Genomic DNA, 72,089 nt, shown 5'->3' on the forward strand with positions numbered 1-72,089 from the left:
CTTGCCACAGGGAGCCTGTCTGAAATCCATAAACACAAATATAAACTGTGCAATATAGCTTAAGAAGACAACTCTCTTATTTCTATTAATAGGCTGAATCATTCATAACGGATCTGTCTATGTTAGACATACTCAAGCATGATAGCAAATCTATAGAACAAAACAGCTGGTGCGGATGTCTACATTTGGGGAAGGGGAGATATATCATATTAATTCTTGGCAGTTCCAGTGAACTGTATGCCCATTAGCAGACAGAGTGCATTGGATTTGCTCCTGGAGCTTTGCTTCTGGTTTATCTTTCATTTGAAAGGAATCCAGTTTATAAGCTCCAAGACCACTCAGTGATATGACTCAAATCTCAGCAAATGGGAACAAAGGAAGTATTTCCTAGAAAAATTGCACTTCTGATCTAAATCAAAACATTAATGCAGATTCACCCGTTTACCACATTTTAGAGACTGTGAAGATAGACCTTTTTCATTGAGGAATAAAACAAAAACTGGTAGAATAATAGTAAACCAGCATGCCATGCTCAGCACATGTTAATATTTCTGGACTGTTACTTGTTTCCTTCCTAAAAAGTTTTAAAAAACAAGGAGCTTACAGATGATATCCAGTGCTTGTCTTTAGCTTTATTGTGTTCTTGGGAGGGTGAAAGCCCTTCACTGCAGGTACGTGCAAAGAATGCAAGAGTAGATAACTAATTTATCAAGGAATTTATTGAGGTACCTCAGTTTCATATGCTTGAGCTGTGTAAAAAATTCCTAAGGACATACAGTGCAGTACATGTGCAGCAGTGCTGCAGGAAAGGGAGTGAAGCCATCTCCATCATTATTGACTACGAATCACATTATCTCCCATGCAAGCTTGCCATCTGGGACTTATCGGTCCCTCTTCCCCTGTAGCAGTTGTGTGCGCGAAACATTTTATGACAGAGTAGTGAGAACCACATTTGCTGTAGCCTGCAGAAATTTCGGCACAGAGAAATGCAAGTGTGAGGCTGAAGTGAGTGCATGGCTCTCACTCCCAGATAACTTGTGTCTGCCAAGGAGCAGCAAGAGCGAAGTGCTCTGCAAGGGGGGGTGAGGGTAACCACAACGCTGCCAGGGAGAGTGTCCACACCAACAGGGACACAGGATGGCAGGACCCTGATGTTTGGCAATTACAGATGGTACAGCAGGAGTGGATGGTGGATGTGAGACCCAGCCTGCATGAAGGTATCCCAGCCACCAGCTGATACAATTGTGGAAAAGCTCTGGCTTAGCAAACTAACAGCATGATTGGAAATGTGGCACCCTCGCTCAAGACAGGCAACAGCTGAAACAGGTGACCGAAAACGAGCATTGATGATGTGCTGCACTCTGACCCCAGGGGTTGTACAGCCAACATAAGCCAATCTGGAGATGCTTCAGTTCAGAATCTGAGAAAGAATAGGCAGGACAAAAATAATGTGGAAATGCAGATACTCTGGTGTCACAGACGGTTATTTGGAAGAAGTAAGGAAAGCTAATAGCCGTTTCCTAGTTCAGCAATTCTGAACCATGCTGCAGCTCTGTGATCTCTAATACTCACCCCAGCCACCCAGAAAAAAGCAGAGAAGATATTGCAAAAGCTTACTAAAATACGGAGTCTTTTTCTGCAAGAAGGGGCTATGTAATTCTGCAGGAATGTTATTTCAATCACATGACTGTCAATTTCTAAGGGTTATTCAGTCTTTATTAAACAGTAGAGTAAATATTTATTGAAAGCTTGGAGTAATTCTTCAGTACACAGTGCTAGTCCTATCTAATGTACTGTAACATATATAGAGCTCCTTTGCTTCAGAAACTATATGCTCTTCATTTGCCTGGAATTCTGTGTGCAGATTTGCTTTTTGCGGCAGTTGCACCTCCTCCTCCTCCCCATGTCGAGTTCCAGAGCTTTCAATAGGGCAGTTAATGGCTCTTTAGCAGCTCTTGCGCCCCTTTGTGCCTATGGGTGGTCGGTGACAACAGTCACGTCCCGCCCTGCCCCTCACGAGCACTTCCTGGGAGGGACGGGACCCTCGCTCCATAGACAGGGTCCTCAGCCAACCAGGTGCCCATGCCCGGAGATGCTTCTGGGCCGTGCTGGTGATGAGCGCAGCCAGGTGCGACCGGGCTGTAAAGCGGGGCAGCTGCCCAACATGCCTTTGGAGTGGTTTGCTCGTAGCAATACACCTGTGAGCAGAGCCCTGTCCTTAGAGTGGGACGGCATCTAAGGAGGCTTCCCGGGACTGAGAGCCTTCACTTTCTCCTTGGTGAGTGATAATTTTCTTCTGGATATATCCTTGAGCGAGCCCTTGGCCTCCAGCAGGCGGTTATTTCACCCGTGAGTGGAAGAGGCCTCGTGTTCCTGTGGGTGAGGGCGTGCAGGCTGTGGAGCCTTGTTCTTGTGTGGTTGTACAGTGATAATATCGCCTGCTGGTACCTCGAACCTGCGGTTTATTAAATGTTGCTAAAGTGCTCAATAATTTTGGGTTACCTCCATGCTCGCGTTGGTCTCTGTCACTTGGTTTTGGTCTGTTGTTTGGTTTTTGGTTCTGAATTAAGGTTGGTTTAAGCATATTACTTGCTTGCAGTCATTCCGGGGTGCCTCGGTGACGCTTTTACAAGTAAGAACTCCATTTATTTTCTGGATGTCGAATTCCTTCTTACCTGAGTGAACTTTTAGTTAACCCTGAAGGAGAAAGTCTCAAACAGTGTAAATTTCTGTAGTTCAGCATGTGACCTGCCCTGTTGTTTCTTCATTCTTCTTGTAACAGCTGTGACTCTGGTAACAATGATGAAAGAATCCATTACTTCTCCATGCTGGGACTTCCTTCAGGTTTGATAGATTACAATGAATTAATCATACAGGATTTTGATAACACTTTATTATGTTGATTGAAGGGATTCACTTGAGATGACAGCTAACGTGGCTCAATAGCCAAAAGCTTTTTAGCACAACTATGTGTTCCCTGCAGCTGCCATTCTTGAATGAACCAAAGGAAGGGGCTAGAAGGAACCATGTATTACTGGTGATGTGTTTCACTCTACAACAATGTGCTATTCCAGTAATCGCAATTAAGCAAGCATAGTTTCAGAAGTAAAACATTTTATTTAATTTTAAGCTTTTGGGACTTACCACCCTCCCCAACCCCCGCCCCAACCCTAGCCTGTCTACCAGATTAAAAATTAGTATATGGTAGCTAACTTCTTTCAGACATACTTTATTTAATTACTTAATGTGAAGTAACCCTTTGTTCTTGCTGGCTAGAGCACTACTCTTCAGCTTGTGGTCTGTTGTTAGAATATTAGATCCAGCTTTATGTACTATACTTCATAAAAATGTGGACCAACCAGAGCTAGCCAGAGGATTGTAAAAAGAAGTCTCAGATGTTTATAAAACATGACCTTAGAGAACACAGTGAATGAACTGGATTGCTTAACCTAAGGAGGAGAAGACTGTGTGACAAGATAACAGTCTCCAGATACACTGAGAGCTGCTGCGAAGAGACAGGGAACAAGCTGTTGTCCATGTTTGTGACAGATTGAAAAAGAAATAAGGAATCCAAATTGTATTAAAGATGATTCAAGTTATATATTAGGAAGAATTTTTGAACAGTGAGGGAAATGTTAAGATAGATTGGCTGGGGAGGAATGTCCATCATTGAAAGCATTCAAGAAACAGACAAATACTTGTCAGGAGTGACATAGATAGAATCGATCCTGCTTTGACACAGAAAGAGATCTATGTTATGCTTTAAAAATTTCATATGTTATTAGTCATTACAGTTGTATATAGTCTGTAATGTGTTTGTATCACTCTTGTATATACATTTCAACATGTTAAAAGCATGTTGAGTTCAAAATCTCATCCTTAAGTGATTATGCAGCGGAATTAAGACCAGCTGTTTAACTCTTATTTATTTTCCCAGTATGTTTGTATTATGATACAATCTTTAATTACGCAGTCACACATTGGTTTATTTCTACAGCCCTCTCTTTCATTAGTCTGTTGGATAAACTCTACTCAGGGAAAAAAACATTATTTTACATATTGTTTAATGTTCAGTGAGTATTTTCATATTTTATTACTTCACACTGTCCAGACTTGCTCTGAAGACAAAATTGCTGCATTTTTAGGAAGATTTATATGGCTGTCTTCAGTGCAGTGTTTGAGCGATACTTTAACATTAACTTACCCTCCCAGCGTTGCTCTGACATCTGTACAGTCAGTTGGGAGCTCAGTCTGACACTGTTTTTTCAGTATAATCACTATTATATAGCACCACAGATGTTCAGAATAGAATTATAATACAAATTGTTTAAGATTTAGCAACTTTGACAGACTAGTTTCTAACTTCTCAATGGTAATAACACAGTCTTACTGTTCTTTATAACAACTTGTGTATATGTACTCTTCCTCATGGTGAGCTACTGAATTTAGATTTTTTTAATAGCGAACAAACTCCATTATACCATTTTGGTAAGCAGAATTCCTCAGCAAAACAAAAACTTTTGGATTCACAACATTTGCAGAAAATGCTTTATTTCTAGCAATACAAGATTGTCATTCTGTATGTGTATCATCATTAGTGTGGAATGAGATACATGCTTGGTTATTTAGGTTTCACCTACACTTATTACAGCAGACTACAGCAATCCTAGACTACCATTGTGACTTGGCAAGAAAGCATATTCTAATAGGTATAGGTAAGAGAGCCTTTACCAACCCTGTTCAGACTTAAATCTCTTTAATTTTTATGCATTTTGTAGCTCTGTTCTGCCTACTGATGGCATCAACTCTTATCTTTGATTTTTCCAGTTTCCCTGATACATAATCCCACATTTTCAACCGAGCCACAGTCTCTTTTTCTAGACCGTTCTACACTTTGGACTCCTCATGTATTTTCTGCCTCCTTAAATCTACAATCTCCTTGCCTGACCATGCTCCCTGTCCTCCTTCATCAGCCACTGATCTCTCACCTATCTGGCCTCCTGGTCATCTGCTGTATTTTCCTGATAAAGCTACCTAATATAAAACATTTAAACATATTTATTTGAGGTTCAGTTGTTTTAAGAAATAAAAACATGAACACTTTGTGTGCAGGCAGCACTGTAAGGCTCACTTGTGCCGTACACTGCTTACAAAGTTCAGTATATACATCATTTTTACATGAGTGAACTGCTATTGACTTCAAGTGATCATTCATTTAACCTTAAATACACACCATATTGCTTCTGTATAGGTAGGTAGAAGAAAGGAATTTCAATTAGCTTCAATGGGTCCAGCTCTTGTGTATCTGAGGTCATGATCCTGAAAAATGTTACCTGTGTAGTCTACATGTTAAAAATTCAGTTGAGTTGTTCAGAGTAGTTGCCTGACTGCTCATTGCTTCTCAGAGCACATCCTTGGAATAATCAGTTGTGTTGTATGATTTTTTTTCTTGCCTAGAATCAAAATGTTTTATTTATATAAGGTATTCTGTGTATTTCCATCACTCATTTCTTTAATATATCATACTTAATATATCCCAGACCTGCATATGCAAACCTGATTTGTATATTTAATGGTCCTTCATGAAACAAGCATTTAAACCCTTAGCCTAATAGATACATTTGATTTATTAAACAATGTATGTGCTGACTGTAATATGAAAAAAATATATGTAGTCAAACACTGGTTTTTCAATAGCAGAATTGCAACCAATTTCCTTGTATGTAGTTTAAAGAAAATGTAGCAAATAAAAATGAATAATAGGCCAATTTCAGGGTGTTTTATAGTTGTAAACATATGATGTACAGGTAAATCTGAGGTGCCATTAGTTCAGTATTTATGATTGTGAAAGTCATACTCTTGACTTTATGTATATATAAAGGATATATTTGTTTCTCTGAGTCATAATTCTTGTACCTTTTCATGTCCAAACAGAAGAAGGTGGTCTACACTTTTTTGACCTAGGAAAATGAATTAGTTTGAAAATATGTTTCTCAAAAAGACTTTTGATTTAGGACTAAATGTGAATACTTGATGCAATCTTTTCTTGTTTGGAGTTTGGATCTCTTGTCAGCCTGTGGAGGGAATATTAATACAGGAGCTAGAGCAACTTTCCAGTATTCCCAATAGATAACCGTCACCTACCACTAGTTATGAAATGTTCAAGAGGTCAAGGATTCTGTACCTTGAGACATAGATGGATGGCTTTCTTTGCTTCTGTTCTACCTCTTGATATGTTATATATTTCTTTCTTTTTAGGTCATATATTGTAGACATTTCAAAGTAGTATGGTACAGATTAGCTACATTATGATGAAATACAGAGAACAACATTCATAAGTATTAGCAGAGTCATAAGCTGACTTTTCTGCTGTTTATTTGCTATCTCATTTTATAGGTTTGTTTTGTTTTCTGTTTGAGCAGCTGTGAAGAGGAGAATTTTTCTGATAGAAATATTTTTCAGTACTCAGATGGTAGTAGGTAGCTAATAATTTGTCATATCAAGTGGATGGGATCTGTAACCTGTTAGTTACCCCCAGAAATTTAGTGGTACCATTTGTGGTTAAAATGATTTCTTTAGTTGACAAAAGAGATCACAAAAGGAAATTCTTAGCAAGAAAACCATAAAAGCATTACCTTGAAAGTGACTTCTTTTATGCTGTAGAACCCCTCATCATTCAAGTGTATATTTATTAGAAATGCCATAGGTTAGAAAAAGAATAGAAGAAAATAAAAAAGAAAATTACCCATACCAGGATTTGGATATTAAACCTTGAAGTGGAAAGTGAAATGAAGGTACCAAGCTAGAAGCTCCTAAGGGGAGGATGTAAGCAATTAGGAACTGGTGAATAATACAGCACAAATGTAAGACAGAAAATGTGGGTCATGGGAATTATTAGGAAAAAAAAAATCCCCAAAGGAAAAAAAAGTTCTGTTGATTTATTGTAGTTACTATTCTGTTCATGTTTTGTTATCTCATAAAGAGGTTTAAGAACTCTTCTGTTTTTAGAACACAAGTGAATTGTGATGGAGATAAAAACTAAAAACACATGATATGCATTAGTCATCATAAAACAAGCAGACTTATTTTCATCAAAAAGTAACAAATCATAACTCCCAAATCACATCATCTGTACATCTTCCTTCCATTATTTTCCTAGTCAATGATAAAAACATGTCCAGTTGTAATGATAACCTTCATAAACAAATCTTAAGCATTTGATTTGGAGTGTTCTTTAGTTTCAAGAACTGGAATTCAAATAAAACCCTCAAAAATGTTTTACATAGTCTTCTGCACTGTCCTAAATCTGCTCCCACTGAAATAAATAACAAAACTTCACAGCTTCTCTGAAAACTTAGTTAACCTGTCATGAGGGCTGTCAAAAATCCTACTTCTTATTAACGAGAAAAATAGAATATATGCTCTGGAAATTGTGCAGGTTTATATGTATTATTAATGACTAATGAGTAGTGGTTTCACATTTTGTACAAAGATCTGTGAATAATCTGGTGCCATAATTAAAAATGGGTGTAGCTATGTCAACACTTAAGAAATATCGTCTTTGGTGTCACAGCAATAGAGATGACTTGTAATATTACCAGTCCTTCCCATCTCCAATTTTGTTCAAGGCCATGTGCCTTCAGAAACTCTTAAGGCAAGGTGGGTATGTAGTTGCCATGTTGCAGATTCCAGGGTTGCAACTTTCTATCTTGCCTTTTACTTTAGAGGGGTGCAGGTTCTGGTTTTGGTAGGGTTTTTTATAGTGATTCCCTTATACTTAATACTTGTTCCTTTCTGTAGTTTAATATCAGGTTATTGTACAGTCCCTCCCACAAGGATCTGACTGTAATTGTGTTTTGGGCACTATTATTTAGTGGCTCAGTTATAGTTCTTGAAATAACTCTCTGTGTGTTACTTAGGGCCATAACCTCTCCCCTTGTGTGCTCTAGAACGAGCTGTTCCAAGAAACAATTGCTTAAAATGTCAAGAAATTGCTTCCTAAACCTCATCCCAATATGACATATGACCAGTTTATATGCTGACAGTTGAAGTCCCCCATTACTACTGTTTTATTAGATTTAGTTGCCTCTATGGTCTTAGCATTGCACAGAGTATTGTTTTCCTGATCTGGAAGTGACTAGTTACAAGTATGTGTGTTCTCTCTGCACAGAGAGCAGGACAAAAATATTCGTCATTTAATTCTATACATGTCTTTTTTTTTAAGGATGAAGTGGAATGTGAGCCGTGTCTAGCTTTTTTTACAGACATTCTGAACAAATGTGTACTTTAATTTATATGGATATACAAATCAAATCATAAAACTTACTTGCATGTCAATGACTAATTTTGGGTGATTTTAATGCATTAATTGTACTTTAAGCCTTTCATTTGCCTGGATCTAATCTACTCCGTTTAGCTTTGCTAAACTAAGGACAGAGACTGAATCTGATATTACAGACTTAAAAATGCCCATATGAGACCTTTCCAAAGCAAACATGCTTCTGTTCATTCAATTTTCTGCTTCTGCAGCTTGGATAAAGAAGGATAGAGATATTACATCCCTATTAGAATTATTAATATTGAAGTTTCAGAGTCATAGGATTATAGTTCCCCATTCGCCACATAAGAAATAATAGTTTAGGTCACAACTTAATTATCGTTCAGCTCACTGAAATGTCTTACTGGGTTATCTAATCATATTACAAGCCAACAGCAAATTTGGGAAGACTACCAAGTTGTTAAATTGCCTCATTGCAAAACTCTTGTTGGCTCCATAGGAGGCAGATTTCCTGATATTCTGAGGGTTAGAGTTGTTTTGTGTCCTTGGAGTATCTCAACTGGAGGTTTGGGACGAGAGTTGCTCCTCAGACTAGTTTTCAGTCATCGCCTCAGCTATTTACACAACTGAACTCCTTACATTACTTCTATCTTTGTATCTTAAAGGCACCTCCTCATCCAGTGCAGCTGCCTTTGCATTCTCGATCAGCACATCTGTTTTGGCACTCCCTTCTCAGTAGTTGAATACCCGAGGCCAATTTTGTAGTTCTATCCTGTACTTAAACCAGCTGCTTAGCAATAACAGTGATTTCTCTGAACAAATAGTAAGGCTGTTACTTTTACATTATGAAAACATTTGTTAAACAAGAGTCCTAAAGGATCTGTGAAAATGTAACATAGGTACTTTCAAAACAAAAATTTAAAACTTTTTTTGTGTGAAAGTTATGCCAAGAATAAGGACATAAGTTCTCCTAGGAAATATTCCCGGTTTCTATTAATACTAACTAGTTGATTTAGAGTAGTTAAATCTCAGTAAATAGTGGAACATGTTTTTGAAAACAAGGGGAAAAAAGGATGAATGAAATCAGTTTTCTTCTGTTTGAAGTAAAAGATGTATTCTCTAATAATGAAAGAATAGTAGCTATTAGTTTTTAGGAATAACAAAAAACTAATAGTTTCCCTTAGTCTTATGAAACAGTTTTAAAAGTTGGTTTTCCTTTTTTATAACTAGAACTCAGGAAATCCATATTTTTTGAGATATAAGCAATGTGTTACATTAATAAGCACAGAAATTATCCAAGGAATCTAACTTCAATCTTTTCAGTACCTTATAATTCACTAAAAGGAAGTACCTGGCTTTGTGAAATATGAAAAATTACTTGTGGTTTTCTCGTTCACTCATTTTCCATATTCTGAGATTGTATACTTCACTTCTTATATATTTATGATATCCTATGTGTAGAAGACCATGTTTTCTCTGGCTAGCTCTTGTGATAAACGATTATTTAGTTTGTATTTTGCTCAGTGGCCATGCATCCTAATTGTCACATGCCATGCATTTGAGTTTCTATTCATAAAACAAGGTGTTTTCAGTATATACCAATAATTAATCTACATAATGTGATTTAAGAATGGCATTTTAAAGTGCTTTGCTTTGAGTTGAAAAAAGTCATTAATTTTTTAAATTCATGACTGAATTGAGGAACTGTGTATCTCTGAGCCTATACAGCACATTTCAAGTTTCATGAAGCATTCCTTTAAGAACAAAATTAAAAGATTTTAAATGATTATGAAATTGTAAACAAAAGCATGGACTGCAACTAGTCTTGGTAAAGAGCAGTAACAGGTTTGAGAACAAGACAAATTAGCAAGCTTTTGGCAAACACTTACTTGTATCTTGATTTCATGAAAATAAAACCCTGCCAAAGTGTGCCCTGCTCTGTGCTGGGGCAATCACATTGACAGGAGCAAGCAATATTCTTGCTCTGTCATGGGAATAAGAGGTAAGAACCAGTTTTGCCTATGCCTGAGGCTACTAAAATGTAGAGGTTTTTTGAGGCAAGAGAGTGAAACTGCAGTCTGAGGTGTGGTGCTCTTCATAGGTGATGATCCAAAAAAAAATGAGTGCCATGTGTTTGACTTATGGTTGATTAAATTTAAACACTGGACTATTCTTTATTAGCGCTCAAACTAATGAGTCCCAGTAGCCCAGTGTTGTTCAGCCTCAGACTAAAGGAAATCAGGAGCTCTCAAGGGTAGTGGACTAGGGGAAAATCCAGGTTTACAAGCCAGTTTTCTGAAGACCTGTACTATATGTGCCATGGAAAGAATGGTCATCCAGAATTATTAAGGAATCTCCTAAGGATATGAAAAGAACATATTTAATGTAATCTGGCCATCTTAAGTCCATTGAGGCTGGCTACTACTTTGGAGGATTGCTTTTGTTCCAGACAGCTTTTGTCTTAGCTTCAGTAAACTGTAAATGCTGTACGATTTCTCTTGTTCTTTTTGGTAGGTTTAGTACTACTGAATAATCTCCTGGGGTTTAGAACAAACTTCTCTTTAATACTTGTACTTGAAAATGAAGACTCTTGAGTCTTGTTGACCTACAAGGAACAGCAATCACCAGTCTCTGAAAGTTTTCTTGGAGGTTCAGGACTATAAGCAAAGCAAACTGTAAGGGCCAGAGATACAATTGCTTCACTGAGTTTAAAATTAGAATTATCTAAAATAGCCTGGCGGGGGGACTAACTTCATATGATTTAGATGCAAGGGCCAGCTATGTAGAGGAATGCTCTGATCTGCTTGGTGGTGCTGATGTCTGTGGACACTTTGGGTTCAAGCTGCTGTGTCCTAAGCACAAATCCCAGCCTCTCACACAATTGACTCACGTACCTACTGTTTTCATACCACTACCATGGCATTGTAATGATGTTTCAGGAGGCAGATTTTGAAAGGGCTTTAAGAATATGAGAATTCAAGCTGCAAATGAAAATAATACTTCGATTTGCGGAAACATTTTATATCACAAATGAGTGCTACTGCTACAATGCTAGGAGATGGAAGAATGTGGAGGGCAAAGTCCAAGTACGTCACCTTCTTAGTACTCTCAGTAAATCTGCCACTACAGTAAGTCGAATTTTTCTGTTGTATTCCCATGAACATACAACACTTCATCCTGGTTGAATATCTGACTTTAGATTAGAGTATGTTATCAAAATCACTTTGTCAATATACCTCTCATGCATACCACACTAAATGTCTTCTTCAGGAAAAGGGACTTCTCCCTTCAGGAAAAGGGACTTCTCCAGTGCAAACTCATCATTATTGCCAAGCATAAAACATGTGGAGCACTCATAACTGATAACCACTCTATCTTCTAGATTATTTCTATTGAAATACAGCAGAAAATAAATAAAATTGAATGTGTCTACATGTAGGTTGCATAATGTAGGTTGATTTATGCCTGCTTGATCTATCACAGAATGTTAGGGATTGGAAGGGACCTCAAAAGATCATCTAGTCCAATCCTCCTGCCGGGGCAGGAACACCTAGGTGAGGTTACACAGGAAGGCGTCCAGTCGGGTTTTGAATGTCTCCAGAGAAGGAGACTCCACAACCTCCCTGGGCAGCCTGTTCCAGTGTTCTGTCACCCTGACTGAGAAGTTTCTTCTCAAGTTTGAGTGGAACCTCCTGTGTTCCAGTTTGAGCCCATTACCCCTTGTCCTGTCATTGGTTGTCACTGGGAAGAGCCTGGCTCCATCCTCGTGACACTCACCCTTTATATATTTATAAACATTAGTGAGGTCTCGTCTCAGTCTCCTCTTCTCCAAACTAAAGAGACCCATCTCCCTCAGCCTTTCCTCATAAGGGAGATGCTCCACTCCCTTAATCACCTTCGTTGCCCTGTGCTGGACTCTCTCCAGCAGTTCCCTGTCCTTCTGGAACTGAGGGGCCCAGAACTGGACACAATATTCCAGATGAGGTCTCACCAGGGCAGAGTAGAGGGGAAGGAGAACCTCTCTCGACCTACTAACCACCCCCCTTCTAATACACCCCAGGATGCCATTGGCCTTCCTGGCCACAAGGGCACAGTGCTGGCTCATGGTCATCCTGCTGTCCACCAGGACCCCCAGGTCCCTTTCCCCTACACTGCTCTCTAATAGGTCATTCCCCAACTTATACTGGAACCTGGGGTTGTTCCTGCCCAGATGTAAGACTCTACACTTTCTCTTGTTATATTTCATTAAATTTTTCCCTGCCCAACTCTCCAGACTGTCCAGGTCTCGCTGGATGGCGGCACAGCCTTCTGGCATGTCAGCCACTCCTCCCAGCTTGGTGTCATCAGCAAACTTGCTGATAGTACACTCAATTCCCTCATCCAAGTCGTCGATGAATATATTGAATAATACTGGTCCCAGAACTGACCCTTGAGGCACTCCACTAGATACAGGCCTCCAACCAGACTCTGCCCCATTGATCACAACTCACTGGCTTCTTTCTTTCAGCCAGTTCACAGTCCACCTCACTACTCAATCGTCTAGACCACACTTCCTCAGTTTAGCTGTGAGGATGCTAGTGTAAGAAGGTTTTGTGTGAAATAGGAATTGGGACGTAAAAGGAAGGAGGTTCCAGTGCATGTGATTCCAGCGCATCAGGTGTATTAGATAAATCAAGATTTTAAGTCCGGAGAAAGGAATGCATTGCAGAAAATATATCCATGGTCATTCTCCACTAAAACAAGTGAAACAAGTTTTCAAATATGATGTAGATTGCAGAATGGCGCATCTAGAAGTTCAGAGTCAAAGTTAAAGCTTTCCCTTAGAATTACAGGATCATTTTGGTTGGACAAGACCCTTAGGTCGTGGAGTCCAACAGTTCACAGAATCATAGAATGTCCTGAGTTGGGACCCACAAGGATCATCAAGTCCAACTCCTGTCCCTGCATATGACAACTCCACAGTTCACACCATGTGTCTGAGGACATTGTCCAGTCTTTTCTTGAACACTGTCAGGTGTGGGGCTGTGACAACTCCCTGGGAAGCCTGTTTCAGTGCTCCACCACCCTCTGGGTGAAGAACCTTTTCCTAATGTCCAGCCTAAACCTCCCCTGGCACACCTTTCTGACATTCTCTTGGGTTCTATTGTTGGTCATCAGAGAGAATACATCAGTGCCTGCCCCTCCTCCTCACTTCCCTGGTCCTGCTGGCCACACTATTCCTGATCCAAGCCAGGATGCTGTTGGCCTTCTTGGCTACACTGCTGACTCATATTCAGCAACCTCAGGTCCTTTTCTGCTGGGCAGCTTTCCAGTAGCTTTCTTAGCTACTGCCTATTTTTGCATGTGCTTTACAATACAACCCTTAATCCTGGTGAGCGTGGGTTTAGGCATTCAGATTTGGTTACTGTTTTGGATACTACCAGTGTTTCTCTGAAAAGTCTGGGTGACAAGACAAATGCCAGCTTTCAGATACTGATCTTTGAATGGAACATTACAGAAGAAATAAAACTATATTTTCAAGGCACTTCTCCATGCTGAAGTTCAAAGTGGGAATGTGAAATCCTCTCAAAAGAGTTTTAAAAGAAAAAGTCTTCTAAAAATTGAAATGTTTTACATTTTTTGCAGAATTTGGTTCCAAAGCAAAAGAAACATAAGTTCCTGGTGTGTGGTGTGTTTTTGTTTTGTGTGGGTTTTTTTTCTTTTTTCCTCTTTCCAGGAGTTTCCCATATTTAGGCAGGATAAATTGCAGAAACTGGCCTGGAAGAATACCTCAGAAAACTTACATAAATGTTTGTTATCATAATAATAATGTCAATGATAATAAGTAAGTTTATTTGATAAGTACTGACAGTATGCTCACAGAGAACTGGGCTGTGTTTACTCATTTTGTGTTTACTTTTTGCAAATGTTCTTTTGATTTATTGTTCTCACAGGAATGTTTGCTGAAATGTTTGTTTTAAAGAGGATATTAGAGGACATTCTCAAATTCTAAATTTTGAACTCATAAATATTAGAGCCATTCCAGAAGATAGATTTTAACCTATGAATTATGTTTATCTTCTTAAGAAACAAAAGTAATGTTTTACCCCATCATAATTAACTAAGAAAAAATACCAGATTTTGTTAGCAATGAGCTGCTTGAATATAACTGATCAAGCAAAGTGTTTTCTTAATACTCACGTAGTGATTCCTGTCAACTAATGGATGTATGTGATAGATATTGTAAGTATTTCACTACATGCGTGCTACAGTTCCTCATGGCCTCCCTCTGCAGGGTATATGTTTCTGTTGCCATCTTAACTAGAGAGAAGTTAATTTAATGATTCAGTCTCTTTTTCTTTTGTGCTTATGTTGCTCATAAAAAGAAATCCTTAATATGTAGGATCAGTAGCCATAATACTTTATTCTTAGTCTCCTTGTGCAAAATATGGTTTATTCATGTAGCAAACAGCAGTAACTTGCAGCTTTTTTCAACTGGAGCCCTTGTGTTCTGATGGTAAAAGATTTCAAGACTCCTCTGTCTTTTATCCCATCAGGAGAAGCTGGGCGATCTTCTCTCCTCTGTGTTTATTTCCATGCCATCCCTGCACTGTGACTGTCCCATGCTCATCAGCAACCTGCGCCTCGTGTCTAGTTCTAACAGACTTTGGTGAGCAAGAACTTCATGGGAGTTTCAAAGTTACAGCCCTTGAAAGGGAGACATAACCAGATGGAGTGAGCTCAAGGACTGCTTTCAGGAAGACATAGAATACTGCCTTTTTCACCCAAAAATGTGGGAGGTAAAAGAAAAAAAAGCTGCAGAACTAAGCAGCTGAAAATTTTCAAATATAAAAGAAGCTACCTAAGTAGTTTTCCATTTCTATGATGTTTATTTAAATGCATTTAGAAAAAACAAAATGAAGCAAGCTTAAAAGCATAAATAAAATAACATGCCCACAAATGAGTGAACGTTTATCAGAAAACAGATGGTGTCTTGTTCACAGAACTAAACACCTCTAGAAACATAACGATCCATTTATCTTGATGAATTCATCCTCCAGCAGATATCTCAAGTAGCAGCAGCAACAGTTTACCTGTGGGTCTTGAAAACACATTTCCATGAAGATACATGATGCAGGAATAAGGTCTGGATTTCAACTTTTTAAAATGTAGAACAGGAATACTATGGTTAGTCTTCCTATCTGATCTTCAGGGAGAAAAATGTCTAGTCCTGAGGCTTAATGGCACCGAATTTAACTCCAGAGCACAATTTAAGCAACTGCATAACTCTTCAGTAATTTCTATTTGCATAAGCTCCCACTGAGTCATCTGGAAATCAGAGCTGGGTCCTGCAGATGCCTTCTGTAATAAGGAATCTCTAAGAAATTGAATTACCAGGCTTTCCACCTCCCTTTGTATCACTGAAGAAGTTTAATAGCAAGGTTTTAGTAATGGTCAATAGCGAACAGTTTAAAAATATTTTGAACACACTGAAAAATAATTGTTTGCAGTATTCATATACAAAAAAAATCCTGTGCTAGCTCCACTGAGAAATTATGAGCCAGGGCAAAGTCTTTTAAAAAAGATTTCTCAAAGACATAGACAGTTCCTCTTGACCAGAAATTTCTGAAAAATAAGAGAACAAAATATAAACTGACAATTTTAACATAATTGTCCCAGGAATTCACTGCAGCACTATGAGCTATAAACATTAGTGCCATAAATTGTCTCTGGCCTGACTTGTGTGGTATTTACAACTGCTTTTAAGTTAGAATACGTCTAATGACCTTCTGTAGTAACTTGTATAACATTACCACTGAGCATACCTAAGCGATTAACAATGCTCTTGAAGCATTGAAAGGGTCATATAAATAGATACAAATCAATCTACGTATTTATAATTAGTCCTCTGAACTTAGAAGGAAATGATCATGGAAATATGACAAGAAAGCTTTTGTACAGTAAGGAAAAATATTTCCAGATATGTCAACAAATCAGTACTTAATTTATAGCATACTGGATCCAGAGTTAATTTCTCAGGATCTCCTTGTCGATGCATACAGTGCTTTCCAGAGGAGGAGCTTACACTGTGATGTAAACAACACATAGGAAAGGTCCAATCAAGTTACCTTCCTAAGCATTTACGCCAGCTAATGAATTAGGTTGGTGAAAAATTGCTCTGGCATTTAAAAAATATGATAATTCAGGTTTGTCACAGGATAATCTGCTTCTGTTGTCAGAAACAGTGATGTGCCTCTTCTGTCCTCAGATTACTGATATGACAAGACTCGCTTTTCCCCAGGCAGTTAGAAAATGAGAAGAACTGTAAGAGCTGGAATGTAGGTGGGAACTCTGGGGATTTGTAATGCATTATTATAAATTGCTTTGCTATTTATGTAGATTTAAATAATAAAATATATCCATAAGCCTTCTTATCAGCTGCATTAAATATGTTTTCAAAGAAAGAACTAAGCCAACCTGCACTTAAAAATCCTCTCTCTACGTTTACATCCTACCATCACTCTGGGATTTGCATTTCTCCATACACTGTCCATAAGCTCTGCCTAACAGTGTGTGCTCAGGGACCCAAAGGAGTTATTTTCAATTGAGGAAGGGTGTCTGTTGTAGGAGCTTGATACCTTACCCTGCACAGGGCAAGACTTGCCAGATGTCTGTTTTATTATGAGCAATTCATCTTGAGTGACTTTTCTGACTATCACTGAGGCAGAGCAGGGCAGGTAAGAGGCAATACACCAGGTGCAGGGTCCCAGGATACTGGTGAACTTTCAGGATGCTAACACCTTAAATTCTAGCCTAAGACCAGTGAACAACAAATCCTGTAGATCCATTTAAGATAATATATTTGATATATGAAAGGAACATGCAGAAAAATGAGAAATGCTTTTAGTACATTCTGAACAATTAATTGACTCTCCTTCATAATATATTGTCTTTAACCAAGTGACCTAATCAAGTGTGACAGCAAAACAAAGTGTTTTCTCAGTAAGCCTATATGTACATGCATCTCCCATGTGTGAGACACTGTTTAGAGGGCGGCTCTTCATTGCTAGCTCATGCCTAGGTAGAAGTGTTTAAAAGAAAAAAACGTTTCTGATACACTACACAACGTCTCTGTGAATAAATTCCATAAGATTTCTACCATCTTTTGCAGGTAAGTTGAAACATCATGTAAGAAAGGAGAAAAAGAACAAAAGAAGGGACCTTAGGGACAATTAAATGTCTGGGGACCCGATTTTAATCAGCTCTGTCAAAAATGTCTTTTTTAAAGTAGCTGGTATAACAAATACTGAATAACTGTCTATTTTCTTGCAAAACCAAGTTATTTTCTACAAAATTCTGATTTATGCTCTCATTAGCCATTCTTTCCTTTCTGAGCTGTTACTTACAGTTAACTGTTCCATTTACCCCAAAGTGTAGCCTGACAGTTTATTTCACAACAATCTCTCTTAAGCAGGCAAGACATAAGAAAGAAACCTCTCTGTCCCTCATGTGCAAAATTTTGTTTTGGAAAGAAGCTTTAAGAAGTTTTTAAAAGGTCAATTAATCAATCAGGGAAAAGTAAAAATGTTATTTGACTCAGAAGCCTTGCCACACCACGCAAATAACAAACAATGAATACCAAGCCTTTGAGTGAATTCTTGCAATCAACGGTCCATGACTAATCGATAGGCTGACATTTTCACACAGTTGGAGAAAGTGATCAAATTTCATACATATCACGGATTTTTTTTTGGAAAAAAAAATCACGCATGGAAGAAACAAACCAACCAACCCCACAACAACTCAAAGGGTATGAGAATGTGCCAGTGAAGTGTTCCTGGCCAGCTGTGTGCCCAGATGTGAGTGCAGCTGTACACAGGGAGAAGGCGCCACCTATGGAGCTGCCAGCTCTGCTCCCGCCCTGGGATGCTGAGTTACTGTAGTGGTAAAAGGTGGCTGGGACTTTGAAGGGATTGCGCTCACAACCGTGTCACACTGTTGCTCAAATATTAGCTGTATGTGATATCAACAGTCTACACATTACATGAATTGAGACCAGGTTGGTGTCTCAGGAAGCAGGTTATTCGTGCTTATTCGTCTGGTCATAGAGGTCATTTCTGAATCACCACTGAGCAAACGTACAAAGGACAGCCTGCTTAGCAGAGTGGTAAATAATTAAGAGAGCAGTTAAACAGTGATCAGGATTGCTTGATGACCCGAGCTATGTAGAAAAACTGTACTTTAAGGCTATGCAAAAGTTATTCATCAAGAACAAAGTGTGAAAAACAGAGTGTGTGCTGGAAAGCAGAAACACTAAGAACTTAACCTGAAATTCAAATGAAATGCTGTGGCAAAAGCAGTCGATACTGCCCATGATTAAACAGGAGTAAGCAAACAGGAATATGTTTCTTATCCACGTAGCCAGTCTCACACAGGAAGGTATGCAAGTTTTAAGTGCACAACAGGATGTTTTAAAATTGGAGAACATGAAGGGGAAAACAAAAGCCACACAAATTATTCAAGTATTTGAGTAAATGCCTGTTTAGTTTATCAAAAAGAAGTTTGAAAGCTGATTCGATTGCTGCATGCATGTACTTCCCAGAGCTAAACATGTTTGTGTTGTGGGGTTTTTTTTTTTACTGTGTTGGCAATTATCCACTGGAAATAACAAAGAAAGGTGTTTATTTTCTAGTTTCTGACATCTTCAAATAAGAAAGTTTTTCTGAAGATAAGATTTAGCAACATACAACTGGTTTTAAAGGAGCCAGAATGTGGTGTACAAAATGTGAAATTTGTGATCTTGCTAGTTACTTCTAACTTTGAAATGCGTTGCCCCAAATACTGAGTTTCAACCCTGAGCTCTCTTGCTACGTTCCCAGCTTCATCATCAGTTGAAAACCTAGGTAGCCATCAGCAAGTCAGACTTGCCTGTGCCCTCATGAGGTGCAAGGTAATGAATTTACTGTGAAGGCTGATGTCCTGTTAAATTTGCAGATTACTGCAGATGCTTCGCTTTGGTTCACCATCATGGGCAGGGCTCTTTCCAAAGGTGGCTTCAGATATGGCTCTCCATTCTCCTTCCGATTTAACATATGTGAGCCACCTGCAGTCTTAAAATGAGGGGGCTGTGTTAGCATGTTTAACATGAGCTTATCTGAGCTATGACTTTGTCATCAAATTTTAGGTGTGAAAAACCTTTTTCTCTATAAAATTTCTCTTGAAAATTCAAAGGCAATCTCTGAACAGCCTCTGGAGCAAGTGAGACCAGCATGGTCTGGGTCCTGTCCAAACTGAAAACAAGGAAAAATAATGTGAAGGTGTCTAGTTGACACCTTCTTTGTTTTGGTTTAATATGCTTACTAACTCACCTCAAAGATGCTCACAGTGAGCAAAGTTTATAGAAGTGTTTCTAGTACTGGGGGAGTTACTTGAACGTAAGGTTAGTGACTCAGGTTTGGAAGGATGCCGGCACCATGCCTTCCAAGTGGAAATGTCAGTGAAATCAGGCCATAACAGACCCAGCATGCATTGTTTTCTTTTGTTTGGTTTGGTTTTTTTACAAACCAGGACTGAAACCTGAACATATCCCCAGCCAATATAAAGAAAGAAAGAAATTACTGATAATTAACTACATAATTTCTTTTATCTCTCTCGACTTGGTGTGGGTACCTTGAAAGCAGTCAGTTTGGTATAAATTTAATTGATCTTGTCCTGATCAGTGACCAAAATCTATTACTTAGAAATTAAATATTTTGCGTAAATGTTATGGCTGGTATGGTAGTGAAGAAAAAATACTTTTTGGAAGTAAAGTTTATTATTTGAAGAGGAGAGGGGAACTTCGGGCAAATAGAAATCTGAATGTTTTAATCCCAAACCATTAAGGTTTTGTATTTTTTTCATAATCTTCTCATTAACATTTATCTAAGTTTCTTGGCAATCAAGAAGGATTAGAATTTCTTTAATTCCTTTTTTCTGTTAGAATAGTGGTTAAGTGCATTCCTAAGCCAATTTTTCAATAAGAATGTTATCTGTGGAACAAAAGTTATATATAGGAAGAGCAAAAATATATTTTAAAAGCAAAGCAGTATGCAGTCGTACAGTTTCACAACTCCAGGAGAAACCTTTAGTTTCAGTTTGTACCTGCAATTTTTTTCATTGTAAAGTTTGTCACCCCACTGCAGTATCTCTAGTGCTTAACTTGTTTCCAAATACATTAATATCTTTTTTTTGTTGTGGCTTTCCTTCAGTCATTCATAACCTTCAGCTACAGGGTATGTGTTATCAAAAATCCTAAAGCTTGGTGTTATGCTGTGCCTGGGATGTGGAAAATAATCAAATATTAACCTGTTAGTTTCGCAAGGAACAGCTTCCAACTTCAAAACTGTAACTGAAGCACTATGATATAAAAAAATTAAACAAAAAACTCACTGACATCATTCCCATGATGTGACAGCTCCTGGAAAGGGCTATATACTTACATTTTTTTGCATGGCATCTCATCTCAGTTTTATTGAAATATAATTATTTTATATTTTTACAGTTTCTCTTGCAGTTTACAGGTGTATACTTAATTATTTTTAATCCCTGGCTAGTTTCCAGAGGGCAATTTGCAGCATCAGATTTTGTTTGGAAAATGTGTATGAAGAACTGTTAATTTCTGAAATATCATCTGAAGTTCACCTTATAATGTGCTTCAGAGAAACGGAATATGGGTTAAGGATTAATTCCTCTTAGAAATGTAATAAAAGCTTTGTTTTAAGTAGCTGTTCTGAAACAAGAGAGCTAGCTCTTAAGAAAAAAAAAGTCAGAAAACCTGAACAAAAATGATTAAAAAAGAGACAGAGCACACCTAGAGTTTGCAAGTAGAAAGAATCACTTTCTAGAAATCTTTCTTTTCCTGAGGTACCTCTTTAAAGTATTGATTCACAGCATTAGATGACTGGTTACAGCTGAGGAGTTCTACCAGTAAATAACTAACTCTCTGTATTCCGGAAAGCTACTACAGTAGTTGAGTGTAACAGTTATTTCCCTTTTGACGTTTCCTACTCACTTCAGAATTATTTTCCATTTTATATACATATAGGGAATTTCTTCCAAAGCAGTAGTATCTCTGTATAAAATGAAAGAAGAAATTAAAAAAATCCCAGAAGCTTCACCTTTGTCTACTGGAAGGTCAGACTCATTTTTTCCTTTGCAGCAAAAGAAAATGAAATCAATCTGGTAAATATCTATAGGCAGCCATCAAAAAGAAAAGTGGCTCCTGTGTTCTAAGAGAAAAGGGAAGTAAATTCAAGTCTGACAAAGTTGTCACTAGCCAGAACCTGTCAGTCCTGCTTATTTTTAAATCAAACAGCCAGTGGTAATGAGGTGATACCAGTCTCAGGAAGTGAAATCAAACAGCAGAAGCTACATCTTAGGAAACATTCTCAGTTAGCCTGGTGGTCTGTAAGGGTGCAGAAAAGCAGACCTTTCTGGTTTTAAGACCTTGAAAAGTTTATCTCTTGCCGTGAGTAAAAACCTTTGTCTCTTCCCATTGAAGTCGGTTGAAGGATTCATGCTGTTTACAGTGGGAAATAGCCTGTCCCTGGGAAGAGTAAATATCCTGGGTGGGTCTTTCAGAAATGCTCACTAGGGACGTACCTGTTGCCACATTCAAATTGAAGAACAGCCTGAAATTCCCTTTTGGTTTTTTTCCCCCACAACGTTTTACTGAAACAAAAATATATATATGATGTCTGCCATTTTGTGCTTGCTTAGAAACTGTTTTTCTTGAAGTGTGAACATTCACATGTGAACTTTCTTCTGCCTGTGCATATATTGTAAAGCTCATCAGAACTAGGTGATATCTTTTTATCATCTATAAATTGTCTTTTTTCATAAATGTTTATGAAAATTAATAGTTGACAATATTAAATCAGTGTTAAAGAGGCTTTCAGTAAAAAAACATTCATGACAGTTTTTTGAAAGAAACTATAGTACTAATAATAACAGTTCATTAAATGAAAATAACTTTGGTGGATACTGACGGAATGACAAGTCTACTGCATGGCATGTTTTACAAATATTGCACACATTTATTAACCAATGGATACTTGCTACACCATGCTCACCTCAAGTCACCTTCATTCACACTGAAGGGATATTCCTCATGGGACCATTCCCACTGAGCAAGGGCACACTCGGATATATGTTAACCTGATCATGCCATGATTATGTGATCTATTTTCATAGTATGTTTGCTGTGATTACTCTCTTGATTTGAACTGAGTTGTACTAGACAGAACAGCAAAAGTCTCCAAGGAGTTGTCTAGACACCTGAAGCAATAACTGGAAGGCAAGGGCACATGAGCTTTTATTTACTGAAAGATACTGTTAAAAGGTTTTTGAGAAAAGCAGTTTTAAAAACCCTGAGAGGTAATATTCCAGAAAGCGAGACCGCTTGGAGGCTCAATTCTACTCCCACTTGCACACAGTGTAACTCTGAATTAAATGGTGTTATGTTAGTGAAAAAGATAGGTTTGAGATCATAATCAGGGAAAAGTCATATGAGAACAAGTGGAGTATTTTTTCTTAAATTTCTAGTTTTTTAGATTAAAGAACACAATTTGAGAACTACTTTCAAGCTTTGAGATTATTTAATCTTTTGTTTATATAATTCTTGTACAGTTAATTAGTTTGTAGTTAAATTTATTTAACATTATCTCATAAGCATTTTCCTGGAGCACAATCACTTGATATAAAACAGAAAAGAGCTTAAACTGCATTAAAATTGGAGAAATCGCTTCTAGTTCAGGACTTTTTACTTTTGGTGATAGGTTGTCTTGGAAGTGATTTTTGCTTTGGTATTTGTGCTTAAGCATAAAAACTAGCTTCTCATCAGAAAGGGTTAAAATATTTGTGTTAAAATTCCTATATTAACATCACAGCCTAAATACTGTCACAAAAATAATTCAATGGGAGCTGAGCATTGTCTTCATACTGAGGGGAGAGTAAATCCAAACAGTAACTTCTCCCTTTTTCCCTTAACCAAAATCTTACTGAAACAGTGTTTACATACATCCACAAGGATTCAGCAATGCAGCGAGAGACCAGGTGGCACTTCTTGCCTTCCACAGAGTTTCTCTTCCTTGACAGCATCCCAAGATATATAATACTAACCCTCAACAATGCATGTTGCCTCTGAAGTGTGGTTTGGAAATGGTCATGGAATTGAATACAGCAAGTAAGAATTGTTGCTTACCCTGGAAGCTTTCATGCTGGTTGTACACCAGTCAAAAATGCTTCAGAATGAGCAAAAAGGTTAGTAATTTCATTATTTTTCCCTTTCCCCACTGCAAGTTGGTGGGTAGATATGACAGTTTTAAGTAGTGCTTCAGACTTACACCTACTTGTTGAAGTGTGATAGAATACTCAACCATGATTAGTTAACAATAATGAAAATGCTATTTTTCAGTGAGTCCAAGAAAAAGGAACATATTAAAGAATATATCAAACAGGAGAATGTTAAAAAGAAGAAATATATCAGTTGAAATGTACTCTGCCAATGTAATTTAGTATTCATCCCCTGCCAAGATGTCAGTAGTTGGAAGGAGAGACTCATCAGCTTTCAGAACATGTGTGAGTGGGCTTGTTCAGGTGAATAAGATTTGATTCAAAATCTTCCAGATGACAAAGATGACCTTTGTACCCTCTCAAAATCACAACAGTTTTGTGGGAAATACTAAGCTGCTCAATAAATTGTGTGCTTGAGGAACTGATCCCAGTTTTATTTATATCAGTAATATAATGCCCAACTTTTTTGACTTGGTGGAATTAGTCCTGTCTGACATAAATAGGGGCCAGCCTGAGATTGTCTATTACCTACAAGATGAGGATAAATAAGGCAGGCTGTGAACAGGGTAGCCCCAACACAGAGGATTTCAGTACATCCCTCAAATAATAAAGCCATAATCAATATGTGCAGCAAAGGAAGCTTCCTTCAACTGTGCAGCCTAAAAATATTTTTTTTAGGATCTCATCCCACATCCTGGCTAGATATCTTAAAGATAAATGGAAAACTTTACTTTTATGCAGAAGGACATAGTAAGTTCAAAGAAAAAACAAAGGGACACACACTAAGTAATGCTTGTTAGAAATAATTTCTGTGTAGCCCACCAGACAAGGCAAGGAAGGTACAGATTCAAAGAATAAATCCTATGGGTTTTTTTCTAACTTAAGATGGGAACTTAGAAGGAGAGTCCCATTACCTTGTGTTGATTCTGTTTACCAGAGTGAGCAATAATTCAATTGTTCATACTTGCATACATATCCAGACCAAAATTTGTATAGGGATTGTTCTCTAGTGGGATTTCACACCTGAGCTACGTGTCAAACCTCAGTTACAACATGCCTGGCAGGAACTGAGCCCTTAAAGAGGTAATAGAAAGGAGGTAGCTAAATCAATTGTCTAAGCCACTCAAAGTAGTAAAGTCAGTTAAAGCAAAAAAAAATTTTGGTAATGGAGGAAGAGGTTTAGACATTAGAAGTAGCTGATGTTATTGCTTCTGGATGATGAACCAGTGCATACCTCCTTCCTTTGAGATCTGTGTTGGTAAACAGTCTTTGGGAGCTAGATATTTGAGCCACAATGACTATCTAAGGCATCAAAACTATAACCCCCTTTTTACTTTCCTTTCCTTTTCCTCTCACATGCAAGATTCTCAAGCATTTACCCCTATGTTTCCCCATTCACTCTGTTACCTATTGCCACTACCCCACCATGTCCTCATTCTTAGTTTGGGTATATATAATCCATGTGGAGTGTACTTTGTGCACTTTCAGGACCCTAGTTTGAAGGGGTGTATTCCTAAACTTGGAACTAACAATCTCATCTCACAATGTTTAAATGGATTTTCATTTAAACTAGGGGCCTAAGCAGGTTGTGAGTGGGGGACAACATCAATTATTTTTAAAGTAAATCTAAATATTAATGATATTTTCTGATTGGATTTATCCAAAATTTGCTTTGAATTTTCATTTCATGGTACTGTTAAAGACTTAATGGATGTTCTTGGCTTAAGGGCATGACAAGAGGTCAATATCTGATAGCTTCTCATCAATGGTACTGAAGAATTTACCTCATGTTCCTGTAGATCCTTATGGCCTTGAGCCAGGGGACTATTATGCATAAGGAAAGATTGCATGTTTAACCCCAAAATATACAGAATCAATTTATTTAATTCAGATTATTTCACCTCTCTGCTTTTAAAATACAATTTGTATTCTTTTGCCAATTGCACCTTAAAATTACTTAAACATTGAAATGCTTTGCAACATTCTTCAACTAGTTGGAGGCTCATTTTCCCCAAACAGCACACTTGTAAGTTTAGATATTTATTATTCTGATTCTTCTCGTTATGAACACAGTTTCAAAAGAAGGCAAGAAGGGAGCAGGTGACCTTCCCGAGGTCACATGCAGAGGTTTATATCCACCAACTAGTATCTCAAATTCTCACTTCACTGTGTTATCAGAACACTATTCTTTTATTACTGAAAGTTATTCCACAGTTTATTGAAACTACTGTCTTGGAGGAGACAATTTAACTCATAGCTCACTTTTTCATTCAAGGCTTTAGTCATGTGTATTATATAATAATAACAATAATGATAATAATGTATGTTATCTAATGAGCAAGCACATTAAAAGATCTGATGCCAAGGCAAATGCAATGAAAGAGTTAAGGTAGTTCTTCAACTGCTTCACTTAACGAAGGTAGTATTTTAATAGTCCCAACTAGGATTAGAAGTTAACACCTCATTAAGATAAATAGGGGATATAGTTTGCACCTTTACTGTTGCTTCTATGCTGTGTGGCTTGCAGGCACCTTGGACTGTTTCTGGAGGGCAGGCTTAAAGAGCACAAGAGTGCATCATTAATTTATATAGGGAAGTCTCTTTGTAGAATAAATGACTAGTGACTGTTTTTAATGAAACACTGGTTCTACAGAAAACCTTTTGCCAGTGTAAAGACCAAAACATCAAGGGATTCATGATCTTTTTGTACCAACTCATTTCCACTGTTAGGTTTCATGGCATAAAAGAAATATTACTCAAAATACCTGTTTTATACAGGTGCAGTCCAGTAAAAGTGCACTCAGTGAGACCTAAGTCCTTCCCATATAAGGAGGAAAAACAGATGTTTCCCTCATGGCCGTAGTTGTATTCAGTATTAAAATGAGTAAAGATCTAAAGCCTACCTAGAGGCAGAATCACAGTTGTACTTTTAATAATCTAGTGCAAGTGAGCTTGATTCCTTTACCTCTATCTCTTGCATTAAAATAAAAAAGTATCGTACACGGATAAATGATTTTCCTTCAGTGGACCTTACATGAGTTTTTCCAAGGAGGGTGGTACCATGATCCAAGTTAAGCTGATGAAGGCAGAGAATTATTTGATAATTTACCAGTATTTATCAAACAATATAGTTGCAGGTGCTCCTGGGTGCCAACATAATGTGTTTGCATGACAGGTCACTGCATCTGTTTTTGTTTGCTTGAAGCCATATAGGTTTGGGATAAAGTAGGTACAGAGAACTCCGGGTGAGTCACGATGGACCCTAAGATAAGGGTGTAAAAAGAATAACCTGTAATTGTCTTATTACAGCTAAATATAGATGTGTGCACATACATATAGGAATATTCTGGCCTATTCAGTCACAGTGAGGATGGTTTTACATGTTATCATTATTGACTTGAAATAACTAGCTGAAATAGTGCAAACATTTTATATATAAATATTTATACTTCCCATGTTTTGACGCCCTTCGATAATTTTAATTGCTTTTTCAGTGGAATTATAGATGTTCACTTTAAATGGAGAGACCTTTTAAATATCATTGCCTCATATTTACAGAAACAGAACTTGTTCTAAGTAATGCAGTATGCCATAAATCCAGTATTTAAGAGCCCACAGCATCCTTTTTCATTCAAAAGAGAAAATTCCCATAGATGCAGTAAATTCTGTAACAGACTTGGAGGCCAATGGGATACAGCCTGCAGTAATTAATGCTAATTGCTAGCCAAGGTTTTGGAAGGGGTTAGTGATTTTTAGAGATCCAACTTTGAAAAAATATCTGATAAGAGACTGATCTTCAGAAGAAGAACAGTCTCATCTTCCTGCAAATTGGACCCCTTTAAATTATCTTGGCTTTAGTACCTTGTAATGACTGCACTTAAAATTACCAGTTACTTCTGGAAATCTTGTCCAGAATTTAGCAATGCCATTATCCATACAATATGTATTTTATTTTCTGATTTCTTAAAAATCTACTTGCTCCCTTTTTGTATCTGTTATACTTTGAATCACAAACATCTCCATGCTGTTGAACAGGTAAAATCGATAGGCAATATTTTAATCCAGACATAATTTCTAAGCATGTAAGGAAGACATTGTCAATGTGAAGGGCTTGATGTCTACAATACATTTATGTGAAGGTTCAGTAAGCACTATATCAGACTACTCATTTTCCAAACCAGCTGCAGGCTTGATCTGTTTCTAAGTAATTTAAGTATACATCCCTTGTTTAGATGATAGAGCTGAAATGTTTTGTGACTCTCTTGGAACCAGGAATGGCTTAATAGCATGCATTAAAGTTGTTAGATTGTTTCTAAATAATCCTAAATGTGTATTTAAGAAAAATCATAATATTTTTTTTTTTTTTACTAAAAAATAAATTAAAAAAAATACATTTTCTTTAGAAAAAAATTCACCCCCCCACCCCCCCACCCCCCCACCCTGCTTCCCCCTATTGCTATAACTTAGCATGTAAAACCTAACCTTTGCACACCCGCTTCTCAGTCCAGGTACCTGGGAGGGCAGCATGGAAAGAGAAGATGGAGCAAGGCTGGGCCCAGGGAGTGAGACCAGCTAGACCAAGACTAGAGGCGATGGGGAGTGATTCACTGCAGTAGCTGGGTTCTGTCTTCTCAGTGTCGCGGTGGGGAGTTATTTAAGGTTCTGCTTGCTGCAGAACAACGTTTAGATTTCTTAAAGAGAAGTGCGACTCAATAGAGTAAACCTGCCACCGAACTCTTATTTACTGCATGGGGGAGATAGATCAAGCCAAATCCTGCTTGCCTTCTTTCCAGGCGCGTGTATCCATTCACAAAGCAAACCTTCGGGCGTCTTCCCTTCCTGATAATGGTTTGCTGCAGGGGCTGTGTCTTGGAGCTCCAGAGGCAAACTCTTAGGCGAGGTCTGTATCCGTCACGGTGCAAACTTTCAGGATTGTTCTCTCCCTGATAACCGTTCGCTCTGGAGTCTGTATTTAGAGCTCCGAAGGCAAACTTTCAGGGGAGGCCTGTAACTGTATGCAAAGCAGACTTTCAGGAAACAAAATTCTCAGAAAATAAAAAATTTAGTAGAGTAGAATAAGAGTAGGGCAGGCTCAAGCTGGGTACCTGCGCAGAGGTCCACCCAAGCATAGAAAACTACAAACTTTTAGATCTTTACAAACCATTCACACTATGATTCAGTCCAATTGCAAAACTTCGTCACCAGGTCCTTTGCTCCCCATTGGACCTTTTTTCTCTGACTCCATGTGGGCCTTTGTTTTGTTCAGTTTTAGACATTGGTTTTGGTCCATATCCTTGCAGGTGACATTTTGTCTGGATAAATCCCTTCTTCTCAGCGAAGTGCAAAATAGGTCCTGATTTGCAGATGTCTGTAATGTCTCTATGTTAGCCTTGGATTGTTGTTTTCCCAGTCAGTTCCATCCTTCCCCGCAAAATGCAAGCTAGACTTTATCTTGCAAGCATTTAGTGTAGTCTGCAGTTGCCCTTGGTAAATATGAGCAGGACTTTATAGCTTATAATTTTAGCAAATCTAGTCTACCAAGTAACGTGAATCAAAGAGTACATTAAAAATCATACAACCTTATCTCTAAATAATCCACCACATTTGGTATGCATCTACTTAAGCTAAATGATTAATATTGAACTTGAATTGGGCTCATCCACTGACCTCTGAGTAGTAAAACCATTGCCATACAGCTCACTTATTTAGCAGGGAGAGCTCAAAGTGGGCTCATCCAGGCTGTCATATTTATAGAATGAAGTGGATGACTCATAGTCAAATTGCATACCGCAGGAAAAGTGTACACGGGACTCCCAGCGCCCACAAGTTACCGGCATTCGGTGTGCTGTTCTGCTTCCCTGTGGGTCTCCTGGAAGGAGTTCTTGGCCTGGCTGTGGCTCAGGTCTTTACCTCCTCTGCAGCCAAACTGCTGCTGGTTTGGCTGGGGCGGAGGGGTTGAGAGCATCCGCCACACTCAGCAAGGCCCTAACAGCAAATTAAGGTCCTTTCCTTCCATTTTCGATGACACCAAGCTGGGAGGAGTGGCTGACATGCCAGAAGGCTGTGCTGCCATCCAACAAGACCTGGACAGGCTGAGGAGTTGGGTGGGGAAAGATTTAATGAAATATAACAAGGGCAATTAGAGTCTTGCATCTGGGTAGGAAAAACCCCAGATACCAGTATAAGTTGGGGAATGACCTGTTGGAGAAGAGTGTAGAAGAATGGTCAAGAGAGGTTCTCTTTCCCCTCTACTCTGCCCTGGTGAGACCTCATCTGGAATATTGTGTCCAGTTCTGGGCCCCTCAGTTCAAGAAGGACAGGGAACTGCTGGAGAGAGTCCAGCTCAGGGCAACGAAGATGATGAAGGGAGTGGAGCATCTCCCTTATGAGGAAAGGCTGAGGGAGCTGGGTCTCTTTAGCTTGGAGAAGAAGAGACTGAGGGGTGACCTCATTAATGTTTATAATTATGTAAAGAGTGAGCGTCACAAAGATGGAGCCAGGCTCTTCTTAGTGACAACCAACAGTAAGACAAGGGGTAATGGATTCAAACTGGAACACAGGAGGTTCCACTCAAATATGAGATGAAACTTCTTCTCAGTGAGGGTAACAGAACGCTGGAACAGGCTGCCCAGGGAGGTTGTGGAGTCTTCTCTGGAGATGTTCAAAACCCGCCTGGACTCCTTCCTGTGTAACCTCACCTAGGTGTTCCTGCTCTGGCAGGGTATTGGACTAGATGATCTTTTGAGGTCCCTTCCAACCCCTAACATTCTGTGATTCTGTGATTTTTTTTTTTTTTTTTTCACTCTGTGCTATTAGGAATTTTGAAACAACTAATTACTGCTGGAATGCAAATTTAGTGAAACCCAATTAAATAAATATCAGATATATGGATAAATCTGCTAGTGAAGACGTGCTTTATATCAGTTTGCACAGATCCTGTGTTTGCTGTGAAACCTGTTTAAACAAATAAGTGATAAAAGACTAAATGAGTCAATGAAAAAAATCCCCTCAGTGCCAAGCTGTGAATTGTGTGCTATTAGATCTCTCCATGGGTAAATGTGTTCCCTGCTCTGCTGTAAGGGACAAGCTCCCTCTTAAGTAAATACTGTCTCTTTTAAAGGAACAGATCTAATAAAGGCCTAGATTTTCTGTATATCAAGGAAATATATTTTAAAGCTACTTTTATTGTTTCACAACAAAGCCAAAAGACATTCAGCTGTCAAAACAATAAAGGTATTTGCATACAATTTTTTTCATCTGGCAAAATACTGTATGAATGGAATAGGGAAAACCAAACTGATTATGTCCAAACTCGTGATTGTAAAAATTTCTGCTATGAAGGATATTTTAACTAGCTAGACTCCATTGATCTACAGCAAAGCTTTGTCAACTAAAGCTTTTTTCTTAAATTGATTCTCCATCTTGTCTTCTCATTCTTTCGACAGCACGCAGCAGGAAGCTCTGTCTACATACAGAAAACAGGATCTTGCTGTAGGCATGGGTATAAAACAAAAAGACAGTGATTAAAGAAAAAAACAGACTGCTGTTAGTATTTGATCTTAAAATCATTGATCTTGTCAATCAGTTACAGACACAGAGTGCCCATTTAAATCTGTAATGACTATTAATGTTACCACAAAAATGCTGACCACTTAAAAAAACCCCGAAGAAATCTATATGATAATGCAATGTGATGCTTATTTGGCTGCATAGCCATTTGTAGTATGTGAGAGTAAGTGCAACATCCCACTTGACAAAGATCATATCTCTAAAATTTCTTTTAAAATAATGTGATATGAGAATGAGGTTGACATGATAGACTTAAATTTTGAAGAGTTCTTAAACTAAGAACTTTCGATTCTTTGACTGTCGAAAGCATTATTAGTTTTTATCACGCATATACTCATAAGATTTTTCGTTATAACTGACCTAAACTCAGGCATTACATCAGGATGCTGTCAAAAACCTACTGAGCTAAGTCAGCATCATGCTGTCTTTGTCCTTTATGTGAAATTGTATGTTTATTCTGCCTCAAGAGTTTGCATTCCAATTGTAGTTGCACCGATAGTGCCCCTAAACATATTTATGTATAAGTGTAATTGAAAATTATTATAGTAAAAAACAAAACAGCACCACAAACAAAATTATTTCAAAACAAAGTGCACTTCGATTGCTGGTTGTATTAAAAGAGAGAGAGAGGGAAAAAAAAAACAAACCAACAAACAAAAACAACAACAAAAAGCCCCAAAACCCCACATTTGGCCATTTGGAACAAAACAAAACACTGAAGATCTTGAAGCAATCTCTATACATTCTTCAACTTACAGTCAAATGTCAATCACTAAAGCTTGTCACCTTAAGATAAGGTGGATATCTTCAAGGACAGCAGTTGTTGCACATGAAGTCCCACAATGAATCAGCTTACAAATATTTAGCAGAAATGTTCATGTAACTTACAATATTATCATTCTTTCTATAAAGAGACATTTACTAACAACTTGATAATGTCTGTGGGAGTGGAAAAAGATACAAATAGCACAGACAGCTGCATCTAATCTAGAACAAGTAAAAATGTATAGGAAGGTTAATTTACATAACAGATAAGTAGGAATGTATTGCAGTTTTGTGCCAGCCAAAGGGTTTATGGAAAGCTTTTGCCCATTTCTAATATATGTGTAAATTTCATGAAATGCATTTTAAATGTACTTCATTGATCTTCTGAATTTATCATAAGCCTCTAGTTCATATTTTGGTGCCAGTCTAGTGTGTCACATGGTTTTGAAACCAATAGAGGCTCATAGTGAAGGGTTTTTTCTTTGTTTGACTTGCTTTATTGGTTGAGCGGAAGGATTAAAGATATACTAAAAAGTCATTATGATGATGTAATAAAACACACATTGGTTGTTCCTTCACATTAAAAATCTGCTTTTTAAGCACATTCTTCTGCTAGAAGCCAGAAAGAAATGTCATTATGCATCTGGACATAACAATAACTATTTAAAATTTTTGTCTGATTATTTTTCTTTTAATATAAGCAACACTGAAGTAAAAAGAAAAAAAAAATAAAAGATTTCATACATAAGTTATTAATTACTCACCTTTCCTTATTATAGATACAATATAGCACTCAATTATTTTTAAAGTGACAGATAGAAAAAGCAATAACTTCATAACCCTACTTTTTGTCATTGTGTGTGAGAATTGATTCACATTAAAAAATAAAAACCTCAAGAATACTTTTCATGCTTTTATATTATGTATTAAGTGTTGAGCTTTCACTCTATGAGAAGACACGTGTGGAACTCTAGAATAATAAAAAATCCTTAAATAATATATCAATGAAAAAAATAAAAGAATGTACATCATATTGTTATAGAACCTAAAAGTGCTTATTTTCCTGCAATGGGAAAAATTAATGTGAAACTTTTTCCCCTTGCTCCCAAAGAAACACGTTTTTGTTTCTTTGTATTTTTGATTAAGTATTTTTTTTTATAATCAGGAAGGAACCTTTCAAGGCTGGAACCTACTTCATAACACTAGAGACAAATATACAGAAATTTCTTTCACATTCTTGTCAGTTAAATTATTTATCAAGTTATCATGCTTTCTTTGTGCTTTTAAGATAGTAGGACTTCACCATTCACTCCTGCAGTATTTGCTAAGCCCTTGAAATAACTCTTCCTTTGAATTACTGGTTATTGGCATTGAGGTATTTCTCTGCTGTTCTCTCCAGGACTTTGAAGTGTGTCAGGAATTAATGTCAGGTGTTGGCACAGAGGAGCTCCACCTGGGTGGGAGGGAAGGGCTCTGTGCCTCCTAAAAGGAGCGCAAGAGCATGTGTGGCTGTGTGCTGCTGTTGAAATGGGACATCTCCCTGGCCACGTTGCTCCCAGGACAAACCTGCTCTTGCAGATGTGGCAGATGCTCTGGAGGATGTGCCACTATAGCTGACCAGCAAAGGCTTTCCTTTGGAGCCAGGGCTGCTTTGTGGGGGGAGGCTGGAAACTCAAATGGAGGAGTCAGGGCTCTGATAAGTTTATACTTTCCTACACAGGGAAAGTTGTTATTATTTCTGATGTGGAGACCTTTATGCTTCTACTGTGTAGAATTACAGAGGTGTCTGAATGCTGGTGATGGCTGTGTCTCAGAGTAGACTGCATATCAAGGACAGGAAAAGCAGAATGTGAGCAGGGTGCAAAATCGCCTCTCCCTCCCCATTTCCACCCATATGAAATGCTGATTACTTGCTGATTAATATCACTGGCAAGAACACAAAAACAAATACTATGTCTTCCTTTGCAACTGTTACCTCCCACCCTTTCCTAGTCCAATGATTTTAGCATTTGTTTTCAGTACGATGTACTCCACTAGGTTTTTTTGTCTGAATGAAAAAGAAAAACAACACATGGGATCATTCTCTTTGAGAGGATTTTTCTTTTGCATATGTGTTGGTGTATCTGATATACTCATTTTCTCCTTTTGCTTCAGCCTGTTAGTTTACTGATTTTTTTTTTTTTTTTTTTTTAAATAGCCTTTGTCCTTATTTCACAAGATCTGAAGACTTGAAGCCTTTTTTATTACTAGGTATAAAAAGTGATGTATATATTAGAGTTTCAGAAGTTTATCTTAGTGAGAGTTTGAAGCAGATTTTCAGATTAGCAGAGTTCCATTCTGATCTGACTTAATTTTGGTCTGTGATGTACCGGCATGTATCACTATTTGTCTTGTCGTGTTCTCTGTTGTTCATGCACATACTTGTGCTTCTGGGATGGAGTGCGAGCAGCCTGGCACAGCAGATAGCAGTAAAACTGTTTAATAGCTTGCAAAATGATTCGAACATAAAAAAGTCAGTAGTGCAAAGCAAAAGAGCTATAAGGATAGGTTTGAAATAATACAGCTTTTTTATCCTATTTATTTATTCACATCAGGTACATGAAAACTGAGGATTGTTTTGTCACAGATATACTGAGGGAAGTGTACAGTTTGAAAAGAGGCGAGCGGGCCATGAGAGCCATGCCAGCTGTACAGGGCTTTTGTATCAGTCAAACCTCAGAAGCTGGCCGCGGCCAGCATTGAAGCTTTAGGTAGGGGGAAAGCTGCGTGTTTGCTTGGTTACAGAGCTTTGTTCAACTCCTCAGCAATTCTTCAGTGAGGGGCAAGATGAACCTCTCTTCTGATGCCAGAGGGGTTGTGGGGGATTCAGGGCTAAATTTTATCACTTCCCTGCCTCACCCACCAACTTATACCCACTCATGGTCAGCAAAAAGCACTTAGCAGCAAACAGAGCAAACACGCACGCTTCTCTGTCCATTGTGCAGGAAACAAAAGATGGGATTGGGTTTACAGTAGCATTGTGGCCACATTTAATGCTCCCATTTCATCAGCCTGCTCTGAAATTTCCTTCACTGGAGAAGGTAGGAGAGTTTTTTGGCTCTATAGCATCAGTATACTCCAAATTTTGGTTTGTAATGTCGTTGGTCATTCCACACTGACAAGTCTTCGCTTTCTGCCTTTGAAACAGCCAGCCGTAATTTGATCCCTAGATAAAAACCGGGAATGCTGCTAATTACTTCTCTTGAAAATTACTACAGCTGAGACATAGCCCACTGATCCAAAATCGTGTCTGCTGCCGAGTGCAGTCAGAACTTGATTTCCATGACAAGCTGTCTTGGCTCTCGAGAAGATGGTGGCTGCCCTCTAGTGACAGAGATATTTCTGCTGACACATTGAAGTAGATGCAAGCATGTTAATAAATACTATCTTGTAGATCAATACATAACAAGAGGTTTGGATCTAGGAAAGATAAAGAGTCCTAAGACCACGAGCAAAAGCACTGGGCTTGGAGGCACTAGAAAAGGAAGCATTCGAGGTTGAACAGACACGCCATACTCAGTTGCAATTTTTGAAGGTAAATTTTTGTTTGATTAAAAGTTCCAGGATCTTTTAAATTTCTGACATTTCTGTTACCAGCTGAACAACCTATGATTTTTATAACAAGACCAGAATAAGAGCTCTGCATTGCAGAGAGGTTTACTTTCTGCTAAAAGCATCCATATGACTCTCATGCACTCACACAAAATATATATATTTTTTTACAATCCTTGTGTGCGCATCTGTAAGTGGTAACACAGTCATGTTTCCATAATTTCCTAAGTGAAATCACAAGTTGAAGGGCCAGTTATGGGGTTAATTTTTGGAATAGTGCAGACAGTATTAAATGCTAGAAACATTATTAGAAAACATGAAGGACTATATTGACAATGAATAGAAAATTATATTGAGTGTTTACATCAGCATGTAACTATGACAGAGCCCATAGAATATAATGATGTTATTCAGAACTGAAGTCCAAATCTGCAATCCATGTTGGATTCTCATACTTTAGAAGTAGTGAAGTCTACTTGTCGATTAGGCAGACACAAACTAGAAATCATACGGACTCTCACTCAGGAGTAACTGCTGTTAAGTTCCTACTTAGTTCACATTGTCATGTCATATTGCCAAAGAATATAGCCTTTTATAACAAAGACAGTAAACTTTCTATTCAAATCAAATAATATGACATAGTGACTCTGCCAGATTTACTGTCCTTAGTTAAGAAAATGCATTGGGAAAATGTTGACAAAAGCACTATATGCTGCAGACTTCCATTGACTTCAGTGGGATTTAAACAAATTAGAAATATCTTATCAAATTTTAGATGTTTCCTGAAGTAAGGCTTGAGAGAGGATAAACATAAACCCCTCTCTCCTGGTGTGTGTGTTGTGGTGTATTTTTTTTCTCCATACTTACAGCAGTTTAAATTTAGCTTCATATGTTTTACTACTGAAAAGTTTAGCTTCAGCACAGCAAAATATTTCTGAGAAGTGAGTTTCTACATTTCACAAAGTCATAATACTGAATTATGTAATTTTGTACATAGGAAGTATATAACTACCTTTTTATAAAAAAAATGAACTGTTTTGAGTTTAGCATTTTAACACAGATAAAATTAATGGACTAGTCTGGAATTGCACCTGAAAAAAATGAAATTTGATTCTCTTACATATCTTTGTACAACAATGAATATGAAGAAAGCTGTGCTCTGGAGAGACTTCTCCAGCTATTGTCTTCTGCTTATGCTGAAAACTGTAGCAGTTTTGTCACTGTTCCCCTGCAGCTGGATGATGAGAAATACTGGAAGATCCATAAAGGTGGAAAGTTCTCTAGTCACAAATAAAACACCTCATTTGTTGGTACCCACTCTCAGCAGATCTCACTGCTTGACTCCAAGCTTATTATAACCTGTTGGTTGATCCAAAGGAAGGGAGTTGTTTTTCCTTGTGATCCACAGGTTTTGATAAGACTCTTACAGAGCACACTTGGCTATATTATTATCATCCCCTTTAACATGAAACTGTGGAAAAAAATATTCATGAAGTGGCTGTAATATCCACTTTAGCATTTCATGCCAAAAGAAAAAAGTGTTTCCCATTTTTACACACTGTGACCAATTGTCACGGACTTTTCAACATTTTTTTTAGGCAATGGGTGTCCAGACTATCCCCTAATTTACTTTATAAAATGGAATGATATATATATATGTAACATTATTCATTATTTGTAATGGTAAAAGTGATGGGTGTTCCAACAATGTAACTTTTCCTTTTGTTGTTAAGATTGCCCGAGGGATATTGGACTTCTGGCTAACATTCAATGCCAATCCAACTGTATCTTATGTCCTTGCCTTCCTGGTCTTCTCTAAAGTCTCTTCTCTTGCCATGCCTTTGTTTTGCTGAAACCATGCAAGAGACTTTTATAAAAGGAAATCAAATCCAAGCCACCCCTTATATGCTCATAGGATACATCCTTTGTGAACTTACACAATGATGTTTAAAATTGTTCTGAAGAATGGTGGGGAACACATTCATCTGACTTCCATTCACTTCCAGAAGTTAATGACCCTGTACATTAGTTTCTCATGAAAATACTTCCCTGAAAATGTTTTGAGATTCAAGTGTCATAGTTCTATTCATTTTGCTGAACTTCTGTCTCCTATTTTGCTTTATTTCATATGTTCTGGGTCAGGAAGCAATACTGCATTAAGTTACACTGGCTGACTCTCTGGCCTTCGATTCATCTTATAGTTTTCCCTGGTAACGTTTCCAAGTAATAAAATTCGGATCCAGATCCTGAGTTCCTTAAATAGATGAGTTTTATCATCTTGAGTCTTACCAAGTCAAGGAAAGCATGCTCACAGTTAATGTAACAGGTGATTTCAAAACAATGTAAAAATGCCTTGTATAAGAGATCAGTGTATTTCACTCATGGCTGCATCGGCATCTGCCTGTGGGAACCATAGTGACCTCACATATCACAGAATCACAGCATGTTAGGTCAAGCTGTGCAAGATGTGCCTTATCCCTCTCTTCCATTGAAGCAGGGGTGTGCTGTCCACTGTGTGTTCCTCTTCCACTCTCCTTGGTGGCATTTGTCTGACCCTCCCTGCAGTGACTCCGTTCTGCTACTTGGCAGCTCAGTAAAGGACAAACAAGCAGGTTTCTGCTGAGTAGTGATGTGCATTGCATCGAGCTGGACAGTGAGCTCCTTCTGAAGGGTCTGCTGAGCATCAGAACCATCATAAAGCATGGCAGCTCCAAGTGCAAGGACAGTGAGAGCCAGGGAAGGGGAACAAGGCTTTTCCCTTTCAGGGGCTGTAAGGTATTTTCCATCTCATGTAACTTAACTCTAAAGGTTCTTTGTGTCAAGTCATTTTTATATGCCAGACCATTTTGCTGACATCTGGTTATTTTGTGTGGTTTTGTTGTGTTGTGGGGTTTCTTTTGTGTGTGTGTTTCATCCCTCTCTCCCCCTCATCTACCTCTTCAATAAATTGGACTGCTATGCTTAAATTTTAGAAAAGCGTGGTATTAATGTTGAAATGTTTCCTTTAGATAAGTCACTTCTAGTGAAAATCTATAGAAAGTGGAGAGGGGTGGATGGAATATCACTGGCATATCCAAAAGAAGGCAATAGCAAAAAAAGGGTGAGAGGATCACTGCGATGGTGAGAAGGTGTATTGCAGTAACACCACCAGATCTAGGATCTCCACATCCCCTACAGTAACTCCACACATATTCCATGAACATTTGGTTGTAGTGCCATTCTCTTGATCTCACTTCATTCCCATGTAAAGCAAAGTATGAAATCTCAGAAATTGCTATGAAACAGCTCTGAAGTTAGGTCTTTGTCAAGGGACTGTCACTTAGTTTGTACCACAACTAGAATTGTAACTCAGCTGATCTCTAGGTGCCACAGAGATATGAATGTTTAATCATGATGATCAGCACTGAAAACATGTTTGAAATATTAGGTGTTTTGTATACAGACTGTCTTTCTAATGGAGTGTTTAAATTTCACTCTTTGTCTTGGACCTTGATTTAACAGGGTTGTGTGGGGTTTGTTGGTTTGTTTGTTTGTTTTTGGTGTTTTGTTTTGTTTTTTGCAATAAAGTAAATTTCCAGTAATTTCTTCTGATGTTGTCGTCATTAACAGTTAGTAACACCTGGCTGGCTCTGTAACATCTCTTGCAACTAAGTAAGCCTTCCTACAGAGCAATTTATCAATAGAGCTGCCATGAGCTATGTCCCAGAGATCTTATTTTAGGCCAATCCTGCCCTTTCAGAAGTGTCTCAAAGTCTACTGATGGATCACATCTACTTTTGCATTGACCTGTTTATCTTAGCACTCTGGCAAGCAGGGAGACTTCTGCTGACATCAACATGAGCACTTATGTCTTGTTCCATGCTGGAAATCTATTTGGGAAAATTTAACACTGAAAAAACATTAGACGAATCTTTGAAGAGTGTATTTACAAGAAGGGGGCTAGTAGTAGAGAGGAGCTAATATTAAAAATTTCTGTGGAGAAAAAAATCTGGGAATAGAGAAATTTGAGCTATGCAGCTTGGAGAAGGGCAAAGAAGATCAATGTGTTTATTATCAATAAATCAATTTGCTAATCCAGGAGGAATTCTGCAGCTGTAGGATGCAGAGAGGGTAAAAGGAGGTGAGTGGGTTGGTTGTTGTGGTTTTTTGTTTGTTTTAATAAGAGGACATTGGTATCCTAATCGAATATCAGATGGGAGATGATGAGTAGAGAAGAGAATCTACATAATGTATGGTTCTAAATTGGTTTCCTAAAATATCCATGTTAATGATGAAGAACTCATTCTAAATTAGTGTATATTGGCATCGTTTAATATAACTGCCATAACTTGCACCAGCTGGGAAACTGGCTTAGCATATCCAAAGATAACACTAGTGTAGAATTGCCCATTTTCCTCAGTGATGCTTGTTCCATATGGATAACAGTAAATTTACATAGGTTTTAAGTAAAATCAAGCTCATAGTGAGGACAGTTAGGAATGGCAGGCAAGTCTGATGGAGCTTTTCTTAGTCTGGGCTACAAAAAGGCTCCTCTATCTCTCTGTTCAAGAATAGATTCCTGACTAGCAGGACATCTCTAAGCTATTGCAGCTGAAGACCTCACATTAATGTGAATGCCCACTTCAGGATATCATTGATGGTCCTATTGCCATATTGTCTGAAGTATCCAACCCAGACACATCATATACATGCTTTTGAATCATTTGAGTTTAATAAGGCTTCTTGGGCAAAAGAGTTTACAACATGGTTCTTACATTTTGCAGAAAACATTTTGGAACAGGCTACAACAATAGTCATTAAATGCATGCTGCATTATTTGTGTTCTATATATAACTTAAACATTCTTATTACTTTATTAAAACATCATGTTTATTAAAGATGAAAGTTTGTGATTAATGTGGAACTCATTGCATATATACAATGTAAAAAAAAAAAATCAAAACCTTTAAAGAATCTTTGTGGATGCTCTCATTTTTTCATCATGAATGTTCCCAGACTTGTACTTAAAGAGTCATATTGGCTTTGATGATATATGGTGTAGTGGAATAAGGATAGGAGAAATTAACAGTCTCCTTCTTGGGCATATAGAGAAATAAATAAAATTATGTCTAGATACAGGGAAAAATAAAGTAGAACAGCAGATGTGATGGATATAATGTCTTCATTTTTCTGTTATTTTCAAATTAACCATTCTCAAGAAAACCTTTTGAAAACTCTGATATGACCGGGTTTATCTGTGAATACATCAGTTCAAAAACTTCTGTAGACTAAAAGCCAGTTATTTCTTGATGCGTTTTGGAACTTAAAGTTTTCTGGACTGGCTAGTTTAAATCCATGGTCATGTATGATTTGTGTAAAATAAACTGCCTTGCATCTGCCATATGAGTTACAGTTTTAGAGGGTCTCCCTCTTCAGCTGTCATCCTCTAAGTATCTACCAGTACAGTATGCTCATGCAAGAATGAATTTTTAATTTAGCAAAGGATAAACCAGAAAATTTTACACTGCAGGATAAAGCAACAAAATGGCTTGTCGGATCCATTTCCATAATCATGTAACATATCTGGAAAAATGTACTAATTATAATATTACAGTCAAACCTACAAAGTTTTTTTAAAGAAAATGGTTTCTGTAGTATAATTACTAAGTTATATTTTTTTATCATTTTCATATTTCAAAGTAAATTGATCACAGATAATTTGGAGATAATCGGTGCTGAAAGATCATTCTTTGTATTAAGGGATCATCAGAAATAAGATTAAATTTCAAAAGGAAAATAAAAATAATTAAGTTGTGCGTTCTCTTCATCCAGGTTAACAGCTAAATTAGTGGATTATTTGAACTGATTAGCTGCAATATATATTTTTATTTAGTTATATGATGTAAATTAAAAGCTGAATCCAGGACTTTTTCCCCCAAGTATGCAGAAATTCTTTTGAGATTCTTGCATAAAAATGGTTTTTAGTACATTTCAGTGTTGTTTAAAAGTGAGGATGGTCTAATTTCTGCATCCTATTGGTCAGTTGTTTAAAACATTTTCTTAAGTACCAGAATTCAATAATTTTTTTTTAAATTTCAAGGTGAAATTATTAGTCATGAAAGATTCTAGATGGTTATTACAAGAAACCTGATACTTTCTCACACTAACTGTATCACATCAGTCTGTTACACCTCACTATGGATTGTCTTTCACAGTCAGGGTGTGCAAAATACCTGAGTCCCAAGCTACCTTGACTTCTCACAAATACAAGTAATAAAAGTCATCCTTTCAGCCTGGGTACTCTTGATCAGATCAAGTAGCCCAAGCATTGTATATCTTTGTTTTTCTATGTCAGCCTGATCTCTTTTAACCCTTCCATGTCATTGAAGATAGCAATCTAAATTAATTTGGCTTCTTCCCTGGGACAGCAATTGTTTTTATACATTTGTGCGGGGAGAACAGGAGGAGGCAATTATTGTAAATGATCTCATGGCCGTAGTGGAAAATATCTTGCTTTTTATATAGGCTGGATTCGGACCATAGTCATAGAGGGTCTAATATCGTTTTGCTGCTACTGCTGAGCTTTATCATGTCCAAGGCATAAAACACGTGGAATGTGTTGTTTTTTACCTTATTAAGTTTTGCATTTTTCTTATCTGTTCTTAAACTCTGGTTGCATTTGTCTAAAACTTGTAATTTAAAAGTTGTGGCCTTGGGCCACTTCTTAGATACTAGGAATTGTTACTGACATCAGCAAATATATGACAATTTATAATGACTAAGAGTCTTTTTTCTTAAAATTACTGGAAAGTGAAGTACAATAACGAAAATTTAGATATGAAGGAATTAAATTATCTTTGGAATAATTTGCTGCTAGCTGATAGGGGCAAAACCAGATAGAGTTCTCTTGTGTGAATACAGAACATTTCAGAATACAGAACACCAAAGGAAGTTGCTGATGGCTGGAACAGATGAGTGATATTGCTGCTAATAGGGAACCTGAAGTCTTAATCGGTTTGCTGTAAACATTACAAACACGTTTGCATGTTTCCATTCACTTTGTGTGCTGTGCGTTAGATAGATGGTATTCACACTGATAGCTGCAATTTAATTACAAGAGGTCTGTTCCTTATTCAATTTCAGTTGTGTCATCCCATTACGGTGGCTATGAAGCATTGCAAGGTTCAATACAGCATGTATCATGATGTTGGGGAGATAACGCCATGCAACGGCTCAATTTTGGTTGTAAGGATTTTCATCCAGATTGGAATCAATGTTGTAAATGGTTATTAAATCCAGCATTCTGGCTAACTGAAACAAAGCGAAAGATCTGAGGAAGCACGTTATTTTTTATTACAAAGAACAATTGCAGTGGGTAGTAAAATTGTTCACCATTGGTGAACCCATCAGTATGAATAAACGTATCAAACCTCACAGGACTGAGGACCTTGCCCACAGGCTGTCTCCTGGGGCTTAATGAATTCACAGTACAAACAAATTGATTCAGCCATTCCAGTTACTCAATTTACTACAGCTGCCAAACAAGTGACTGGAGCAATACTCCAGCCTGTAAAGTGTAGATTTGCTTCCTCCTCATCTCCTACTAGGGCTCGTCCCACAGACTTTGAAAATACTGTTGTTCTTCCTTTTTTAAAAAAATGTTTTGTGGAATACACTTTCCAACCAAAAACCCTGCTTGAATGAGGGCCGTAATTATCAGTTTCTCGAGGGTTAGATAAGTATAAGGCATTTGAACACTGGCTTGTGAGAATGGATTTGCCAAAGGACGTTAAAGAAAAAGCGTGATATGATGATGTAAAGATCTGTGAGACAGAATTGAGAATAAGTCTTGTCGAAATATTTCACCATCTTATATGGTTCCCGAGACTTTCTAAGATAAAGTATCTGAAAAGGGAGGAGGACTTTCCTAAGCACATTCATATGAGCTTCCTTACTTAAAGGAAACAATGTTCCTGACTGGAAGCTCAGAAGGACCATGTGGATTCTAGGATGGGAAACAGCAGATATTGGGGTGAATGTTTTGGGCATGAGGTAGACTAGAAACTGCTGACTTACAGAAAAGAAATCTGCAATACAGCTGATGATTACAGGAAGCTGTAAATCTCTGTGACAAGATTATGAGTAGTATCAACGTCACTGGGTGGGAAGATGCTATAAGTCTTTTGTTAGGTGGAATAAAACAAAGAGGGTCAGGTAAGACATGAATAATCTCTAAAATCTATTTTGCATGGCCCTCGTTATTCTGTATTACTATTCCTGCTAATTTATACTGCTGATTTTGTAGCTAAAATGGTTATGAAACACTATTTATTGAATAGTCTATTAGAAGACTGGTTTACAGCAAATGGTTCTTAATCTACCCTTCAGTTTGATAGATATTCTCTCATCCCTGCAACCTTACAGAAGGCAAAGAAAAAAACAAATCTTAATCCCCCCATTTTTATAAGTGTCCCCTCAAGGTCTCAAGAGTATTTACTACTCTCCATTCACCTCTCCATAGTGGCATGTAATCAAATGGTGCCTCTGACTCTCAATACTATATTCAATTTAGAAAAGAAATCTCTTAGTAAAATGCAGATTTTTTTCATGCTGCGAGTTTTAGGGACCCTAATTTCAATGAAATGCTTTATAAAATGTGGATGTTAGATGAGCAGGATAAAACAACTGAGGAATCCTGCTATTTGGGAAATTACTTTTTTAATGTTAAATGAGGGAAAATGGCAAACCTAATAAAGTAAAAGGAAAGAGGACTATCAATGACTCCCTTCAAGGCAGTCTGCCAGGCAGCCTTGGCCAGATTTCTGCAGTACTACCTTCAGATTTTATTAAATTAAAATAAAACCTGTCATCTTGCCTTTCACTGGCACAGTCAAGTGCACAGTTTTTTCCTTAGTTCCAACATCAGCATTGCACTTCCAGCCAGCATTAATATTTCACAATGTAATATACATAGTTCTGTGGCATTTTTTACGTATCTGGCAAACAGTTACTGAAAAATATTCTGCTAAAAGTTAAAAAAGCAGTGTTACTAACTATTTGATCGTGTCAACTCCTTTTCACTGTTCTTCCTCAGGGACTAAAGCATTTGGAAATGTAAATCAAAGAATCACAGAAATCATAAATGGAAAAGTCCCATTAGGTCATCTAATCCAATCCTCTAATAGCACATAATTGTTCCCCATAATACATTTTCCACACTTTTGTTCAATCTGGTTCCAGATACTTGGGAATGCTGCTTGTCGACATACTTTTTGAAAGCTGGATGGGTAGAGTTCAGACAGACCCAACATCACCTCTAAGGTCACCTCTTGCCTCTTCTAATTTGTCCTGGCAGTCACAGCTTTGTAGGAGCTCATGTAGGGATGGGGGATTGCCAAAATGAAAAGGAAAAGCTGCAGCTGCCTACTCTCCCTCATCTTCCCCCTGGGATTTTCCTTATGTAGAAGGCTAAAGTAATGCAAACCAGAGCTACTTCACATGTTGATGGGAGCAGTTTTATTATCTATTTCTACTGCTGCTGGCAGAGACTTCAGCTGTGAATCTGGCCTGGAGCACTTCTGTCTGGATCCTCAGGGATGGAAGCTCCTACTAGATAGATTCTACTGTTAGTCATAGTGCAGTCTGACACAGATCTTAATAAAATGAAGACCCAGAAGCTGTCAATGATTTATGTTGTTCCTTGCCTCTCCCTCTCAAGGCCTTGGGCAGCCACTGGTAAGAATGGCAGCATCAGAGGAATGTGGTTGGCCTGGAGGAGCAGTAGTTCACAAAGCTTAGCACTGACCTAGTCTTTCCCAGAGGAACTTCTGAGATATTCCAATTTTATTCCAGTAATGCTTGATAACCTAAGTTATTTGGATACTTATCAAAGATCTGCAGAAAGCTCGTCCTCGCATTTCTGTGCATTCAGAAAGGTAGAGACATGCCTGCTATCTGAAGGACAGAGGACCATAGAGCCAAATTTGTGAGGACTTAAATGTCTTCTTTCTCTTGAGTGGATCAGGGAAACAGGAACCCCAGCAGATACAGTAGCTTGAAGACCTGGAGATGCTACTGTTATTGCTCTCTGCTTCTCCTGAACATCTGTCTGGCTAAGTGTTCTTGAGTGTCAGCTGCTCATAAGACATCTGTGATGTGCTTTTGCCTCCGTGGCTAAAGTGCTTAGCAAGGGCATTTTCTGGTCAGGGATTACTTGCACTATTTTACACATTTTCCATCAATTTAACCAAGAGTTATACTTCCACCATTCGCCATGGCTCTCTCTTTCATCCACATTCCAAGATGATTTCTTATGTTCTTTGAGTAAAGCCCAAAGGAGACATGATGCTTCATATACTCAAACAGAAGTTGATAAGCTCCCTTCTATATTTTTATTAGGTGGTAGTATTCAGAATAGATATGAAAGAATTTTTGGGCATCTCTAGAGAAGTCCTGTGTAGGATCACTAGCTGACCCTGACCTGTTCTGAGGAGTCCTGGAGGCACAACACAGGATGAGCACGAAACTTTGTGCAGGGCCACAAGATCATGCTTGGGTATGTTTTCGTAACATCTCAGAAACCTCTTGTAAGATAATTCTTGTGCATTTGAGATGGACTGGGTCTCACAGGCAAAAGACGACAATATTTTAGTCCACACTTGCATAGCTTCTGTGCAAATTGAAGGCTAATTGAATCTTGAGGATGACCCCAATAGAGAGAATAAACATACTGTGTTTGTCTTTCAGCATCTTTTGAGCACCTTTTTCCCTGCAAATTGTGACTTCTAACATTGTTGTATACTTTTGATATTTCTTACTGACCTTGGAAAAAAAGGCCTGTTCAGTGGGCTAGCGACAGGTAGCTTGGGAATTCTGAGGGCCTAGTTCACAGTCCTGAGGACCTTGGGTATTGTTCCTGGAGTTACATTATCCCTGTCAGTGATTCATTCCTGCTTACAGCCTCCTTTATCACCATAAATTCAGAGTACTACCAAATCAAGATTTGTGTTATTTTCTATGGAAAATAATATAGCCATTCTCTACATTTAGATGTATGTAGATGTATACTGGATAAGTATAATCAACCTGTCACTAGTCAGAAATCAATGTACTACAGAAAAAGTATAAGCATTCTTCTCAATGTATATGTGCTGGAACTGTTACAAAAGAAGTTGAATTATATATATTACTTGAAAATACATGTGTTTTCATTTTGTGGTAGAGACCCTATTTATTTCATTTCAGATTCTCTGCAGAAACTTGACATGCAAGTGAATAAGTTAGCATTTTTGGGGAGATTTTAAAATTCTCTAGTTGTGGAGATTTATGCAAACTGTTTATGGGAATACAGAAAAGACTTTTTCACCACCGAAGATCTACATACATATTTTCCTAAAAATACATTCTGGACATTATTTATTTACAGGTGTAATGCGAAATCTCTGTATGAAGCCTTGAGTTTTGTGAACTAGGTCCTATAAACAAATTTACACTGAGAAGTCTTTCAACTATCTCTAAAAGCTGACACTGTTTCAGAATTTCTAAACAATGGCTATAGTTCTGGTCAAAGCTCATTTTACTGTTCCTGCGGGGAAAATGGAATTCACAAAATGTATGTAGCATAGATTCTCCCTCATGCAAAGAATCCACCTCAAGAATAAGAAACAAGTCTGTAAGCGTATTATCATCCAATTATTCCATAATCTACTATTTTGCACTTTTGAATTCCCATTGACTTCAGTAATTACTTGCAGTTTTATTCTGGAAGCAGGACTTTGAACTGTAAGAATGCAAAATATAGTCCACTCTGTGCAAAGTTTATTAAAAAAAAAATTCACATGAAAGTACTTTCAAAATATTAAGTTAAATTATGAGTGGATGTGCCAAAACAGGTTGATAAATCCTTCAATCATCCTGTACTTTTTCCAGCAGTTTTCGTCATACTGGAATTTCTTGCCTTTCAGCACAATTCACATACATTATATTTTTTTTCTGTGAACAACACAATTAGAAGCTGCATATTAACAAGAAATGTTCAGTAAATCTTATTGTCATATGTGAAAGCATTTCCAGAGAAAACTCACTTCCATTGCATTTTAGGCTGGCATGAGAGAAAGGAGGCATCCCAATATTTTCTAAGGAAACATAATTCTATCATCTTCCCTCAATTGTTTTAAAAACAATTGTATGAGCCAGTGTATCAGTCGCGTTACTTTTGTGGTTGGTTGTTATGTTGTGTTATGTTTTTAAAGTGTGGTTTGAATTTTTGTTTCTTCTCCTACACGTGACTCTTGCTTTTTTAATTGAAACTAAGAGTTCAGATGCTCTACTGGTATTCTGGGGTATAAGGTTTGAAGGATAGTTGCTCAGATTCCTGCCACTGAATTAATTCTAGAAAAAACCTGTTATTTCTTTGAGGCTGCTGACTTAAAGAGTCCACCAGAAAAAAGTCAAGTACCATGGAGACAGAAAAGATATCCAGAGATTGAAAGAATTAGAATTTCTTTCTGAATTTGGAGCTTGGCCAAGCAAAAGTGAAGATAAACACAAGCAGGTTAAGATGTTTGTTTATTCTGTGTTAATAAATAAGCTTCTCTAGGATTAAGTCTCTTCTGTCTAGATTATATCTGTTTGCTAATATATTCTTGGCAAAGCCAAATGGAATGCAAAGAAGGTCTTGTTTGTTCAGTTTTTTTAAAGGGAAAAGGTAGGGTAGTCTGTAAAACTTTTTCACTTTACCTCTTCAACAATGGTTTCCTGATGACGAAAGAATACATAACTAGCATCGCAAATTGTTTGGAGTGTAAATGTTCTTTCATTAAAAGTCCTCATCTGTCATGTTCAGAAGAAGGGAATTGGCCTGAACTGAAAAAACAATATTGTAAATATACAAGCCCATAAAGAGGCTGGAATAGTAATGAGAATGTACTGTTGTCTCATGGCACTTTCTGCACCATTTGATCATTTTTGTTTAAAATTCATACAGAAACCAACATACTACAGGTTGCCTGCATCGTCACAAGCAATTACATACTTTGGCTGAGTTTTCAGTGTCTGCAAGGGTGGAACTCAATTTTCTCATGGTTCCCTGTTAACTTTAGTGCATTTATGTGAGGATGTAAGACTCCATCGGTGCAGTGTTAGGATATATACTGCTCTATGTTTCTTATCTTTCTCTGTGTTTCTAAGTGAACATTAAATGGTAAGGCCTGATCCTGTGAAATCCATTCACATCAGTGTGATGACCGCACTGATTTGATTGCCTAAGTCAGGATGCCTTCTGAATTGTACTACTATTACTTTAGAATATGCCTATGGCCTCTGTTTGGGGTGACCTAGAAGAAAGACTGCCAGAGAAAAAGAAGCAATTTTCCAGTTTTCTTCTTGCAAATGAGTGTCTTTTCTGTAGGTAAGCAGAAAATATAAAATAACACCAATTTTTCTTCTAATTTACTAGTCAATCTTGTTCAGTTTGGGGAACATTCATTTAGTACATACCATTTAAGACAAAGCAAATCTATGTTTGTCGTGCTCCCTTCACACTGTTACATTTTTATTGATTGCATAGTGACAATTAAATTATTGTGCTTTAAGCCACAGTAGGCACATTTATTTCCCCCTCTCCTCCTCCTATGCCTCTCTCTCTCCTCTCCATCCCAAATCCCCGCCCCCCCCCCCGCCCCCCTTTTTCAATAGACTTCTTTGATTACTGCTAGATATAGGCATTACGCTGTTCTAAACCTTGGTGTTTCCTGGCCTGATTGAGTGTACAGATGTTCCCTGAAGAAAGCCATTTGAAGAATCTTCAGTATTTTTCTGAACTGCAAAAATGCCAGTAAACCTAGATCGTTTCGCCTGCCCAGGAGTAGAGTTAGGGGGTGAAAAATGTCCTGTGTATTTTTTGCAGAAGTTATCCTCACAACTCGTAAACTATACCTTAATCAACGTGTGTGTGTAGGTATGTGTAACTGCTCAAGGGCATGATCCAAAACATGGTGAAGTCAGTGGGAGCCTTTCAGCTGAATTCAGTGGACTTTGATTAGCATCACATGTACCAGATTTACTGACAAAATAGCTGCAGTAGAAAAGTCATCTCTAATGTCAGTAGGTACTGTATTATTTAATGAGGAGCTATGCAGTGGCAATGAATTAACTACTGCAAACTGAGTATGTGAATTTATAAAATGAAAGGCTTTATTGTCCAAGAGATGTACTTTTGAGTGTGATTTTAAGATTAAAAATGTGCAGAGTTCAGTATAGAAAAACTTCGGAACAACCTTCAGATTTCTACTCTCAGTCCTCTCCTGGTTTCTGCCCTTAAAATTTCCAGCTTTCCTCAGCCTCTATGAGCCAGAGCCAGAGTGAGTGTCACTTTGCTCTGAGACACTGGTCCCCTGTAAACTGGAGGATGCTGGCACTGCTGCACCTGTTTGATGGACAAAGGATTTCACTTTTCAGAGCTGTCAGTCTAGTCACAATCTCAGTGATTATAAGTTCATAGTTTAAGATATCCTTCCTTTTTGTAGTCATTAAAAAATGCATAGAACTGTTCTTCAAAGCCAGAGGTCTTTCAAATTCATAATGCTGTTTAAAGCCCTTTTAAGTCATCAGTCTGGATTTAGGTGTTTCTAAGCCAACTCAAACATGTCGTTACAATAAATCTTTGACCTGCTATCACCTTTCAGGGAGTGATAATAAAATTAGACAAAGTATCATCATTCTACATTCCCATCTCTCCAAAGGAACATCACAAAGATGATACTGTGGTTTAGGCTTTTTTTACCCAATACTTATACGGAAAGAAAAAGTACTAAGTAAAACAATCTTCAAATAATCCATTAAGTTCTCATAAAAGTTAAGAGAGGTTGGATATAAATGAATCATCCAAATCTCCTGAAAGCTATCAAATAGAAAGTTTTTTGTTGTTATTTTCAAGTAAAATGTTTTAGTTAAATCTGTTGTTCAAAATCAAAATGGGACGAAAAAAAGTCATGTTTGTTTGGTTTTGGGGTTTTTTTGGTGTGCTTCGTGTAAAGCGTCAGGGTTAACTTTTACAACCTCTGAAAGAAATGAACTCATGGCATAAATTAACAGAGAGTGTGACTCAGATTATTCAGTGAACCAAGTACGGTAGTTTTTAAAAGAAAAACAAATAAACAAAAACCAAACAGAAATCCAACAACAAGAACAACAACAACAACAACAAAAAAACCACAAAAAAACCCCCACTAACAAACCAACCAAACTGTTCTTTTTCTACTGCATCCTTTCATTCTCCTGGTACAATAAAAGACTGCTGAGCCTATTTTCTTCTATGAGACAAGATCAGCAGTGTGACAAAATGTTAAAAAGCACTTGTTTTATCTACACATAAAAGATTTGTCACTGAGCCTGAATGGACAATAACAACCCTGTTGTCATGATCTTAGATTCCTTTGCTCTTATGGAAATGAAACATAATTATACCTAAGAAGAAATCTGTTCCTGGGAGCTTAATTTCTGTTAGATTTTCACAGAGGCAGCAGCTCATAACTACCTCGGGTTAAGTGCTTGGAGATCCTAGGTAGAACTATAAACTTTCAGATCTGTAGAAGTATATTATTATCATATCAGTCACACAATCTAGTATAAAAAAACCTGCAAATAAACACCAATGCCAATTAGGGAATGGAGGAAAGAGCAAAGCACTGCGCCCGTTCTTTCAGTGAGAAATAAAGTATGTGATTATTGTCCTATGAACTATGGTTTAGAGACAGTAGAGGACATTTGGTTCCTGGTGGAAAAGAATATAGCATGACAGCTACTATTTTTAGTTCTGTTTAAGAATGTTAATTGAAATCTAAACCAGCAATAGGAACCCTAGGCTTTAACAGAGTGAGAGAAATTTAAGACATAGTGTCAAAGTATAAAGGCTAGATCTAGCATAATGTGCAAGAAGCGAAAGTGACAGCGTATAATTATTATTTCCAAGAGGAAAAAAGGAAAACACACTTGTTCAGTTGGTATTTCTGTAATGAACATTGAGAACAGGACTGAAGAAGAAAAATCTACAATGTCTTTGCTGTTGAAACAGATAATTATAATGCATGTATCTCTGGAGGCATAGTGTAAAAATCAGAATGGGTCGCTGTTGTCCAGAAATCCCAAGCTATTTCTGGTTCTGCAACCACTGGTTTGACATTTGAACTTTATTAAACAACTGAAGCCTAGATCCAAAGAAAAACTTGGATGCTGAGAAAGTAGGTACCTGACCGTAAATCAGAATAAAAGAAAACCCTTTTCAGACAGACACATCAGTAACATGCAGAGAGACAAGGACATCAGGTGAGGAGAGAGCCAAAGCCGGTAGCCCACAGAGAAGGATGTAGCTGAGAGCAGCTGACAGAGAGGAGCTACTGAACACAGAGTAAATCATTACTCCTGCCTCCTCTTTGGTTATTTCAAATCTAGGTGGCCAGAACTCCCTCCTGATTGCTTGATTTCTGCCATTGCTTAGCTCCATTATTTTAAAGTTAAAGGACTGCTAGAAGAATGTAGGATGGTGGTGATGGTGGTAATGTTTGCCACATGCATAGTAGCCAAATGATCAAGAAAAGTGTCCTGTTTCAGTGCTTTCCACAGCCTGAGGCTCACCAGCTTGTCCTTCTGGTTTTGGCTGGGGTAGAGTTAATTTTCTTCATAGTAGTTGGTATGGAGCTATGCTTTGGAATTGTGCTGGAAACAGTATTGATAAAACAGGGATGTTTTAGTTACAGCTGAGCAGAGCTTACACAGAGTCAAGGCCTTTTCTGCTCCTCACACCGCCCCACCAGCGAGGGGGCTGGGGATGCAGAAGAACTTGGGAGGGGTCAGAGCTGGGACAGCTGACCCCAACTGACCAAAGGGATATTCCACACCATACGGATGTTATGCTCAGCAATAAAACTAAGGGGGAGGTTGGCAGGGGTGCTGCTGCGCAGCCATCGGTTGGTTGGTGGTCAGCAATTGCTTTTATTTGCATTACTTGTCTTTCTTGGGTTTTGTTTCCCTTTTCTCTTTTATTTTCACTATTATTATAGTCCAATTATCAAACTGTTTTAATCTCACCAGCTGAGTTTTCTCACTTTTACTCTTCTGATTCTCTTCTGTCGTCCTGCTGAGGGAGGATGAGTGAGCAGCTGTGTGGTGCTTAGTTGCTGGCTGGGGTTAAACCATGACACTTGCTGTATCTGTTCTCCCTCTTTTTAGCTCTTCAAAAAAACCCATGTTGAGTTTAGCAGCTGTTCCTCTTGTTTAAATTGGCCAGTCTTGAGAAAGGACTTCGAAATGAGTTGGACCAGAAAGATAGAAGAAAAGTATGTATGACTCTGTGGACCAGTGATGAATGGCATTTATCCAGGAAGCAGTAGTCTGGATTTCAGTTTTTGAGTACATCATTTTATATGCTAAAATATAAATTATCTTGTGTGCTGTAATTTCTTAGCTGGTATTTCACTTAGCACTTAAATTTTGTAGAAACTTTGCACCATGTGTTTTTTATGTCAAGAGCCTGCTTCCTGCCTCTGGCAATTAACATTGATGTTCACCAGGGACAAGCTCAGGACTGGAAGGTTTATTTCTGAATGAGGATAGAGTAAACTATTAGTTACATAAGTTTAAGACTAGTATTAACTTCTGTTGACACCAGGCTGAGCTCAGTGGAATCTGAAAAAAAGTTTTCGAACTAACCCAGAGTCTTCCACAAAATGCTGAACATTAGATCTCTGTATTTTTGACCAGCAGTTTGTCACATAGCAGTTTAATATAAACAGCATTTCAAAGACACTGCTCTAATTCACATTAAAAGACTTTGTGGTCATTTCTCATTAAAGCTAATGAGAGTTTTTTTAGTATATAAATATATATATATATCTCATTTAAGCAATACAGCATCTAATATTTTAAACGGGAGCCAGAAACTGTACTTTAAATGCAATTATCTCAAAAATAGCTGACCATCTTAAGATCTTTTAATGCTGAGCTTTCCCACAGAGACTTAGACTCCAGTCAAATGAAATCTGAGGTAAAACTTTGTTTGCAGTCAGATTGGTCCACTGAGAAAAAAACTGCCATATAGATTACCAGTTTCTGAACTTCATTGGCATTTTCATCTTAAGAGAGATTTAAGATTACTAATATTATACTGAATTACCTAAGTGGGATGTTTATAAAGCATGTATACTACTGTTTTTAATATCAACACCTCAATTTTGGTGTTGCCTTGCAAAACTTTTGTATTAATAGAGTTTATAATGCTGCCCAGAAATTCCATAGTGCAAAGCAATCACAGCAAATGGTAGGTTTCTTATTAAAATATTTTCCAAATATTAAAGAAGTTTTCTTTGTTACAGACAAAATAAAGACGAAAAGAGTGAGCATAATATTTAGTTTTGCAGATTATATCGGATTATTTTATACCAGTGGTTTTGCTACACTATAATATGTAGGCTAGGGAATAAAAGCATGAGTCAGATCTGTTCTATTGCACCACTCATTTCCTGTTCCTGAAACACCAATCCATTTTTTTCTTTAAAATTTAACTCTATTGCATATTCTCCTGTTTCTGCAAGGAGAAAAAGAACAGTACACTTGTTGCTTCATGCTAGTCCCTTTTTTTTAACTCATGATGATGGATGTTATCACAAAATTCAGGCATCAGGTTAGCTATCTGACTTCTTAAGCATGTATATATACGAATACATATCCATGCAGCTGCATCAAATGTTCAAAAGTGCATAAAGACATATAATAATAATTGTAACAGTATTATATAGTAAATATACACTATTTTTATTGCATGCATACATTTCTGCTGTTTCAGAAGTCATATTCTTTGAAAAGACATTGATTTGCACAATACAATAATAGAATTGGTGTATTTAAAAGTATAATTTGAACTAGGTGAAAGCAGCAGTAATAACTGGAATCACTGGCATGTTGTTTCTATTGCTTTGCAGTGATCATTATTTGTGTTATGTTAGCACTGGAAAGCCCTAACCAGGAGTGCTAGTCAGGAATCGTACAAATAATAAGAGACAGTCCTTACCCTGAGAGGCGCACAGTAAACACAGGGGTCAGAAGGAAAAAGAGGTAACAGAGGTAGGAAATTATTTGTCTAAGGGGATCAAAAATGGGAAGTGGAGAAATTCCAGAGTTAACATACTGCCTGTCCACAATATATGGAATCCTGCCCTTCACAGCGACAATTCCTTTCTGATTAATGTGTTTTTCCATATGCTCTCTAGCACGTCTACCAGTAGAGATAGCATTCATAGATAGAAGTGAGCGTGGAAGCAGCAGCTGTGCACAAGATAGGCTGGCTGAAGATTAGAAATTTTGATTCACTCAAAAGTTTAAGGGCTTTAGAGAGATACAAAACCAATGCAAAATATTCAAAAAGTACACTGAAGTTACCAGAAAACTTTGAGAGTGCCTAAGAAAATTATGCATAATTAAAGGATGAGAAGTATCAGGTAAATACCTGGTCTGAAGCTGGCTACCCACCTTAACTAGTAGACTGTGGCCTTTGTCTGAGAGAACAACTACTCATTGTGAGTAAAACAAGTGCTGAAAGAGAGATCAAGAGTGCTTTTTTTGTCAGACTTAAGTCCCTGTTCTAAATCAGGCAGAGCAAAATCTGGAATGTAATTGCCCCATACAGTTTACTGAATATTGTCTTTCTATGGTATTTTAACTATAAATTCCATCCTTGAGCCAAAGAAAGCATCATCAAAATGTAGTATGCTCATGAAAACATTAGGATAATCTCTGTTTTCCCATGCGGAAACTCCTCTTTGTAAATCGCATCCTCTCAATGCATCTCTGTGGAGGTTTATTTTCTCATAATTGGAGGTCTGTCTTGACCTCCCAAACACCAACCCATTGATGATTCAACTGGCACAAGATTTTTTTTCTGTTATCGCTTCTTCTGTGGGTGTTCTTATATTAAAGACAAATAAAATGCTGTCTTACTCTTTATGCTATGACTCATCCCCCAGTTTACGCGAGTTAGCTTTAAAAAGAGACTGGAAAAAAGCCTAGCGTGTAATCAGAAAGATGGTGCTTATGATAGCAGAGGTGCAGAAAAATAAACAAATTCTCAAAGCAGTGGCAGAGACAGAGTATATCCCACTTCAAACAAAGGTGAAAAGTTCAAGCACTTCCTCAAATGATGCAAAAAACCATGTGCTTCAAATGAATGGTTTCTTATCCATTTGCACATTGGCTGGGTAACAACACTATCGTTGATGTGAAAGAAAGCTCAGATCTCTCTTTCCCCACACTGAGGGTCATGAGAACTATTTTGTATGTGCCAGTCATTGGTCATTCTGAAGGCTTATTTCTCCGAAAGCTCTTCTAATATAGGTTCAGAACAACATACAGTTATCTCCTGAAGTTTATGTGCTCAAAGTGTTTTGTGGACTGTTGCAAAGAGGAAATCCATAGACTAGATTCAAATATGCTAAAAACCATTTAAGTTCAAGAGCCAATTTTCAGAAGTTTTTTTCCACTGACTTTGATTTTCTTAATCCTGTTCTCCTTATCAAGAATTTTGTGTTAGGAAAATAGTATTATGAAGAACTATAAAGCCCTTATTTATAAAAAATGTAAGCAAGAGCAAGATACAGGCAATGTATGGTAGGCTAAAAATGAGTATTCAGTTAGATACTTTTCTCCAACCAAGCATAGAAAATAGTTGCATATTGGTTTTAGCATTCTTGATAAGAATACAAGAGAGTGAAGGTGAATAAAGTATTTTAATATAAAACAAATCGCTAAAAATATCAACAGAGTGGGGAATAAGAGATGTTTGTATTGTTCAGGCAACTGTTCATTCTTTTGTCAGGAATATTATGGTAACCCTGTACCTTTGCACTGTAGTTTCTTATCCAGAAAGGAAGTAAAAATGCAGTCAAATATTGCATAAACTGACTCACACGATTAAAAAGGCTCAAACAAACCTGAAGTCTGTCAAGTTAAAAGACCTTTATTAACCATAGATACACAATGCTTTCATTTTTAGGTCATTCTCAATATCACAAAACTCCAAATGCTTTGACTTTTGTTGGGCTTGAATACCGTACAATTACATGGGTACATACCTAATCTTATCTGAATGATCATAAACTCTGATGTTTACAAATGGAAATATCAAATTACAAGGACAAGCCACTCAGGGCATTCATTCACATGAGAACCAGGAAATGCATGAAATTAAAATAAAGACAAAAAAGAGAAATAGCCCAATTTTGTTCATTTGGGTTTTTTTAATGGGATCGATGTGGGTCTAGGACAAGCATTCTCATTTGCTCTTCTGTTAATCTGAGTTATTTACCTACTTTGCTAAATGATTTTACTAAAATCTTAAGATGTTTACTGAAAAATATTATAAAAGAAAAGAAGACAAGTTTGAATTATTTCATTATAGATTTATAAGTTCATCATACTTTCCCAGATTTTTAATGATTTATATGTGCATCAGTTTAGCTGCTGCCTAATACTTATCTTCTTTGCACCTGTATGTGTTTCTGCACTTTCTTACCGCATTTACTGCCCAAAATGAAAGTTGATGTAATGTAACATGTTTTAAGTAAAACACAGTGAACAGCAAAGCTGCCGAAGCTATTTTCTATAACTGCATACTTGCTATCATTTCAAAAATGACAACTATTTGATCTGAATTGTTTCCCATTGCTTTACAAAACAGATATTTTACAAAGATACACTGTTCTCAAATATCCACAGAAGCTTTCTGAACATGGATATTTTAACGATTAGGAAGATCCTTTATTCTTCCTTTGCATTTTCTGCTAAATAGACCTTGAGAGCTCTGTAGTCACCAAATACCATAAACATGACTTAACACAAGCAGATATCTTTGAAAAATGGAGACTAGTTGACTTTTACTGGCTCTATTGCTTTGATATAACTCCACAAAAGCTGTAGTTAAAGCTAGAAATTGCATAAAAATATCTAGTTTTATTATTACCAGATAAACACATTTTAAAATACATAAAGAAATTTTTAAATTTTTTTTTTTCTTTTTGGTCATGAGGTCTTATTCCGTATTTTCACCTTTAAAAGTCTTAATACTATTGACATAAATCATTGAAACACCTGGCAGTTTCCTAAACATTTGTTTTGGTGCTCTTCAAATTTCAAACATCAAACTTAAATACTTTTCATTCTTCAGCAGTCAATAAGTACAAAATTCTGTCATCTTTGCTTATATAGTTTTAGAAAGACTTGTTATTTGACCTGATATGTATATGTATGCACCACCTTTTTTTTTATTCCATAACCTCACATCTTAGAAACGTTTAGAAAAAAGTGATCATTAACTAATGCCATTTGCAAAATCCCAGAAGCAATGTGTGACATTTTCCACCAGAACTCCCTTCCTCACCTCTACCTGGGCCTTCTGTCAAGAAAAAAATAAGATAAGATGGTGCGAAATGGGTTTCATCTGGCCACAAACAGTGCCCTTGATATGCCAGTCTCGGGCTTGCCTAATAGGCAAGATGTTATACTCTAAAGCAAGTCTTTGAGGTTATAATTAATGCGGAATAATTTAGAAGGCATTAGATGGTATCGCAGTTGCTGGAAATAACACACCATTTTGTGATAAAATCCAGATTTAAACAAGTATCTACAGTACATATCTGTCACTATTATGTTGCAACTTCTCTTTCTTGCAGTTTATTTCAGCAGTTGACAGAACTGAGACATACTGTAGTAGTTATCTTTTAAAATATTAATACCAGAGAAAATTGTGTGCTTTGCTTTACAGAGAGAGAGAGGGGAGAGATGTTTCTCTATTCTACAGCCTAGCTGGGCAGTTAGCAGAAAGAGCACAGATGTACTCATTTCTAGAGCATTTATGTGTTTTTACTCTCTCAGTGGCTTGTAACAGGTCAGTATAATTAGATAGGTCAATGTGCAATACAAGACATTAAAACCCACAACATTTGCCACCCAACTCACAGGGTCCTTGGGTAATTTAATTCTTGGGATTTTTCCACAAGAAAAAGTAGAGAATTCAATCTTTAAACGAGAATGTTAATGGGTCAGCTTCCTTGTTAGCTCTCCTTCTCAGTAAATCCATACTTCGATACACAGGAGTGGATTATCAAGGGACCTAAAAAGTGATCCACTCAGGTAAATGATGGTGACACTTTTACTATCATTTTGAAGGTCATATAAAAATCTCTTGTGGGGATAAGAAAAGCTCAGCTTGTGAAATATGCAAGAGGGTTAAATATTTGGACTGTCTCCGTATTACTCTACGTGCAAGGTGAGCAGTTTTCTGTTTGGGCACATCAATGCTGAAACTTCACCAGTTTCTTCAGCAATCTTTGAGCCTAGTCCCAGTGGACAGCTGAAGGGCAAGACTGTAGAAAACTTCTTCCGATGCAGCTTTAGGAAACACACTTTTTAAAAGGGTTTCTGGTTTGAGATTTCATTCATGGTGAATGGACAAAAAAACCCACCTGCACTAATCTGTATGCACTCGAAGGAAAACATAACGATAATTCTGCTAATGTCAGCTTACAGTAGTCATCTTCTTTCCAAGAAAACTAAGGGGTCTTCCTCTCCACCAGGAGCTGTCTAATTATGTAAAGGAAAAGTGATTAACTGATTATGATGAATAAATTAATCTCTGAGGACTTGTATGTATTCAGACATTTCTAATTAGTATGATTTTCATGAAGAAATTCAAGGCAGTCCTCTGTTCCTATTAGTAACGATTAACAGAACAATAAGTAATTTTTGGCAGCTCCTTGCAAAATTATTAGAATTAACATGGGAGATCTGGATTAAGGATTTGTGAAAAATTTGTCACTGATTAATGATGTGAGACTGACAAGAACCACAGACCTCCCTGGAAAAGCACCCATAGCTAATGAATTCAGTAAGCAACAATGGAGCAGGTAAAATACAGGGATTTCCTGTCAACTGTGCCAGGAATGTTGATTCTCTTTTCAAGGTCCCTACTCCTTACTTTTCATAATGAGGATCATCACTTATTGCATGCAGGAACCGTATGATTCTGTTCCTGCGTCTCAGGGCACTTCACAGTGCTTTTTCAAACTAATTTTATAAACGTGTCAGGTACCAACTATTTTTGCAATTCAATCTTTCTCTCTTTTTTGAGGTGTCCTTTATTAGATTTGCCAAAATTGTGCCTTCATTGATGACTGGTCTTGCCTTAAAATAAAATAAAAATTAAAAAAAAAAAAATCAATGTTTAACGACATTAATTTGATTTTTGCATACTTGATCATGGTTATAAGGAGACAGTTCTGAGCAGATCAGTTAAGATAACTGTGGAATGGCTGTGAAAAACACAGGTAAAATTCCAGGATACATTGAGAAAAACGATTTCTACCAAACAAGTACATGCCTCTGCACAAAGCACTCATTCATAGTATTCTGAAAGTATTCATAATACCAGGGAAGAAACATGAATTTAAACTAAAACAGGCATAAAGAAGAACTAATAGTTGCCTGGGGAGAAAGAGAACCCATGAGAGGAGATTGATGGCATGTCTATCCAGCAAAATGAAGTGCAATGGAGACAGTCTCTGTCTACCTCTAGCCAGGCTGATACTTTTACACAATATGATGCAGTTCCATCTAAGGGTAATAACTTAGATGTTAAAAAGTAATATAATGTGGTATTTCATCTGAGCTAGGTAGCCTGCCTGTGAAAAGGGTTCAGTAACCTGTGCAGAGCCCTGTGTGGCCACACTGGTTCCAATTTGTCACTAAATGACATAAACAACAGAGAAATAAGGAGGTTTATAGCCTTGTCATTTAGGATCTGTTTTCTACTAGGAATAGTAAAGGACAAGTTTCTGTATTTCAAAGGGGTTAAATCACATTAATGTCTGAAATGACAAGCTACTTAGGATGATCTGGGGCATCTTTTTTAAGTCCTTTACTGACCATATTGTATGTGGTATTAGTAGAAGTCAGCTATAGGCAGAAACATAACATTTGCCTTGTTAAACTCTCAAAATAGGCCAAAATGTACAGTGTATTCTAGCCTTTTCTTACCAACTGTAGTCCCATGAATGTGTTTTGAGTAATATGAACATGCTGAACAGATACCTGTGTACCCAAATAAGCAAAAATGTTGGTTTATAAGGAAGGAGTTTCACTTTTTGTCACCTGTTGTGGTGAGAAAAGATGGGCAAGAACATATTTACAAAATGTTGCAACCAATCTGAAACATTTGTAAGCTTGAAAAATCTAAATGAAGACGAGTTAAAAGAAAAACCCTAATCAGTTAAATTAACTGCCATAAAAGTGTTGTTCAACCCTAGTTTAGAGAATCCCTCATCAATACTTGGGTGACATCTAGAGATAGAGCAAAATTCATCACTATATTCAATACTTCATCTGTTTTCTCTTTGTCTGTCTCTTTCTGTCTCATTTTGTCTTGGATGAAAAATGAGCAAATTTTGTCTATATATTTATTTATTTTAATAAACAATGAGGAGAGAGTTGTGAACACCTGGCTTTCCTTATACATAATTTACCTTGGTCTCTTCCCACCTACACTTACAAAAGCTTTTTCATTTAAAGGAGGCTGAATATAATGTGGTAGGAGACAATGTCAAAGCAAAAGCCGTGCAGAGATGCTAGCAAGTGAAAAAGCATACCTATGCAGGGTTACATCTCCTTTCCCCCCGCACTCCAGAGTTAGCAGGACTGCGGTTAATCCCTCTGTTCCCTCAATAATAGCCATTTTCACTGTAACCAGCCATGATGTTACAAAGTAGGGATTATGACTTCAAGTGGTGAATGAACAGTGGAAGTAGCTGGATTTTTCTAAAACAAAGACCTTGTTCTCATGCAAATGTATTTAGTTATGAAGAAGAAGGAAAACATCATATGCAAAGGGATTTGTTTCTAAAGGTTATTTTTCAAAGTTTTCTGTGAGGCAAGAGCCACTTTACAAAGCATAGGGGAACGTTACAGCTCTGTAGTAATGGGTGGCATTGTTTCAATATCCATTGCTGGAAATCCACAGTCCAGGCAGAAATTTGACTTGCACAAATGATTGGTGCTGAATAAGTGGTCAACACAGAAGGCCCCTCTATTTGGATGTGAAATGTTTTTGTTCAGAGCCTTTCATTTCAAGAATTTGTTATTTTCCAGAATAAACTATTCTTACCGTTGAAATTGCTCATACATATTCTTACTGTGAAGGCGATTGTGTGTGCTTGCATGGGTATGTATATGTAAATGTTGGCAAAATTTGTATTCACTCACTTATAAATTTATTGAAGCAGGATGAAGTAGTGTTCTCATTTGCTGTCATTTTGCAGACAGTTAATTTGCACTCATATGCCTCAAAAATGTCTTCACTTGAAATCTACAAGGCTGGGATGAATTCAGCTTGAAAACAATGTACTAAGAGAAAAATAAAGATCTGAGCATTTAAGCACACAGTGACAAAGCATCGTTAGTGAGGAAATTGTAGTATTTCCACAAATTGGGTTTGCTGCAAGTACATATTTATAAATAGCCTGCCTTTAAATTTTGCTATACAAGAGTGGTGTTCCTATTTAATTAAGAAGTCTAGAAAAGTATTTACTGCAAACTATGCAACTCTCATTTGCACTAAGCAGATTCCTTTAATTTGCTCCAACCTAACTGCAATAGTTGTAAAGGATCTTTATCTGATTTAAGGAGGGCCTGGGGGTCCTGGGCATCATGCAGCACATGAGCAGCTCAAGCTAAAGCAGCCGCTGGTCTCCCTTAGTCCTTACAGATCACCACTAACAAAGTGAAAACAAAAGCCCACCAAGCAAACAACTTTCACTCCCTCCTAGCTTCAACACTGCATTTTAACAAGCTCTGGGGCTCATAAAACGACATCCCGTGTAAGCCGTTGCATCCATTGATTTCAACAAACATTGGATGAGACGTTAAGACTGAAGAAAAATGCAAATAAACTCTGAGGTGATGTCTATAGTAGCACTGACAGTACAGAACAAGAGACAGCCTGCTGCCTTGTGATGTCTTCAGAAAGCTTACTGGGACAGCAGTGTGGGAAACGGTGGAGTGCTTTAGGATTCAGCTTTCAATGTTGGTTTACACAGAAGACCAAAAAATGGGCAGCTCTTTCTGACAAATAGCAAACTTAATACCTGCTCTTGCTGTTGTAAGATACCTTTTGTCCCTGGCTTCAGTGGAGTCTTTGACTAAATTAGAAAAACTAGAGAGTAATCTATGTTGTTTTTTAAACTGAGAATTTAACTGAAATCTGGAGTTGATAGACAAAAAGCCTCATGTATTATCTCTGATTAAATAGTATGCAGACTGCATAGATAAATGTATCTGAGAAATGCTAAACTACATCACCAAAGGATCCACTTCATATCACTGATTCCAGATTTATTACTATTTTTCTTTACAGTAATAAGAGAAAAAATATTTTAAGAATTGTAATTATATTTTCTTTCATCTAGAGAAAACAGCTACATCATTTACAATGACAATAAATCGAGCATTTCCATGAGTAATAAATATTGTTAGGAATGCAATGTTTATTGTTGAAAAAAATATGGGAAGTCCTTAATGTTATGTTGAAACCCATAACATTATGTTCTTTCACAGGGAATTATCATTCCCAGTATATAAACTAGTCTGTAAAAATAGGTGTTCTATGCTTAATACCAACAAAATCTATCTTTGTCAGCATCACCGAGGACAAGAGCAAACAGAGTGCTGACATTCCACTTCTTATCAGTTATTGAAAATAGACATTTTAATGGGTATGGCACTCAGCAGACCTGAAGACTTTCTTTTTATAGCTTTGCATTGCCACCCTATAATTCAGTACTATTAGCCTCCACCTCTTTCATTTTATCATCCACAGGTGAATACATTTGTTAAAAAACATGATTTCTAGATGCTTTATGCAAGTTAAAACTGTCAAAAATACAAAGGAAGTAAGAAATATATGACAGTTATGCAAGTGAAAGGACATTTGTAAAAGTGATTTATACTTCCACTAAATAACAAAGAAGTCCTACCTAAAGGGCAAGTCCTGCAGTTCTTAGGAAAAGAAAGGCTTTTAGAATGTATTACAAATTTTGTGATCCTCTTAAAGCCCTGATTCACCAAAGTGATTAAGCACATGCCTAAATTTAAACATAATAGTAGCCTCTGTCTTCCTTGGGAGAACTTGCGATTAAGTAGCACATATCTTTAAATACTATATTAAATGCAGACTTAGATGAAAGTATCATCTTTTACGTTATTGGTGGGGTTTTGATACATGTTTATTTTCAGGAAAGATTCAGTAAAATAAGCTCACTGCTACCAACAATAAACAGCAACTAACCAACTGAAGGTTGACAGCAGCCGAGTGCCAGACCCACCAAAGGCTCTGCCTTCTGTAGTCTGTTTGTGGGTTACTGTGGGATGGTTGCTACCAAATAAATGGCTTGCTGTTTGTTAAAATAATATGAGAATATGTAAGCCAGTAGCTTACACAGCAGCTATCCTCAGGCTTTGAATTTGGCTCAGGTGATCAGACACAACTGAGAGATACTGGAAAGACTAAAATCAAATATCTATGCCATGTCAAGCAAGCATTATTTGAAATTTAAACAAACATCGTTATCACACTGGAGCTCTTGATATTAGTATTGATATTTCCGAATTATCTGTTCACAGCCACTACCAAACACAAGTTCTGTCTTGCCTACAGTCAAAATATCAGGAAAAAAGGCAACAAAGGGTGGGAACAATTATGGGAAGGAACACATAAAGAAGATGAAAGGGCTAAGCAGTGGTTTGGCCGGTTTAACTTCTTCTGGCTTTATATGTGCTTATTTATACACACAAGTGCCCATACATATTTGAGCATGTATTGTACTTTTTTTTAAACAAAATACTTATTAAAGTTATCTTTACAGCATGATCCAAGCACTGAAAATGGTTTCTATAGCTGTGTTTCTCTAATGGTTAGAAAATATCTTTTAAAAAGCATGATAAATGCTCCCAACAGGTAGCACATTATTGAAGTGTTTGTGACTTGATGCTCAACCAGTGAAGGTACGGTACAATGGGTTATTGATGGACACACATGTGGGAACCACAGGAGTGCCAAGAGAACTCATTGTTATCAGCACTGCATAATATAATCCTGAATGAATTAACTGTGGTGATTGCTTAAAATGTACCTTTTTGTGTAATAGCCCTAATTATCAGCAACCCTTTACAATGAGTGGATAATCGTTTTTAATTCCTTCAGCATTCATTGTAGTAACATTAATCATGATGAGCTCATTTGATTTTAATGTGAACATAATATGTGATACCACAGGAATTCCGTTGAAATTTAGCAGTATATAATGCCTGCTTGCTATAGAGGGTTATCGCGAATTCCCTTCATACACAATGAATGCTGGCTGGTATACAGCCCAGGGTATTGCTCAATTCAGCTGCCTTTGGAAATCTCTGCCCAGGGAGGTACAAATCACTAACAAAGCAGTGTTGGACCAAACCAAAACCTGAGGCTTTCCAGAGCTCCCTTCTGCAGGGGCTGCACAGCGGCATTGACACGCTCAGGGACGTGATCTAGGAGGAGACAGTAAGATCAGTTGTCACTCAGTAAAACAAGTCAGACCTGTATGTATGTAGACTGTATATTTATATGTGTATATATATAGACTGTGCATCATTGCATCAATTTCCACTTGTAATGCATCTAGACAAAAATCCTCACTGGTAGGTAAACTGACTCAGAAGTTTCTAGGTGAGTCTTTCGTAATTACTAATGCACTGGATACCCAGCACACATCATTTTCTAAGCCAGCAGATCTATAAGGAGATTGGTACTTCCCAAATGGAATTCTTTATTTATAGTTGGCTTGTTATGCTTTTTATAAATTCTTTAATTCTGTGGATTGATAGAAACTGGTAATGACTGGTTAATTGCTTTAACCATTACCTGTTATAAAACAGTGACTGGTTTGGCGAGTGTCGTTGTTCAAAGTATTAGATTATGTACTTCTACACAGAATCCCCCCCCAAAAAACTGGTGCCGAACATTGGAGTACTTGCTTTCCCCACTAGAGGTATTTCTTTGGAGCACCATTGACTTCTGATTTTGTGAGTCAGGGAAGACGTACTCATACGGTGTTGACCTGTGCTAGTTGTACTAACTAGTACAGTGGGAAGATTCAAATTTCCACTTGTACTCTTAAGGTATTACTCATTTCTTGTACCTCTTGGAGACATAAAGTTCCGGTCACAATTCAGCTGTGCATAAGCATGCAAACAGGCACAAATATAGAACTTGTGTGACTATAGAAGGTGTTTGATATGATTATTTCTATGCATGGATTAAAAAAAAGCTTGCATGAGCATTCAAGAAATTCAACTCAATTTTAGTCAGTCCTAAGAGAACAGAAATTTAAAGGTCCATTTTTGAAAGTCATAAGTTAGACTCTGCAAATTTTCTGAAGTAACAGTGCTGGCTCAGATTTTTCTGAACTGTGACAGTGCAAACCGCTGACACCTTTTTTTCTTTTAATTGTTTATTTTTCAAGCTGTTTCTGGTGAGTGGGCATCAAACCTGCAGTGCTGTGACTATTTATTCTAACGGAGGATGTGGTCATTGATAGGTTTAGAGGCTCTACAAAAATCTATACAGCCATACTATTTACCAATTTATAAATGGCTTCTGTTAGCAGTAATGAATTTAGAAGTTCTGCAACTGCTTTTTCATGATGAGACACTTCTGCAATGTTTGCAAATACCGTGACACAAAATTTCAAGAAGTAATTCTATTTCTAAGCTTCCTTATCTTTTCTGTTTTATCTTTTAAGGAACTTAGGACCAGGATTATTTTCTTATTATACCTTGTACAAAGTTGAACACTTTATTGATGTTAAAAATTGAGCTATCAAGGAGAAACTGGATGTTTAAGGGCTTTACTGTTGTCTTTGCTTCTGCTCATGAGAATGAATGAAAGTTCATGCTCTTCTAGTGCTTTTTTAAAGAATCATGTTATGCCAAGGTATGCAGCAGTACCATAATGGAATTTCAAGCAAAAAATGGAGCACTACATGTTTGATTAGATCTGCCAGATATTCAGGATTGACCTGGAGGCTACAAGATACAGGTCAAGTGTCTGTTTTAGACTGCTGCTCAGACTGTTAAAAGTCCAAGTTGGCTTGTGAACAACACATATATAAAAGTGAATTTCCATAGAAGCTCTAAGACTGTCTGAACTCTGATACAATTCAGGCAGCGAATATTTGATGACAATAAAATATTCACTTGTAATTTTCACTTGTAATATTCACTTATAATTGCCTTCATAATGGAGTACTGATATTGCCCTTTTTTTGGCCCTTAAACTTGTCCAATAGTTAGACACTTTTTCACTGATAGTATTACTAAACATGAAAGTGCTATTAATAAAGTATGTTTTGTTTTCCACATAACTTTGAAAATTATGTTATTAAAACACAATATGCAGCTCTGTCTTTCAAAATAGAACTATACATTCCGTTTATTTGGTATGGTCTTACTATTGAATTCAAAAAAGTATTACAAAGTCTCCCTTAAATTCATTTTCCCCTAAGAAAATGTGTTGACATTTAAGTAAAACAATTACCACCCCATCCCCTGTAATATTGGTAATAAAATTAAGCATTCTTGTAGAAAGGAAATATAATCGATACAATCATTTTAGCTCCTGATACTGTCATTCACTTTCTTTTATATCTTTTATATCTTTTTTTCTTTTTTTAAAAAAAAAAAAAAAATAGAAAAAGCTAGTGCTGTATCAGATTGTAGAATGCAGAAGAACATAAAAAAATGCTGAAAATATAGTCTGGGAATAGGAAATAAGATTAGAGGTGACATATTGTTATCAGCCATGAGGTCTTCTCCAGGCTGTAAGGAGGAAAAAAATAGCTATTCTGTGTTAGCCATCATATCAGGCCCCTATTTGTTATGGAATTCAAAAATAATTGTCACCTTAGGGCTGCATACAGCAGGATGAATTAGATGTGGGTAGCTATGAGCTTTGTTTTTTTGGGCAACTTACGGCTTGCATAGCTTGTTGCCCAAAAGGAAGCTCATAGTCAAACAAATTCACATTAGACAGTCTTGCTTTTAAGCTCAATAAAATCTATCTTAAAAAAAAAGATTTCTTAAAAATCTGGTGCCATTACAACCCCTGGTAAATGAATCACGCTAGCATTCAATTATTCCAATCTGAACTCCTGCTTAACGTAGTGCACATTAAAAGCTAACCTTTCTTTTTTTCTTCAGTTTTTGTCACCAACTGTAATCAAATCAGGACTGTAGCTTTCAATTACGCTTGTCCAAGATTTTTGCTCTTGAGTCTTTTATGAAGACTTACTGCTGAGTGCAAAATGTGAGATAAGTTGCAAATATTTAGACATGATGACAACTCACAAGTCTGATTGATTACTAAAAAAAGGATAAATAGAAGGTGTTTTTAAAGGGTTTTTTGGACAGCAGCCCAAAGGACCTTTTAAGAATGTTTTGAGCCATTTCTTAGTGAGGAAATCACCAAATTAGAAGATTCTTTTAGTACTTGAGGGAGAGATGGAAAAGCCTATTTAGACAGCTCAGTTAATATTTTATGCTTTTTTAAATTCATGATTTATACTGAAATAGCCAAATTTAGCTCTACCATAACTGACAGCAGCATAAGGATCACAAAGTTCTCTACTTCCAAATAAAAAAGATTCACTGAGGTTAAAAGGGACCAAGTACAGTTTTACCCTTTGATCATGCCTAGTTTCAAAAGGTTTCATTATTCATTCTCTTTATTTGGATGACATTTTATTGTACTTTTAAGGCAGTCTAAACTGTTTTACATAAAGGAAGTTAAAATTGGTATGTCACCAAAATTACCATCAAATTTTAATTTATGCCTGAATGACCAGGAACAAGGCGCAAGTCCTCAAGTTCTGATCAATGATGAAATTGCCAAGGACATGAAAAAAGCAGGATCATGTATTATGAATTCGTCAGTAACATGTCTTTAAAAGAGATGCTTTCAGGGCTGGAGTTATTTTTATGTGATACGATTTAAGATGATCAAATAATGGCTATCCAAGAGACTGGTATGACTTGAGCACTATAGAAAATCTTCCTGGGCCACAGTACAGATGCAAGGGTACCCCTGATCATCGAAGCAGCAGGTGAGGGTAATGTCATGTTTCTGAGGGAAAAGAAAAGCAGTACTAGGAAGCCACACCAGAAATTTATGAGAGGTAGGCACCTGATAAAATCACTGTAGTAAAAATCCATCAGGAGACTAAAATAAGGGGTAATTATGCATTACAGACAAACAAAAACTGTTGAGAAAGTTAATCATGCCTTCATATGAGATCTGTCATGAACCAGAGAATATGTTTTTAGCACCCATGGTTGTCACAACAGGTACTGACCCAGCCACCTCCTGAACCAAAATAGTCTGAGTTGCAACAGCTTCAGCGTAAGAGGCATGTCTGCGTAGTCAGAGATAAATGGGGGTTTCTAACTATTCGCATGGACTAGGGGTGGGGGAGTTGTTCTCCTTCAGAGAACTGAATTGTAATTAGCAGTGGACAGAGATGTTCACATGCAGATATGAATCCAGATTAGGTGTAGAACTGGGCCTTACTTTGATATTGACAGAATGCAGTTATTTGAGACCGAAAGGTGTTTGAATTTTTTGTATGCTCTGAAGCAGAGTGAAAGTCTACATAAGGAATCAAACTGTTTGTGAAAGTGTTGTATCAGTGAAGTCAGATGCCATACTTCCCAAAAAAATCCTGGAACTATTGTAGTAAAATAAATAGGATCTGAAGCTACAGAGTTAATCCAACACAGTCCTCCAGTGTGGAAACTAACTTTTCCACCTTTCTTTATTTCAAAAGGCTCCTATATCTTCACTTGAATACTACTCACTTCCATATTATCTCTCTCTCAATCTTCATATGCAGATAATACTCAAATCTGCAGTTTTCATGTATACCATCTCTTTTACATAGTCTTTAGATCTACCCCATAGATAAACTAAAATCTCATTTGTATTTTCATCATCCTATATCTCAGTTACTCAAATGCACACTTTTTAATCACACATCTGCTTGAAATATCACTGGAATGGATCTTCTTTTACTTTGCCAACTTCATCCCTTCAGTCTGTTATCAACCTGTTGTCTCTCGTAAGTAAAACCAGTTTTTTTATTCTTCCATTACCTCACATCGTAGTGGAGTGTGAGCTTAGTATTGAAACTCCTAAATGTTATCATAATACAAACTATAAGAAGATAGACAAGATGACAGTTTCTGTTTTCAAATGGGAAGAAATATATTTTGTAATTGTAGATATGTGAGTTGCATGATCATGATGAGGGAAATTATTAAAGAACACTCATTACACAAAGCTTTGTAAGGGCCACATGCTGAGACTGACACAAAAAGGCCAATCCCTTTATCTTTGTACTTCTTTACTGTAGAAGTAGAACGGAAATAATATTCCAAACTATAATTTAGACAATGGGCTGTAGGAGACAGTTGGCAATTTACAAATCAATATGAGGCAGCTGGGCATCCAAAGTTTGTATCTTCAAAAATATTTTCCTATGTGCACATTTGTATGTACACAGAGTTATTGTTGTTGTTTTAATAGGGTGTTTGAAGTTAACCATGGCATGTCAACATATGGAACTCAGGGAAATAATTTTAAATGGGCAGACCTTCACTGATTTCTTCCTTTTGCATAGAGTAAAGGAAATGTAAACTACTTTAAGAGGGCACCCAAAGATACTTCATAGCATGGGTTAACCGTAATGGTGATGGCCGGCATCAACACCTTAAAGTAAAAACCATGATAGTGTCACAAAAGAGGTCTCAAAAGTTTTCAAAAAATTGTCCAAGCTCAGGCGAATTAGAAACACAATTTCTGAAAATGTTTTGCTAGTATTTTTAAGTATTTTATTGAAACATACCACAAAACAAAAAGAACCAGCCAGAATCGAAAGAAAAAGGGTCTAAAGTATTCTGCAAATGAGCAAATTAGTTCATGATGCGTGTATTTAGATGGTTTTTCAGGTTTCCCAGAGAAGGCTTAAAGAAAATCTTAAACTCACTCTGTGGGTTAAAAGGGAACGATATCAAGGTAACTCTGTTAGAGCTTTGACATTTACATATCTTTTTATAAATCTACAGTGCAAAATACACTTGCTTATCTTAAAATTGTAGAAGTACCTGCCATTGACAACAACCACTATGCAAACTCCACAATTTTTTTTTTCTCATCACTGAATTTATTAGCTATCATATGTGACTTCATATGTAGTTGAAATATGCTTGGAAGAGTTACCAAGTTATTGTCACTTTCATTTAGGCGTGGAAGAATAAGTTCTGTGATTTCTTGGAAGAATAATTTCTGTGATTTCTTTGGGGAATGCTTTCTTTTTAAAAAAGTGTATTGAGTCACAATGAATGTCAAATGCTTCAAAAAGTAAAAGACAGTGTTTAGTGAGAAACTTTCAGCCTTTCAGCTCTCAAGTACAGCAGTCAAAGGGAGACTTTTCTTCCACACTCTATCATTACCCCTTCAGCCCCTGTGACATTTTGACATATCATCATTTCCATGATCTCAAGCATGTATACATTGATTTTTCAATCATTCTCTATTAAACCCAACAAAAGAAATTTAATGATCCAATTGAATCAATTCAGGGGAAATAACTGCTAGTTTCAGTGCTATTAAAAGATTCATGGTATTCTTAAAGTTTTCTTTTTCTGTTGTCTTCTCAACGGAAATAAACAAAAAGTACCTTGTTTGCTACAAAATGGAAAAAATCATGTTTGAGTGAGGGGCTATTGAAGGGCTTGCAGACAGCGAAATTCTCTGTAGTCACAGTGACTGAGGATTCCTGCCAGGGCCGAGGAGGAGCGCACGGCTGGGCGGGATGTGCCACCTCCTAAGAGGGCATTTGGGATGTCCTCGTGTCCACCCCGGCTGCGCTCTGGTGCGGCTGCTGCGTTGTGGTCCCCGGGGGGCACAGGCAGGAGGCAGGAGCATGGCTCACCGTCCTGCAGGGAGGCGGCTTCTGTGTGGAGGACAAAATTCCTGATGCATTTGAGAAACACATCTGTGCTTGAGTCTGTCTCTAAATGCTCTATTGGCATCTTTTCAAAAGATAAGAAATAATATAAATTTTGAAGGATCTGTACTTTATAAAGAGGTTAGAAAAGTCATTACGTCAAGTCTTCAGGGATGGAAGTCTGATATTCTGGTTCCCGTACTGGAAGATTACGAGTCTTGTTGGTTCCCACTGAAGATTTCCTCTTTTATCAGCAGAAACCTTTCTGGCTTAGTCATGTGTATTGGAACAGAGAGTTCTGGCATTTGGTGAAAAATTGACAAGCAGATGTAAGTGTTGGCAGAGAACTTCCAGGGAACACTGAGTTACTCATGGAAAATGTACATTATTAGCTCTTTAAGGCCTGAAATAGGAAGCCTTTTCTCTTCCTGTTCACTTGGGGAAAAACACAACTGTACATAACT

This window comes from Caloenas nicobarica, chromosome Z (genome assembly GCF_036013445.1).
Source record: "Caloenas nicobarica isolate bCalNic1 chromosome Z, bCalNic1.hap1, whole genome shotgun sequence".
Lineage (NCBI taxonomy): Eukaryota > Metazoa > Chordata > Aves > Columbiformes > Columbidae > Caloenas > Caloenas nicobarica.